Below are 72,089 nucleotides of genomic sequence, written 5' to 3' on the forward strand. Positions count from 1 at the left end.
TCTGCAGTACATTCTGGAATTCTGGAGATAAACTGAATGTTTACTGATTGAAGAATGTCAATCCTTCTCCGAAGGCTATGCCCAATCTAGACCAGGTCCATGCGCTTATTAAAAATTATGGACCTACTGTTTTCTTTCACCCGGATGAAATTTATCTGCCCTCTGCAGTGTCATGGTTCTTCGAAAATGGAGCTCTCATGTACAGAAGGGGCTTTGTAATGGATGAAGCTATTGATTCTAATGGCTCAAACTTGCCTTCTGGTGGGTCGAATGATGGTGAATTCTGGATAGACTTGCCAAATGATGGCAGGAGATATTATGTCAAGGTTGGAAATATAGAAAGCGCAGAGTTGTATGTACATGTGAAGCCTGCACTAGGAGGAACATTTTCTGATATTGCAATGTGGGTTTTTTGTCCCTTCAATGGTCATGCTACTCTAAAGATTGGTATGAAAAGCGTATCCCTTGGAAAGATTGGACAACATGTTGGTGACTGGGAGCATTTTACTCTCAGGATTAACAATTTTACTGGTGAACTGTGGAGTATCTACTTTTCTCAGCACAGCAACGGTGAATGGGTGGCTGCCCATGATTTGGAGTATATTGAAGGAAATAAAGCTGTAGTTTATTCATCAAGTAGTAGGCATGCAAGCTTCCCACACACTGGGGTGTACCTTCAAGGATCAAACAAGTTAGGAATAGGCATAAGGAATGATGCTGCTCGAAGCAGCCTTTTTGTGGATTCTAGCATCAAATACGAGATTGCAGCAGCAGAGTATCTTGGCGGTGTAGTGGAGCCACGCTGGGTTAACTATATGAGAGAATGGGGTCCCAAGGTTGTATATAACTCTAGAGCAGAACTGGAAAAGATTATCAGTCTTCTGCCAGTTACAATCAGGTTCTCTGTCGAGGGCATGTTCAATCGGTTTCCGACAGAGCTATATGGTGAAGAAGGGCCAACAGGACCTAAAGAAAAGGACAATTGGGTAGGAGATGAGAGGGATTAGCTCCTCTTAACTGTCTTTTACAGAAGATAAGTATCCATATAAGCTTTTCTTTTTTCCCCCTAATGGCATGTAATGAATGAAGAAAGGGGTTGGTTACTTGTAATTTGTCAGCCTTTTCTGTAACCTCTTCTTTTTTAGGTACAAGTTGCTTCTTTATTTGGTTAATATGATTGAATGTAATTGTTACCGGATCAAATGTATTTCTAAGAAATATAAATCAAATATTTCTCCTCAGACAAGATTATCATGTTTGCATGTCTTGAATTTGCACCATCTTAGTGAGGGAAGGTGATAAATGATTCCCTTCTCAAGGATGTCCTTCACAGTGCTTATCATTGGAAAAAAAAGAGAGCCTCAATTGCATTCTACTTCATCTGAAGTTTCAGACGTGCATATGAGAATCCTTCTGCTTTGCATTCCATGCCTGTTACAGAAATACATCTTTCTCCGCGTGTGGCGTGTGATGATTGGCATACAATAAGAGCAATACACCGGTTGAAGAAGTATATACTCTTTCATTTGAGCTTCTGATTTGATTTTTCCATGTGTTTCAATTCGTGTTGTTGCTGCTATTGAAGTTATTTTCTAAACGTTGCCCAGGTAGTATCAACAGTGCTGCATACAGTTTGACTTCTGAACTGCATAGAGGAGGAGAAAAAGGAGAAGGTTGCTTTGGAGGGTTTCCGCAGACTCATGAAGGATATATTGGATGGTTAGATGGAGAAGGTGGTTGTCAGATAGGAGACTTGATGGTGGACAGCCGATGTGAAAAGAATCATGGAGGGTTCAGGCTCTGAAAGGTAGCAGCATACTCAGACAAAATCATACATGATTCATACATGAAGGTCAACCATCATGTCAAATTTTCATCCTTTTTTTCTATCCGTTGTAATTTTATTCTGGCTTTCCTCGTTATAAGGAAAGCAAATTCAATATTCAGTTGTACAAAGGCTGAACTCATCACTTTGTATGTTTCAACCATCTGGTTAATCAAGCACTCCCAAATCGTGGATTTGGCATGTTCAAGATTTGATATTTCACTGTCAAATACCGACTCGGAAACAGAGTTTAAGAATGATTTAGGAGTTAGTAATAGCAAGTTTTTTTTTTTGAATGAAATAGAAGCAAGTTTAGTAGAGAAAACTGTTACAATTAAGGTATAAAACTTGCAATTTAACAATGTCAGAAGTTTTGAAAATTTTCTGTTACATGAGATTGGAGATATCGCTAATAGGATATATGTGATAGACGAGCGCCTTTACTACCAAAGAGATGCTTTCACAAAATTATTTTAAGATCAACAATTTTATATAATGTTCAGTTTTTGTTTTTTATTTTTATTTTTCATAATAGGGAAATTAAGGCCCCCCTCCTTTTACAACGGTTACACAACCACCAGCATACCAGTGGGTATCAAACTTGCAGCGTCCCATTTGCCACCAGTGTGTAGGTAGGTGCCTTTAACTGGTGGGCTCCATAAGGGTTGGGTGTCGGTGACCCCACCTGGGGTTTACCTTGTAGGGAGGCAGGCCCATTAAGTGGTGCCTGGTTATCAGTGAGGATTCCTCATCATAAAAAAAAATGATCTTGCAGCGTCCCATCGCCGAGTGTTAGGCTGCTCGCCGTAAAAAAGATACCGAAAAAAATGTGTGATGCATAAAATAACAAAAGATCATTAAATATAAATATATTAGAAAATAATTAAGGGCATTGTAAATAAAAAATAAATAATGTTGTTTTCAATGGTTTGTTTAAATATGTTGCATGAAAACATGTTATAGTATCAATAAAAAGATTGAGACGAAGTAAATAAAATGAATGGAAAAACATAAAACCATTGAAGAGTGGGAAATGAATATAAGATTTGTGAAGCCCACCAAAAATGAGGGCATGAAGGTTGTTGATGATGATGATGATGATTAGAGTAAGATGCAAATTGCAAAAGGGAGCCTAATTTGACAATAATTGCTAGATACCTTAAAATATGACTGCAAGCGTCCAGACTACAGGGTATGCTTATAGTAAGAGGTAATCCTTTATGCAGCGCCGGCGCTGCATTGTTTAGTATGCATCTACACTTACTGTTGACCGTCCATCTCCAACATTTTCGGAGATGAAGTTTGCTAAATGTGGCTGTCAAGGCAGGTATCTGCATGCCACCATACAGTGACGCTACATGTAATGTGAAGTATGTACATAATACCCCTCCTTAGGCTGTCAAAGGGGTCGGGTCAGGGTCGACCTGGACCTGCCCATATAATTAATGATCAGGTGTGTGTTTTGCCGGGCCATGAAAATGGATTCTCAAACCTGGCCCATGATAATTTCAGATTTTTTTTATTAAAGATACATATAAGATACTGGGGTCGGATTGGGTACCCGAAAAAAATCATGACCCAAACCCAGCTCGCATATTTCTCGGGTCGGGTTCTGGTCGATTCAAATATTATTCAGGTCAGCATTTTGCATGCCCATACCCAGGAATTCTAGTAACCGAACCCGTTGACAGCCTACCACCTCCGACATATAAAAAAACAACAAATAAACGGTTGCGGTTGTTTTACGAGAAACCAGAACCCGTTTAGACAGATGAACGCTCAACATTCAACCTTCTTGCATCGTTCCATGCAGCAGCGCTGTGCAGTAAAGCTCGCCACTGAGAACATTGGCGAGAAAAGCAAACGAAATCGCAAAATTTGAAAAACGATACTTCTCACATCCTTTTCCCGGGAAGCATCACATCTCAATCACCGAAAAACGCGAAATTAGTCGCGAAAAAAACTCCGAAAAACCAGAGATTTTATAGCCCCCACTAGAACCATGAATTAGTTATCGAGAAATCTTCTCTGGTTGCGGCCGTCGATGGCTTCCAAATTCTCCACCTCTCGACCCCAAACCCTGAACCCATCGAAGGCGAGACTCAGAGGGGTCGTCTTCGACATGGACGGTACCCTCACCGTCCCCGTCATAGACTTCTCTGAATGTACAGAATGGTTCTTGGCGACGACTACGCCTCCATCATGTCGTCCTCTTCTCTTGCTGTCGATATCTTGCATCATTACTGAGAGTTGGATCCCCGATACTCAGCAGAAAGCGTACGAGATCATTGCCGATTTCGAGCAACGAGGTCTCGAGCAGCTCCAGATCATGCCAGGTGAAGTTGGGTGTCTTTTGTTATTCGCTAGAGTTCCTTGCCTTTTCGAGGTTTCGGGGAGGAAAGAGGAAAATAAAGGGATGGTGGGATTCGGCTTGAAATGGAGAGTCATCTTTTTCCGAGTTTTTGCGATATGGGTCGTGCTAGTTTCAGTTTGAGTTGTCGTTTTTAAAAGATTGCGAGAATTGGTTGTGTAGGTTTTGATTTGGGATCTCATGTTTTGGGGTTGTTGTGAAGTGGGTAGTGTTAGTTTTGATCCCGGTTTTCATGTTTAAGAGTTTCTGGGAAATGGGTTGTGTAGCGTTTTACTTCTTTTGACTAATTTTCAATTCGTAGATTGCTTTAGTTCGTGCTACCGGCTACTGATAATGTAGTTCAAAAATCGTGAGTGGGGTTCACATGGTTTGCATGAAAAACTGTTTCAACGTTCAAACTAGTTTTGTTCTCTTGCTTGTGTATGAACTTTATGCATCAATGTTTCATTATGCGGAGGACAAAGGATAAATGTAGATAAATAAAACTTACGTTTCCCTGTACTGCTTCCGTAGCGCTATGCGATCAGGGAACTTATTATTCACACCACATATTGACAACCCTTGGAAATTCCATCGACTCTCCCTTCTTGGAAAAGTACAGTTAATGGGACAAACACAGTCATTTTTTTCGGTTGCTTAACTCATCAGGAAAATTTGATTCATCTCAATCACAAGCACTTTCATTGCAATTCTTTCTATCTTCCAGCTATGAATGTAGTACATTGTTATAATTTCCAGTTAATCCCCATTCTGATATCATCTTGTACATATTTGCTTGCATGGATACTTCGTTAATAACTTGGTGACATAACAGAGTGGAAAATGCATCTAGTGTAGGAACGCACAGTATGCATTATCGGTGATGTGCGATGGTAGCATGACATGCTATATATATCAGTATCGTCGATAGTGCATTGTTGTGTGGCGCCCTAGACGTAGAGCGTTGTTCGGTTAAGCAGTGCCAGCGGTAAGAGTTCTGACGCGTAGCTGTTGGATGCACGGGGTGCGTGTGAGTTAGGGCTAATTCCCCGAAGAATCACCTTAGGTGGTTTCAATTGAGTATTGTGACTCGGGGCTAAGCGAGTGAATGCCTAGGTACCGGCGAATGAGTTTGGATGGTACTCTTCGTTATGGTGTTCAACCATCAACTGGTCTTCGGACTGATGGTCGTAAGGTCTTGTTTTTTCACTGAAGAGGTTTTGCTATGCCGTGCGCATGGAGCTACAATACGTTTCATGGCACGCAAGGATAAGGCAAAGTTTGTGCCTCTTTTGGAAGTGACAACTGGTATGAGATGGCTATGCACTAAGCGTCATGAACTACATGGAATGCGCATTTGGAAATGTGCTTAATCAGCTTCCGCTAGGCAGCTGTCTACGGGGTGGTGCGCAGGGCCAATGAAAATGATTCAGCACATGGAATGATGTTGATACGCGGCCTTTGGCCGTTAGGCTGGCCAACTTGGCACGTCGTGGGTTTGCGATGCATTCTATGCCTGTGAAAAAGCGATAGAAAGACTTGCGGCGGTAAAGAAGGACCATTGCGCCGCACTGGCTTATTGGAAAAAGTAAGCCCGTGACAAATTAGTATCAAAGTAGAAATATTCACGGAGACCTTGTTCTTTATTGTGTGCGACACTGAAGAGACCAACGATGGTTTATCTTGGTTACGTAATTTTGCGCAGCTGAAGTGTGGTTGGCCGAGCACAAAAGCAAGATGTCGGCAGGATGGTATGGGACATATTGTCGATGATAAGCAGAAGTGTAAGATTGTTATTTAGTTGGATAAGAAAACGCAGATAAGACAAAGATTTCTACCAGTTGTACGTTAAGCTCACAGGTAAAGCGTGAAGTTTACCTTGTTCATGCAGAGAATGTACGTTGGATTCGGCTGGATGGATTTGCACTTTTGGGTATGAGAGACGCAATTAAACTTCTAGATTCTCTCCCAAGATTGTGGGTTAGCGGAGTGCCCACGTTGAGCAGAAGGCTCATTGTTTTTCTTTTATTTCAAGTCAAAGCCAAGTTTGGAAATGGCTTTTGTTGCAGGGGCATCAATCTTATGAGGTCATTTTTTTTAGGTTTTCCATTTATTGGAAAAGTAAACAATAAAATTAATGGTGCTTTGCACATAATTGTATCTTGCAGGTGGCTTGTGGGCGAAGAGCAAGTGTTTTTACATGATTGCTTGATGAAAAAGGGAAATATGCCTCTCCTGATTCTTTCACTGACCTACAGCCTGATTTTAGAGTTGCTTCACTCCGTGAAGTTTACTCATTGCTAGAAACAAATTTCGATCTATTGCCATAATATTAAGTCACATCAAAGACACTAAAGGTCGCTTTGTGATGCAACCACATCTGAAAGCCTCAGAACTGCATTTTTGCTTTGGGTATTTTATGAAATATATGAGTCGCTGCACAATGTTGTCCCGGCCTAATTTCAAACACATTGTTGAAGATGGGCAATGAACATCAGCATTTGGAATGTTGTATGGGATGCATTTGAGAATTTTCTTCCTAATGAAATTCATACGTTTCATTTTTGGGGATTATGTAACAGGTATATTGAACATGTAAATTTTTATTGGGCTGTCTATTGTGGTACTGTAGTGCATGATGCACGTGTGCTTCTCTAGGGGTTCTGTGGTTATGGCGATGAGCCTTTATCAGAAATAACATTTAACAATCGCAAATAAATGTCTCACGTGTATGTAATAATTGACCAGTACAAATAGTTCTGTTATCCCTCACTTCAATTTCTAGATGTGTTTGAAAGAGCTGATTGGTTTCCTGTAAAAAATTTCAAGACAACCTTTGCTTGTTAATTAAAATAGTATGTCCGACGCATGATGTTGTAGCAATGGTAGTCTATTTTAATTTGATCATGTTGGAGTTTTTTAAGTTTCCTGCTTGAAATTCTTTATTGCTTGGATGTTTTGCTGATTTTCTTTATCATGCTATCCTAGCGAAGACAAGGTACTTTTGGACAATAAGGATGCTTAAGACTCGGAGAGAGAGAGAGAGAGAGAGAGAGAGGTTACCAAGTCTACTTAGGCCCTGTTTGGAAACTAGTAGCTGGGATAGGAAGTGCCATTTGAGGAAGTGGGAACTGCCAGAGAGAGAGAGAGAGAGAGAGAGAGAGAGAGAGAGAGAGAGAGAGAGAGAGAGGTTACCAAGTCTACTTAGGCCCTGTTTGAAAACTAGTAGCTGGGATGGGATAGGAAGTGCCATTTGAGGAAGTGGGAACTGCCAGATCCATGGATTCCATTCTTTAGTGTAAATACAAAGGTGAGAAGACCTCACTTCCCATCCCAAATTCCTAAACTTCCATCCCAGCTACCAGTTTCCACCACAAGGTAGTTTGACCAAGTTTTTGCCAAATGCATTAACTCCTATCCCAGCTACTAGTTTCCAAACCGGGCCTTAACATAAGTAAAAGCTCTATTAATACTGTTACTGTTGAGGCTGCTGCTACTATATCTCTCACACATTAATCTAATAACTGGCAAGCTTAATAATTGTTACTGTATATTTTTCTTATTGAAGGTCGATAAGCAGTTCATTGGTGTGAGACACTGATACTTTTAGCGGGGCACAGAATCCCCTGCAAATTTGCTCTTGAAGCTTTGGTGGCATTAGCATAAGTGTTGCTTTTTGGTTGGTGTGGTTGGAATATAAGTTGCTTGTATGTTGCACAACCATTGGCGTGTTGATATTGAAACCTATAATTAAAGTGAAACATATAGTGTAGTTATGCATTTGAAGTTACTAATGGTGCCAACCAAAGCCTTATCAGTTACAAATTTGTCATCTTTTCCACAAGAGCAAGAAAGAAACTCGTTCTAGATTAGCAGCAACCTTCTTGTTCACACAAAGAGGAGGAAAAAAAGGGAAAGAGTATTTTTCCTTTTTCAAGTTCTAGTCCATATCTAAATATGCCATCCTTTTTGCTTCTTTGACAAGGGGAGTGAAACTCTTTCCCTCATTTGAGCTCCATCTTTCCATAAATCCTGAAACATCTTTACAAACAGCTTGTTTCATGTCTTTTAACTTATGCATATACTTCAGCTTTAAATTCAGCATGTTCTTGTTTAGAGTTCAGGGAAGGCACTTGCTTCTCTTTGGCTAATTGTTATCTGCAGGTTATTTTGATCAATTCTTATCCATACCCTTAGTGCCTCACCCATTCATTCATTATACCAAAAGCATGAATTTAGTCACAATGTGACCTATGGTTTTGTTTTTCTTCAATGTTTTTTATTCTTCTCCTTTCTTCAGTGGCTTTATGTGGGTTTCCCTTAGCACTATAGTTGGAAAGCACAGTGCACCCTCATAATTTCGTGCAGGTTATTTACAAGAAAATGCCAGAGAGACTGGCCAATGGTGTGCACTGTGCATGCTTCACACACACAGGCTCACAGCCAAGTCCAACAACAGCCATTAGGATCCTTTCTCTTAAAAAGTACGGATCCCATCATTTGACATAGGATGGTTTCATCCTACATCCAATTCTGGTTGTCCAACCAACGCCTAGAATTGGTCCACATTCACATCTGGAGGTGGACTAATCCTAACCGTCCAGATGCATGGGCTATGTCAAAGGTTGGGATCCTTTTTGGTTCTCAATGGGCCATAGGGCTATAATGAGTCCTTTGAGCAGGGAGAAAAGACAAAAGCTTTTTTGGACTTGGAGTATTGAAGAGCCTTCGAGAGAGCAAGTGAAGAAGATCCTGAAGGACGAGGACTCGTGGACTAGGTAGGACCTCAATGGACACTATTACGGTGGACGTACAAATGCTCCAACTGTCTACCATGTTTGCCATCATTTCTTGTCCACCGATGAAAAGTCCCGTGCACTTTCAAACACAAACGGGACCAGTGGTTTTTTTGTCAGTATGACCAAAATACCCCTACTGTTGAAATAAAAAAATAAAAAATAGGAAAAATACCATTTAGAGGCCATCCTTTTTCTCTTAATTTTAAATATGGGCCTCGTGTTGCTGAAATTCCAAATATGGGACCCAAGTCTTCTATTTTCCTCTTGTTAGGGGAAGATCTTCGTGTACCCTTCTACCAAAATGTTCCTATTGCTTACTATAATATGACCCTATTGTGCTGCGGTATTTTTCTTGATGGCTTTAGCTTTTGCCAGTAAACTCTTAATTGAGATTCACCAATCATTTTTTTTATGACGAAGGAATCCTCACCGTGAATCATGTCACTTATTGGGCCCACCTCCCTGCAAGGTAAAACTCTGAGTTGAGTATCAATGGGGGGCTCCACGTGGTTGGTAGGAGCTGTCAGTGCAGGTCTTCTTGTGGTGGGACGTTGCAGGTTTAAATCCCAATGATACCGAAGCAGGTTATATGTTAACCCCCCCCCCCCCCTCCCGAACAGTGCATCTCATGCTGGGGGGTCCCAAAAAGCACCACGTATTTAAGCATGTGTGTCTCGTATCCCCATGTTTGTCAGCATTAATTAGCGTTGGAGTTTGATGTGATTGCAAAGACTTAAGTGCCCCGAAGATGATTATTTAAGACTCAGTCTCTGCACTGTAGGATTATCCGAGAAAGAAATCTCTCTTAGAGGAGGCCATGAACATCAACCCTCTCACTCTCTCTCCCTTCTATTTCTGCTTCTGTGCACATCCAGCAGAAGATCCTACATTGCTCCATCAAGCACCGACTGACCTGCATATTGACTATTGTGGAACCTGATTCAGAATTTTTACCCTTACAGGAGAAGGGTTTGGGGGCTCATCCCAGCGTGGGTAGCATCATTCAACTTGAAGAGTTATAGATCCTGATTCAGAGTTTTTACCCTTACAGGAGAGGGGTCTGGGGGCTCCTCCTAGCGTGGGTAGCATCATTCAACTTGAAGAGTTGTGGAGTCTGATTTAGAGTTTTTACCCTTACAGGAGGAGGGTTTGGGGACTCCTCCCAACGTGGGTAGCATTATTCAACTTGATGAGTTGTGGAGCTTGATTCAAAGTTTTTGCCCTTACAGGAGGAGGGTTTGGGGGCTCCTCCCAACGTGGATGACATCATTCAACTTGATGAGTTGTGGAGCCTGATTCATAGTTTTTGCACTTACAGGAGGGGGGTTTGGGGGCTCCTCCCAGCGTGGGTAGCATCATTCAACGTGATGAGTTGTGGAGCTTGATTTAGAGTTTTTACCCTTACAGGAGGGGGGTCCGGGGGCTCCCCCCTCGGTGCGGGTCCTGTTGGCGGTCTAGGGATTGGGGGGCAGCGCCTCCCGAACCAAATTTTTTTGGGGGCTTGTATAATTTTTTTATTTTCTTTCTCTCTTTTAACTATCAAAAAAGAGCAATAAAGCATTTTGTTTAATCGTGGGGTTCATGTTTCCTTCGGTTGTTTCTTTCTCGAGGTTTTCGTAACATCCCTTCTCACGATTTTTTGATTTTTTTTCTGTTTCTTTCCCACGATTTTTTTCAATGACTCCCCTACAACGACTTTTAGTATTGTCAGGTCTCCAACGAGCCCCACAGCGATTTATAGTGTTGTCTGGTCTTTCAACAGTGATTTGTAGTATTGTCGGGCCTTCCTACAACGATTTGTAGTATTTTCGGGTCTCCAACGAGCCTAACAACGATTTATAGTGTTATTTGGCCTTTCAACAGCGATTTGTAGTATTCTCGGGCCTTCGTACAGCGATTTGTAGTGCTTTTGGGTCTCCAACAAGCCCCACAGTGATTTATAGTGTTATTCAGTCTTTCAACAACGATCTGTAGTGTTTTTCGCAAATCACTATAGCGATTTGTAGTATTTTTCGTAAATCACTATAGCGGGACCCGCGCCGGGGGGAGCCTCCGGACCCTCCTCCTGTAAGGGCAAAAATTCTAAATCAGGCTCCACAACTCATCAAGTTGAATGATGCTACCCACGCTGGGAGGAACCCCCAAACCCCCTCCTGTAAGGGCAAAAACTATGAATCAGGCTCTACAACTCATCAAGTTGAATGATGCTACAGTCAGTGTGCAGGTCAGTCGGTGTTTGATGGAGCAATGTAGGATCGTTTGCTGGATGTGCACAAAAGTAGAAAGAGAAGGGAGAGAGAGAGTGAGAGGGTTGATGTTCATGCCCTTCTTCAGGGGGAACTTTTTACCTCTCTTGATTTCTTTTGTAGAAAGAGAGAGGGTTTTACAGTGTTTTACGGAGAAGGAAGAAGAAGAAGATGACGATGAAAAGTTTAAAAAGACATTTTTTATGGTTCAGGTTCGTTTCGCCGGATGACCATCGGATCACCGACTCACCATCGGATCGTCGGCTCACCATCGTTTCGCCGGATCACCATCGGCGAAAAGATTAAGGTTTGTTTCGCTGTGTAGACTTTGAAGAGTCAACATCATCCTCGACTTTCTGGATGGAGGATGTGTGTCCTTTTTTTGAACCGTTTATTTTTTTTTTTAATAAAAAGCATTTTTGTCATTTTCTCAAACCGTTGTTTTATGAGAAGAATAGCAAGAAAGGGTACTTAAGTCTTTGCAACCACACCAGACTTCAATGCTAAGTGATGTCAACATGCACGAGAATACGAGCCCCATGTACTTGTATATGTGGTGCTCATTCAGACTCCCAAACACAGACGTGAGATTCAGTGAATCATCGGGGGAGAACATACACCACCCTCTCCAATGATACCCTGAATAATAATTGGTGGGGTCTGCCTAACCCCAGCTTGCCTTTCAAAAAAAAACTCTGAGTTGAGGACACTACTGCTTGGTGGACACCTAGTTAGGTTGGTCGGCTTGTGGTATTCAGGCTGAATGATGTCAAAGAGTTTGATATCTTGGATATGCATTTCTTACCGTATGACAAAAAGCAATAGGCTCTTGCGTGGGCAAAGGTTATTAAACCAGTGAATGGCCATTTACCACTTCATTTCACGAAAGATTTTTGTCTTTTTTTTTTCTGACAAAGTAATCTCTGTCACCTCTGAATTGAAACCCACGGGAAAGTATTTATGACAATAAGAAGACTACCACAGCTAGCCAAGGTCAACCAAGGGCCTGTTGAATTGAAAACCCATGGCAAAGTAGTTCGTGAGACTACCCTATAACTGAATTAGAATCTCACTACCTAACCATAAATCTTTGCCTAAAAATTAGCAAATCGATGGTTGGTATTTGTCCATCATAAGATTGCAGGGATGCTAAATCATTTCTCAAAACAATAAAAGGGAAAAACTACACTTCTCTACCAACACGTCACCTTGTGTTGGGACGTTGCACGTTCGAATCCCAATAGTATTATGGTCTGCCTAACCCCAGTTTTTTCTGTCGAAAAAAAAACCCAGCACTTTCCTACGGAACATGCCCACTTTCTCTCTCATGCTGTCATGCACATGGTTTTGGAGTAAATTTTTGTTGATTTTGGACATTGGTGACAGAGACTCCATCCAGGCTTTGGTTTGGTTGGAGTGATTTTTTTTTTGTTTTCGTGAGAGAGACTACGCTGACCCCACGATTCTCGTAGACAAACAAGGAGTCCCATCTCTCTCTCTCCGTGCATATGATAAAACTTCTGCCTCGTTGCTTAAAGAACTCTTTGATGGGTTTCTGTTCCCCGAAGAACAGACTCTCCCAAAGCCTGTAAATAAAAGGAAGCATCTCTCTCTCTCTCTCTCTCTCTCTCTCTCTCTCTCTCTCTCAGGAACTAAGGAAACCAGCACAATGAGTTTCTGTAATAGACTAAATCTCCATATCCACCCATCTCAGTCGAGTTTCCCCAATGGAAAGGGTACTACTATGTCATCAAACCGCCTCTCCATCTTGCTTACAGCCTCCAATTCCAACAAGAACACCAAAAACTCACTCCCCAGCTGGAGAAACACCAGAAACTCTATATCCCAACCGCAGAAACCCTTCTTGAATCCCAACCCAACTCAGAGAAGACCAAGTAGGAGGAAAACCCATCAACCATTAAGTCCTAAAGGCTGGATTCTTGAAGTGAGAGAGGAGTATGGGATTGATATGCTTGTTTTGAATGGTTTGGGGTATTGGGTACAGGGGTTCAGGTGTTTGCCATTGCTGGCACTCAACTTCTACTTCAAGGACGTGCTTCAGATTAACCCGTTGACGTTGCAATTAGTTCAGAACACGGCCAATCTTCCTATGGTGGCTAAACATCTGTATGGTCTAGTGTCTGATGTGCTTTATGTTGGAGATGAGCACAGGGTGCCGTACATTTCTATTGGAGGTTGGTATTTTCTCTATTGATTCTGTGGCTTCTGTTTAAACCCTATCATGAAAACTGCTCAAAGTTGTGAATTTTACATTTGGTTTTGTAAAAAATTATTCATGTTCTTGGGTTTTTTTTTCTCTCAAGTTTTATTTCTTATTTAGTTCTACATCTCCTTTATGAAAGAAGAAAAGGCATTTAAGAAGGAGAATTTATTACTGAGATTGTTTAGCTTTTACTCTTATCTCTGTCTCAGGGGTTCAAATAAATTAAATAATTTGTTCACTTTTTTGGATATTAAATAATTTGTTCTCATGAAGTCATTGTCATGAAACATACAGAACACTCGGTATCATTTCGGAATAAGGGTTTCTTGATGTCTACTGGGATTGATTGATCTCTGACTGTGATTCTGTTGTTGGTTTTCAAATTGAGATTTTTACCTTAGAATTCTTATTAGTAAGATGAGAACTTGGGATTCAAGAATGCTACTTTGTTGATAAATCTACAATTGGTGTTTTAGATGAGTTTCCGGTGGGTTCTTGTACTACTTTGTGTTTGCTTATTATTGTAGAAAAAGTCGAACTAGCAAACTGTTTAACCATAGGAATGTTTAATGCTAAACTTTCCCTGGGCTAATTGTGCACACATATACAGTCTTTTTGCAGGTAATATCTTGGGGAACCATGGCCCTGGTCCCAGTTGCCGGTGAAGCGTTGCCTGCTCTGATGGCTTGCATTTTACTTAGCAACTTGGGTGCATCCATCACTGAATTTGCGAGCGATGCTTTGGTTGCTGAATGCAGTAAAAGCCATAGGGTTGGCGAGCTTCAGTCCTATGCTTGGATAGTACTAGCTGCTGGCGGAGTTGTTGGTAACTTATCTGGTGGATTCATCCTGCAAAAAACCCACAATCCCAAGATTATGTTTCTGTTATTCTGCCTTCTGCTCTGCTTTCAACTTGGGATTTCCTTAAGTACAAGAGAGAAATCACTAAACCTTGCGGCTGCAAAATCCTATTCATCGAATTCAGACTTTCGTCTTCTCCGGGAAACCATTACTCAAACTATAAGAAAACAGGTCTCTGATCTGATTACAGTGATAAGAGAACCAGGCATTTTATTTCCTTTATCCTGGGCTGTGGTATCAACTGCTATAGTTCCTGTGCTCTCTGGATCTGTCTTTTACTTCCAAACACAGATCCTAAATGTTGATCCATCCATTATCGGACTGTCGAAAGTGATTGGTCAAATGCTTGTTCTGTCAGCGAGTGTGTTATACAATCGCTTTCTAAAGAAAATTCCAATAAGGAAATTAGTGCGTGCAGTGCAGATCATATATGCAGTCTCCATACTATCTGACTTTTTCTTAGTGAAGCAACTCAACCTTTGGCTGGGAATTTCCAATGCTCTGTATGTCTCATGCTTTGCTGCATTAGCTGAGGCAGTTGTACAATTTAGGATCTTGCCATTCTCAGTTCTACTCTCAAACCGATGCCCAAAAGGATATGAAGGTTCCCTTCTAGCTTTCTTCATGTCAATGTTATGTTTGTCATCAATTTTCAGTGGATATGTAGGTACTGTGATTTCTACTCTGCTTGGAATGTCAAACGGAAACTATGAAAGATTGCCACTTGGTATATGCTTGCAGTTTGTGACAGCATTGGTGCCACTGCTATCGATATCTTACATACCCATGTCAATATCTACAGAAAGGAAGAAGGTGGTGGTTAGAGAGGGCAGAAATGCAAGATGATATGATGGTATTTCAGTCTATGACGGTTGATTATATTTTACTTCTGAGGAACAGCTTTCTGTGAAATATCTAGGGGCCCAGGGATGCCCAGATGAATTGGTAGCTGGGAAGGCCGAACCAGAAGAAAGTTGAATGTGTATAAAATTTTGTTGTGTACTGTTTTTTTGTATATATTGTCTCTTACTAATTCTCATATTGGTTCATTTTCATATCGCTGACCCCAATTGTTTTGGGATGAAGGCGTAGTTGTTGTTGTTGTATTGTCTCTTACTAATGAAGTTGTATTTGTTTCTTTCCTAATTCAGCAATTCTGATTCTTTCTTTTAATATATTTTACTTGTCTAAGTTTTCATTGGCTTTGAATGAAAATATCTGAGTCATAGTCAACTTGTACTACTAAGAGAGGGCTTGTGTACGTCACTGCTACAAGATCATGTGGTGTGGTAGATGGTTCTGCATCTATTCTTGTTTTGTATCCCCAAGTGGCCAGATTGTGATTCTTTTAAAATCTAGAAGCTTTGCCAATAATGTGCTATACTACTTCATTGGGTACATAGGCTGCCCGTATAGATGTTTTTTGAAATACCAAGTCGATGGTATAAAACTCCCAAATATATGTCCATCTCTAAACAGTAAGGCCGCCATATAGGCTGCAAGGGAGTTTCTTGGATTTTGTTTAGAGACATTAAGACGCCTCCATAGAAAAGTATAGTGGAACATTGTTCTCTCTTTTAAAATGACTAAGTTTCGACTTTTCTTGACTGCCGAGAACCCCCAAATCAGTTCAACAATTGGGTTCAGTATGATAACTGTATATGTACACGTTTGACTAACCTGTGTGTGTGTGTGCGCACGCGTGCAGGGGGAAGAGCTTTCTTTATGATATTTATTGAGGCAAACACCAGATCAGGTCAGCCAGCCCCAAGGGGTTTAGTGTAGTGGGAGGAGGCCTTAGCTGCTAGATGAGGCAAACACCAGATCAGGTCAGCCAGCCCCAAGGGGTTTAGTGTAGTGGGAGGAGGCCTTAGCTGCTAGATGAGGCAAACACCAGATCAGGTCAGGGTTCCATTCTGACGGACGTCAGCCCCTTGCATATAAGAAAAGACCAGGTCGTGAAACTTAACCAGAGAACGATGCCTTTCGTGTAGCACACTCCAAGAGGTTAAAGCCCCTGATCTGCTCTACTAGAAAAACTATTACTTTGTCCTCGCAGCAAGAGATACACCAACCCAGGTATCAAACTCGCCATCTCCAGCTTGAATGTCTTAAACCAATCCACCTAACCAGGTGTATGGAGCCCTTGTAAGCTTATGAATCAAGTCCAAAGTCCAAGCAACAATCTCTGCTCTTCGGGATGTCCTAATAGGTGGTCTATATCTTTGGCTGGATATTTGCATATTTCATTATTTGAAAGATCAATACCCTCAGAAAACTAGACAACTATATAATAACAATGCCTTTCAAACGAAGAGCGCTCTTATGTGCAAAATGCAAAAACAGTATGACAGCAAGGAAGGGACTCATCTCACTCCCTGTAACCAGATGACATTATTATAGATTTGCCCTTTGTGGGCTCAGTTCAAGTCTGATCATAGAATGATCTATTTATATGCACAGGCCTCTCATTACGCGAGAGTGGCAGCCATTCATCCATGGAAATTTGAGAATGGCACACCAAATCCACCGCTTTTGCCTCGTCTGTGCAAGGCAGGTCAGTGCTCTGTACAGGATGTGATCCTCCGTCCCAACCGAGTGCTGATTTTGCTGTCTTGATCAACTCCAGTTGCACAAAGAATCAGAAACACGTGTTTGCATCATTGCTTTGGTTTCACGGACTAGCCAAATAATTCAAGCTGCATCTGAGACACTACTTGATCGTGTTGAGTACTCGGAGACTAGCTTGAAAAACATGGATGACTTGTCATCTAATAGCTGCATTGGACTGTCAAATTCTGCAACTTTACCTGAGACAAGGAATTTAGAAAACTAAAAAAGCTTAGTTGCAAAACAGCTGATTCTTAACGAACAAGAGCAAGCATTACCAAATGAGATGCTGATTTTGGAAACATGGTAGTCCAAATTTAACTAATGAATGCTCCATTGATGTTTAAAATATGAATGCTTTAAAAAGCTTTTGAGAATTGCCAAAAGATGAAACCCATGGATGAACAAGAGTTGTCTGAAATCAAAAACTTACATTTTCGATATCTAGAAGCAACTCATAAGCATCACAAGAGTGAATGGTTTTGCATCACATAATAAGAGGAAGTGATAATTTTAAGGTATATCAGATCATATAGCAGAAAATACCAGATAAATTGAAGAAATAACTGGTCCATTTGTGCCAGCAGTGTTGATTATCTAAAAGTGAACTTCCGTAACTAACAAAAGGACTTCTTATCACATCAGAAGCCAGCATTCTGTTTCATGAACCAGTTCAGTTCCAGCATTTCTGAGCTACTAATGAATTGTGGGAAGTAAATTGAACTCTAAACGCCATACTAACAATCCAATTTCCCTAGGCAAAATAATAGTGCCTGGTCCTCTTTAACAGAAAATAAGCATAGTCACGGATATCGGCAATATTTTCAAAATATCGCTGTATTTTCAGCAAACGATATTATAGGTAAAATATCGCGATATTTTGAAAATATTGCCAATTTGATCATATCACGATATTCTTGTGATAATATCGTGATATTATCAATTATTGATACTGTTTTTATTTTTTTTCTACATCTTAAATGTGTTTTTTTTTATTTTGCATTTTTTACTTATTTCTTTTATTATATATATATGTATTTTATTATCTAAACATGATATTTTTTTACTTATTTTTTATTTTATATATTTTTAATCCCCAAGATTTTTCTGAGATTTATCACCAAACCAATAATATCGCAAGAAATAGCCTCGCCAAGATATAGCCGATACCAATATTTGTGACTATGAAAATAAGTACCCATATTAGGAATGGCATCCTTCAAAACTTAAGGGAAAAGGAAGAGCTGCTCCTATAAGCCACCTTTTTATCAGCACCCAAACTTCCAAAAATTATTTCTAAAAAACTATTTCTAGATGGAGCTGCCAGATGCACCAGTTTTGCTACATCTTTGAAATGCATGTCATGCTGTCACAGTCCTACAATTCCCCCCCCCCCCCCCCAACACCCCACAATGCGAAACAAAAGAACAGTCTACACATTCCGATGCACCAATCTGCAGAAACGTAGCAAAGTTTGTCAAAAGAAGTGTATACACTAAGGAACTAAAATAAATCTAACGAGGTTTTTTTTAATGCTAAAATGTCCACTTCTCATCCCTCCTTTTATGGCTGCAGTAAATAAGGGGGATCAGGTGCAATCACCTTGCATACTTTTAGTAAGCCCACCATCTGCTGTTGGGCCCCACAGCTGACAGGATGTATCCCAAAGATGGTGGGCTCCAGGTGCAGTGGCACACTAAAAGTTTGCAATGTGATTGCACCTGATCCGCCCTCATAGTAAATGGATTTTTCAATGATGAAAAGACCTCTAGCAATACACGCAAATAATTTAACAGTCAAGTATAATTAATTTGTCCACAAGCTCTTAAAAGTGGTTGTAGCAAATCCAGCAAATGTCTTTACATGATCTAGAGTCTAGACATACTTACCATCACTAAGAACCAGAACCAGATCACTGTCGATCACTGTTGGAATACGATGTGCAATGGTCAAGACAGTGCACTCCCTGAATTCTGTCCGGATGATCTTCTGGATCAAATTATCAGTAGCTGTGTCAACAGATGCTGTTGCCTCGTCAAGCACTAAAATTCTAGACTGCTTCAGCAAAGCTCTGCCCAGTGACACAAGCTGCCTTTGTCCGACACTCCAGTTGTCTCCATTCTCTAAAACTGCACATTGTCAGATACACAAGGTCGTTTGTCAAGCCCCGAAAGAAACAAAGACACTTTTCACTTGTTAAAGATAGCACACCATGCATACAGCACGTGTACTTCACAATCAACAACAGAAGGCAATTTTATGTAAATGTTAATGTGCATGGACTCATTTTAGACATATTTAGTCCAGTTAGATGCTAATAAAGGGGAGCATTTCATGCACCATTTTCGTGTACAGAAACTACTTCTAGGGAAATGTTCACAACAGATTTAGTGCACCAAAAGAGAGATGTTTCACAGGTACAGGCTCGACTATGCTGTACACAGGTATTATCCAAAAGAAGGGTGCAGAGGTATGGCGTATGGGGTGTGTTGAGACTATAAATACAGAGTATTACTGAATTATGAAGAAAATAATATAAGAAATATAAAACACATAAAAGGCATATAATATATCGTACAAAGTATATACTATACATATAGATGGCAGCACTGAGAAGCATCCAGAGGTACTAGTGTCGATAGAGATAAGCTGGCCATTTGAAGCACCCACTTACATAGTCAAATGCAATTATTATCAGCAAAAACATACATGTATGCAAGCATACAGGGTTTACTTAACATGAAACCAGTTGCTCCAAGACCATGGGGGTTGAAAGAATCTGATTTCTACCCATCTGATGGATCTAATGGTAAAACATAACTTTTGTGTGTGAGTGCATGTCTTTATGCGTGTAATTTTTTTAGATATGATTTTTTTTATACGAGTGTTCATGTGTGTACTTGATACATGGCTCAACCATGGATATTCTGCCTTCTCCACACACACACACACACACACACACACACAAAGGAATTACCAGGGTACTGTTTTTATCATTTCCCTTTTTCCTCTAACCGTTTCTGAAGGAGAGGCTTACACCATCATCCTCAACTATCTTTCTCCAAAAGCTGGTGCAAAAAAGCCAGGAAGGAACCAATACCCTGTGGCAGCACATGATGAGAAATGGTAATTTCCTTTTCCTGCTTGACTACTATTGTGTATGGCTTTTTCTGCCCCTTGTAATTAAACAAAACTATGACTGTGCCAGTACTTTACTTAAAACAGAAAACTCACTGATTATTGGCAACATTTCCTTTATTGTAAAAAGACTAATAGCATTAAACCAGAGCGTTGACTAGTTTCTGAGAATTTAACAAGGGACCCCTGGTTATATAATTACATGTCCACAAGCGACATATGCATACACATTACACACTTCAAGCATGTTGAAAATACCTGGACAATCAAGTTTCTGTTCTTTTTGGCGGATTACGTCTCCAAGCTGACACTTATCTAAAGCCTACAGGCATTACAAGAATCAGGTCAGAGAACAACAAACGTTTGACCTGATTTATCAAAATGGGTAACAACAGATCAATCTTCACCTGCCAAATTTGGTAGTCAGTGTGCTCTTCAAGTGGATCAAGGTTCCCCCTGATGGTTCCTTCAAACAAAGTTGGATCTTGAGGAATGATGCTAAGACGAGAACGAAGATCATGGAGGCCTATAGTGCAAATGTCAATGCCATCTATAATAATCTTTCCTTCTGCTGGTTCAATCAAACGAAACAATGCCTGTATCAGAGTAGATTTACCACTCCCGGTACGACCAACAATCCCTATATTCTTCCCACCAGGAAATATGCAGCTTATCCCATGAAGGACCATTGGAAGACTCTCCTTGTATCGAACCTTTAAAAATATCATCAGACAAGTATTCAGCAATGAAAGGAACAAGTACAGCACACTATCCAATTTTACTACTGCTTCTAATTAAGTACAGAAACAAACACAGGAATAAGAAAAGATTTGCAGTAGAAAATGAAAAACAAAGGCACATGATACTTAAGGTTTTCAGAGTAGAACAGCTAAGCTAATAATCCCCACTCTGAAATAGAATATAAACATAAAAAGTGTGTTCTATCATGTTATGTTATTAATTCAGAGAGGGGACATCTATTCCGATATGTCATCATAATCTGCTAGTCACTGAAAGTTATACAGAAAACCAGAAGGTCAATTGATGACTAGAGAACTTCCAATTACTCAAGGAAAAATTAGTAAGGCATATATACACTAAAATAGACTGCTCACTAGTCCAATTGTTTCAAGTTTCAACAATGTATTACTATATAAATTTCTATCAATCCAGTACTGGTAGCAACAAATCGAAGTATTAGTCAAAATTTTCTTAATCAAATTGAAGTATCATAAGGGGTTTGTGTGTGTGCGTGAGCACGTGCTCACATGCATGTTTGCACATACTACAATCTAAAAGCAAAGAGAAAGACATAAACACCATATAAAACATACATATTTAGTGAAACCAACAGACAAGGATCTATATACAGAACTTTATATATAATAAGAAAAAAGAAGTCGTCCATGTTAACTTGTCTTAAGGTCACCAGATATGAGCACATAGTCTAATTTCATATCGTTCAGCATCCATGATTGTAGATGAGATTATACACCCGTATCTTGATACGAGTGTGTATAACTATAATACATGTATCTTACAATAGAATCTAATATGAATCATATCTTATGATACACCCTTGTATCTTACGATAGACTCTAATATGGATCATATCTTACGATACACGATAAGTGCAGTTTAAGTTGCACTTGTTTTGATTATTTTGTTGAAAAATACAAGGCCCCTTGGGGCCAATTTATGCTCATTCACAAAGCGCTTGAGAGTGATTTGGGGAGATTTCTTGCAAAAAAAGATGATCATGATCATGATTGTCATTATCGAGTTAATTTTTGTTTAAATTTTGAAAAAACATTATGGAATGTCGGTTTAGTAAGCAACGTAGTAGTGATGAGAGTGTAGTGAAGCTTGACGAGCAAGAAATATCGGTGGATGACTGTTTCAAATATTTGGGATCTATCATTCGAAATGATGGAGAAATTGATGGAGATGTAAACCATAGGATAAAGGTTGGGTGGATGAAATGGAAAAGTGCAACTGAAGTGCTGTACGATCGTAGAATGCCATTGCGGTTGAAGGGAAAGTTTTATAGGACGACAATTAGGCCTGCTTTATTATATGGTACGGAATGCTGGGCGGCCAAGAGACATCATATTCAAAAAATGAATGTAGCTGAGATGCGTATGCTTCGATGGATGTGTGGAAATACAATAAAAGATAAGATTCGAAACGAGGAGATACGTAAGAAGGTAGGCGTTGCATCCATTGAAAATAAGATGAGAGAAAATCGTACGATGGTTTGGACCAGGGTTACCGGAAGCGCCTAGCTAAAAGGGGAAGCGCGCTTCCCCGAAGCGCGCTTCGGAAGCGCGAAACGTCGCGCTTCCGAAGCGTGGGGGGAAGCGTCCCCCTTTTTTGGGAAGCATGTTTCCCTTTAATGGGGGACACGTTTCCCTTTAATGGGGGACGCGCTTCCCTTTAATGGGAAGCGCGCTTCCCATCACGCTTCCCCTGTTTTTTTTAATTTTTTTGTATTTTTTATTTTTATTTTTTTCGCTTCCCCCTCGCTTCCGAGACGCTTCCTAGGTCGCTTCCGAGACACTTCCCGAATCGGTCCTAAGTGGTCCCACGCTTCCCCGCTTCCTAAAATTTGGAAAGTGCCTCGCTTCCCGCTCCCGCTTCCCGTATCGCTTCCCGCTCCCGCTTCCTCAACTGGCAACCATGGTTTGGACATATTCGGCGAAGGCCTAATGATGCTCCAGTTAGAAGGATGGACAAATGGAAAAATATATTAGTCAAAAGAGGTCGAGGTAGGCCGAAGAAGACTTGGATGGAGATGATAGGAAAGGATATGAATGCTTTGAACCTCACTGAGGACATGGCATTGGATAGAAATGATTGGAGGAGAAGGATTCATGTGGATGGCCCAGAATGATTTTCTTTTTTTGTTCATATCGCCAACCCCAATTGTTTTGGGATGAAGGTGTAGTTGTTGTTTGAAAAAACATGGTTACGCAGAATTTGTGGATATTGAAAAACATTTTATGATATCGTTTTTGTTTATATAAACACGTACTATTATGAATCTTGTGACTTGTTAGCTTAGTTTTGTTGTTTAATACGCATATTATGTCATAGTTTGCATTTTTTCTTGTGAGATATGCATGCTATTCATATCATATTATTTTGATTATTCAGTGTTCGATGTCTTAGGCATGCCATTCATAGCATAGAATTGTTTTGATATGTAATATTTGTTAAATTATGTATATATAAATATATATATATACTTATATATATACATTCGTATATATATAAGTATATATATGTATATATACATAATATATCTTTTTTTCTTTTTCTGTACAAACCAAAAACCCGATAGGGGTGTTTTGGTAAATCCACATGTATTTTTCTTTTTGCCTTTTATTTTCCTTTTTTCTTTCTTTTCCCCTTTTCCTTTTTCCTTTTACTTTTTCAGTTTGACTTTTAAAGGACCATAAGAGGCCCCACCAATCTAGTCGTTGGGGCCCCAACAGTCATATTTATGACCGTTGGGGCTCCCAACGACTAGAAGGGAGCCCCCTTTATGGTCCTCCTTTAAGCTCTCCTCCTCTATATATAGAGGAGGCTCCCCCTTGTAAAAGTATTAGGTTTTCACCCTTCTCTTCCTTTCTTCAATAATATCCAACTTATGACTTTGAGTTATTTTTACTTTTGAAGAGTTTTGTGTGTGCACTTTTTAGTGCTTGTGTTCTTGGCTCTAGTGGTCACTCTTAAAGAGTGTTTTTTGCTCTTTTGGTGCTTCCGCCTCTTTTCATTACATGGTATCAGAGCACGATTGGTGATTGGGCTTCTCTTTGTTTCTTGGAACGTGTGCCTCTCAAATTTTTGAAGAAAGGATATTTGGTGCCGATGGAACGTGATTCTAAAGTGGAGCTTTCTTTTAAGCTAAATGGGTCCAACTACCTCATGTGGGCCTCCGCTATGGAAAATCATCTAAGAGGTAAGAAACTTTAAGGTTTTGCTATGGGAACTACTCCCGAACCCTCTCTTGTTCTCACTAAAATCGAAAATGAGATTGAAAAAGCTTTAGATGGCGATGAGCGCATCAAAGCTATTAATGATCATCAATCCAAAGTTGAGGATTGGGAAAGTAATCATGCAAAAATTTTGACATGGTTTATGAACAATGTTGACCTTAAAAATTGTGCTAATATTGCCAAATTTAGAAGGGCCAATGAGGCATGGTTTTTCCTTAAGGGTATGTATACCCAAAAGGATCTTGCTCGACAATTTTTTTGTCAAGAAAAAATCCGTTCCACCAAACAAATGGATATGAGTGTCCGGGACTATTTTAGCTTTCTAACCCCTCTTTGGGATGAACTTGCTCTCCTTGAGCCTAAATGGGTGACTCTGGAAGATATTGAGTTAAGAAGGGAACAAATTGAAAAGGAGCACTTTTTTCAATTTATTTATGGGCTTCGCCCGGAATTTGAACAAGTTAGGGCATCTCTTCTCCATAGAAGCAAAGCCCTACCTATTGAAGACGCCCTTGCCGAAATATGCCAAGAGGAAACTCGACTTGGCTTAAGTATTAAGAGTGATGAAGTTTTGGTTGTTACTAGGCCCGGATCAAATGTTAAGCATATAGACCTCCTCACTTTAACAAAAATAGTAATGGGCCTAGAAAGAGAATAATATGTCATTATTGTAATGAACCGGGACACATTAGACCGGTTTGTCCCAAACTTAAGGGAAAAGTAGTCGCGGTTGGAGAAAATTCTCCAAAGAAGGAAGAAGAAAGTGCCAAAGAGGGAGATATCAAAGAAACTCTCAATCATATCTCTGAAGTTCTCCAACATCTTCTCAAGACTTCTTCTTCAACATCCGGAGCCGCCATCGCCTATTCTTCATCACCTCCAGGTATGTGGATACTAGACTCTGGTGCTTCTTTTCATATGAAATCTCATAAAAACTCTCTTTCAAATGTTTTTTCCGAACCTATATCCTCATATGTTTCAACAGCCGATGGAACATCATTGAAAATTGAAAGTATTGGAACACTTGATTTTAAAAATTCTCAAAACTTTTTTGTTCCTAAAGTAAGAATCGTTCCAAAAATTAATTTAAATCTTTTTTTCGTTTCTCAAATCACCGATCATGGATGCCAAGTCTCTTTCTCACCTAAAGATTGCACCGTGCAGGATCTCCAGTCAGAGAAGCTGATTGAGCAAGGCCATAGAAGGGGTGTGATCTCTATTTTATGGACTTTTTGACTCTTCCATCTAAGTAATCTTGCAATCTTGTAAAAGACAAAAGTATTGGAATTTGGCATGAGAGACTTGGCCATCCAAAGTTTGTAAAAATGTCTCTTTTTCCGTTTTTGAACAATACTTGTAAAGACAATCACATGACTTGTAAAGATAACATTTTTGGGAAATCTAAAGCTACTCCATTTCCTCGAAGAAGTTACTTTACCACTCGGCCATTTGAACTTGTTCATTCCGATGTGTGGGGACCTTCCCCTATTTTGTCTAAAGGAGGATTTTCGTATTATGTGGTCTTTATTGATGACTTCACTCGATTTACGTGGATTTACTTCCTAAGTCGCAAATCCGAAGTTTTCTCCTTCTTTAAAGAATTTCATGCAATGGTTAAAAATCAATTTTTGGGAAATCTATCTATTCTTAGGTCTGATTCGAGAGGCGAATATATGTCCAATGATTTTCAAAGATATTTAAAAGAAAATGGAATTTGTCACCAACGCTCTTGTCCCAACACTCCGCAACAAAATGGTCTTGCGGAAAGAAAGCATAGACACATAATAGAAACTACAAGAACGTTATTAATTTCAAAAAATATCCCAAAATCCTTTTGGGCCGAAGCGGTTCTAACCTCAACATATCTTATCAATAGAACTCCTTCATCCTCTTTGAAAAATCTTTCTCCATTTGAGAAACTTTACAATATGTCTCCCGATTATAAAAGACTAAGAATTTTTGGATGTAAATGCTTTGTTCTAACTCACAAAAATGATAAACTTTCACCTAGGGCTATTAAATGTATTTTCTTAGGATATGGCGAAAAACAAAAAGGTTATCGATGTTTTGACATACTTAAGAACAAACTTTATATCTCAAAAGATGTCACATTCCTTGAAGAAGAAAATGGTTTTTCGCACCAACCAAATGAAAATATTGATTATTCCTTTCTATTTGACTTGTTGTCTCAAGAAAACATCATAGATGATCATATTGATCCTAGTGAACCTCTTAGTGAAGATCATTTTGAACATCCAAATGATGATCAAAACTTAGAAGAAAATGTTTCAAGACAAATACAAGTCTACTCTAGAAGAAATGAAAGGAATCCTCCTTGCGCCCTTGAAAAATTCTCTCAAAGTGAGTCGACCGAAGAGACCTCTCAAAGAAAATCAAATCGTATTTCTAAAATACCAAATAGATTTGTTTCTTATGATTCTTTTTCCCCTAACTTTCGAGCATGCCTACTTGCTCTTCAATCCTTTTATGAACCATCTCATTACAATGATGCTAAACAATATGCTCATTGAAATGAAACTATGGAACTAGAACTTAATGCTCTTAAAAAGGCGCAAACTTGGGAAATCATTGATCCTCCCAATGGCAAGAAACCCATTGGTTGTAGATGAGTTTTTAAAATTAAAACTAAGAGTGATGGTTCATTAGAAAGATATAAGGCTAGGTTGGTAGCCAAAGGATATGCCCAAGAGTATGGGGTAGATTATGATGAAACTTTTGCCCCCGTTGCTCGAATGACTAGTGTTTGAGCTCTTATTGTTATAGCCTCGGTTAAAACATGGCCAATCTTTCAACTTGATGTCAAAAATGCCTTTTTGAATGGTAATTTGAATGAAGAAGTTTATATGAAACCACCTCCAGGTATGAATTTAAATGGAAAAATTTTGAAATTAAAAAAGGCCTTATATGGACTTAAGCAAGCTCCTAAAGCTTGGTATGACAGGTTTAGTAATGTATTAATCAATTTAGGTTTTTCTTCTTGCTATACTGACACTGCTCTTTTTGTTAAAAGGACAGGTGACTCCATTATTATGCTTCTGTTGTATGTTGATGATATGATCATCACTGGGAATGACAAAAAGGGAGTAAATGATGTAAAGTCTATGTTAAAAGAAACGTTTGATATGTCTGATCTTAGATATTTGAGATATTTTTTAGGAATTGAAGTGGCTTATTCCGCGCGAGGGTACATCCTATCTCAAATGAAATTAGCTGCAGAAATTTGTACCAAATCAGGAATATCTGATGAAAAGAAAGTTGAGACTCCCGAAGTTATCAATGTGAAGCTGAGACTTGAAGATGGTGTTCTTCTTGAGGATCCAACCCCCTACCGTCAGTTAATCGGATCCCTCACCTATCTATTCATCACACGTCCAGATATAGCTCATGCGGTTCATGCAGCAAGCCAGTTTCAGCATGCACCTACTTCGGTTCATATGGCGGCCGTGATGATAATTGTGCGATATATCAAAAATACCATCTCCAAGGGACTCTTCTTATCCTCTTCCTCATCTCTTGAATTGACTGCTTTTACTGATGTTGATTGGGGAGGAAATCCCAATGATCGTATCTCAATTACGGGTCTTTGCATTTTTTTAGGTGAATCTCTCATTTCGTGGAGATGCAAGAAGCAACAAAAGGTCTCACTTTCATCTACTGAAGCTGAATATCGGGCTATGGCAATGACAACTATGGAAATCGTATGGCTCAGAAGTCTCCTTGGTGACATGGGTGTTCCCATTTCCACTCCCACCAAGCTCTGTTGTGATAACAAAAGTGCGATATACATTGTCAGCAATCACACCTTTCATGAGCGGACCAAGCATATCGAAATGGATTGCCATTATGTTCGAAACGAATATCTCAAAGGAACCATCACATTACCATATGTCACTTCAGAATATCAACTGGCTGGCTTCTTCACCAAGGCGCTCCCAACTCCACGATTCATGTTTCTTCTTGGCAAACTTTCGGTCTTCTCCCCGTAAAGTTTGAGGGGGCATGTTAAATTATGTATATATAAATATATATATACATATACTTATATATACATTCATATATATATATATATATATATATATAAGTATATATATGTATATATACACAATATATCTTTTTTCTTTTTCTGTACAAACCAAAAACCCGATAGGGGTGTTTTGGTAAATCCACATATATTTTTCTTTTTGCCTTTTTTTTTCCTTTTTTCTTTCTTTTCCCCTTTTTCCTTTTTCCTTTTACTTTTTCAGTTTGACTTTTAAAGGACCATAAGGGGCCCCACCAATCTAGTCGTTGGGGCTCCCAACGGCTAGAAGGGAGCCCCCTTTATGGTCCTCCTTTAAGCTCTCCTCCTCTATACATAGAGGAGGCTCCCCCTTGTAAAAGTATTGGGTTTTCACCCTTCTCTTCCTTCAATAATATCCAACTTATGACTTTGAATCATTTTTACTTTTGAAGAGTTTTGTGTGTGCACTTTTTAGTGCTTGTGTTCTTGGCTCTAGTGGTCACTCTTAAAGAGTGCTTTTTGCTCTTTTGGTGCTTCCGCCTCTTTTCATTACAATATTATAGTTTTATCTTATATAATTCATCATTGTCTCTTGTGTTTTGATTTTTTTTTTCTTGTTTTTTGTTTTTTTTAGAGTTTTATCTAAGACATGATTTTTTACAATATGATACTATACACATTTTATTTTGGGCCTGACCAATATGGATTATGATATGCATTTTTCAACCTTGTTCCAAAAGGTAGGGCAAAAATAGAGAAGCCAAGTGCAGCTAATAAAAGCCCCAAGGGGTTTGGCACAGTGGAGGGGGTCTTGGCCACTAGGCGGGTGGTCAGAATTAGGGATGAAAACAGGTTGGGTTTCGGATCCTAAAATAAATTGGGGAGTCAAGTCGGTTCGGGTCCAGAACAGCCAAAATTTGCAAAAATACCTTCCTGAACCCGATTATTTTGCAACCCTAGTCAGAGTTCCATTCCCATGAGCGTCAACCCCCTTGCATTAATAAGGGCAAGGGATAAGTCTTTGCTCAGCCAAAGCTTGGAGACTCCCTGGGGGCAAGGGGATAGAGACAATAAGTACGACAAGCTTAGCCAGCACAACTGGGTCACTGATCCCGAGGGTGGTTTCCCCGTTCTTCATGGAAAATAAAACCGCAGCTAGCCATGTCTAGCATGAATATACCACCCAGTGAAATGCGGCAAATGCCTGTGAGAATTACAAGGTGGATCCAATTTCCTAATAGATCTTCATGCCTTGCTCATAGCTCATGGTCAGAGATGCAACAGATGATAGTCTTCTTGGGCTTTCCCCACGGAACCTGAATGGGTTTCTTGCCAATAATGCAGAGATTTTTAAGTTCCCAGTACTTTACAAGGTACACTAGAAAGTGATATGCATCATGTGCTTCCAATCTAATAGACTAATACTATCAATATCCAAAATAAAAACATGGGATGCCTTAAAGGCATCAAGGCTGCATAAGAAAGAATATAAATGTTTGATCTAAATACCTTGAGATCAATAAGCTCAGTCGTTCCCTTGTCTGGCCAGCAGGATGGAAGCCAAGAATCCTCAATAACAGGTGGTGCTTCAGATGGAATTCGACAATACTGATGAATCCTTTCAATAGAAATAATCTTATTTTCCATTTTACAGAAGCTCAAAATCCATCTTGACAAACGTGCATTCAGATTAAGACCATACGTAACTGCAAGTCCTGCCATGCCTGCACACAGAAAAAGCAAGCACAAACACAATAACAATTTTCAATATGCATCTTTTGATTAGGAGGCAGTAACTGCTCTTGATAAGTAACATTTTTATCTTTATTTGCTCTTGTTGAGAATAGGTGGTTTTAAGTAAAGTTATTTTATAGTAAGATGTTATTTGTATTTTTGTTTTTATAATTGGGGTTTTATTGTAATTATGCTTTTAAGCCTCTCTCTATTTAACATAGAGAGAGGCCCTAATATCGACAAGGAGTTCTGAGTTTTTTCTGTGCAGCCGTCTCTCTCTCTCTCTCTCTCTCTCTCTCTCTCTCTCTCTCTCTCTCTCTCTCTCTCTCTCTTTATCTCTTCTCTCTCTAGGTCTCGGTTCATTTTGTACATGGTATCAGAGCACAGCCGATCGTGGGAGCGTGATCGACTGTGACGTGGAATTTTTTTTTATCGAGCGTGATCAAAGCTCGATGTGATCGAGTGTGATCAAGGCTCAGTCGATAGTGAAGGCCATCTTGATCGTGATTACATCTTGATCGTGATCAAACTCCTATCCCATGAGTAAAAGAAATCAATACCTAATCAGGTCAACGATGAAAATTATTTTTTTTTTTATCTGATGACAGATCTGGTCATGTTACTAGTCGTGGATGCTTGTTGTGGGTTCGCAGCTCCTTGTTTTTTTATTGTTTCGTGACTACCTGTTGGGAGTTTGATTGTTGTTGGCATAGTTTACACTGAACATGTCGTGTGAGATATTGATATCGTTGCTGTTGGGAGTTTGATTGTTGTTGGTACAATCTACTCTGGATATCGTTGCTGTGGGGAGGTTGATTGCTGTTGGTATAATCTGGATATCGTTGCTGTGGACATGTGATTTCAGGTCGTGACTTTCTGCTAACTTTTTTTTAGCAGCATCCAACACGTAGTGGTGTTGCTCGTGAGAAAAAAAAATGAATGACTCATTGTCGAACTGTATATGTCTGGGAGCTGCCCCTGTTATGAAAAATGTTGCTGCATATGCAGACGTCATGTTAGTGGTGATTCACTGACGTGCTGAATTACTTTTCTGTTTGTGGGCTGCTGCTCACTACTGTCGTGGGATTTTTTTTGTTCGTAAGTGAACAACTGTTGCTTGGAATATCAGTTGGTGTGTGAGTGTAACACACGGTTTTTTTTCCTGTTTAGTTTGGAGACTGTCCAGTTTTTTTAAAACCAGAAGTATGGTTGAAACTTCGAAATGTGATTCAAAATTGGAGCATATTGGAGAATATAAGGCATTTGCCAATCCATTTTCGTACGGCTCGTCTGTAAGGTTAAATGAAACTAACTATGCCAGGTGGTCCAGAATATTTATGATGTCGGTATTTGGACATCGTAGAAAACATATCTTGTTGGAAGATGAACCCACTGAAAAGGTGGGAAAATATGTTACCTGGGATGAAGATAATGACATAGTTATGTCATGGATTATGAATAGTGTCGAACCCCATATTGCAGATGGTTTAATTTATTATAATACAGCCAAGCAGATGTGGGACAATCTTCGAGATACATACTCACAAGAGACTAATGTGAGTCGTATCCTACAAGTCGAATAGGAAATATACAACTTACAGCAGGGAGATCAAACCTTAGCCCAGTACTATGCCTCAGTAAAAGCTGCTTTTGAAAGACTTAATGCTCACAGACCTCTCTGTTGTTCGAAACAAAAAGATCATCAAGAACAAACTATGGTTGCTAGGTTTCTTACAGGTTTATCTTCAGAATTTTCGGTTGCAAAAGTCCAAATGTTGACTGGTTCGGATGTACCTACTCTTGCTGAGGCATATAACCGTCTAAGCAGACTTGCGATATCTCTTCCACATTCTCAGCCAGGTACTCAGTCATCTGCCTTAGTTGTCTCATCTGGTTATGGACGTGGAAATCTTCAGAACATCAGAGGACGAGGTCGTGGACGAGGTCGTGGACGAGGTGTGGGAGGCAGAGGAAAGCTTCAATGTACATTCTGTGGAAAATCTGGACATTTAGAAGATCGTTGCTGGGATAAGCATGGCCGACCAACCTCCTCTTCATCAAAGTCATATGCTCCTAAAGCTAATACTACTACTCTCGAGGCAACAAAGGCACAAGAAAATATCTCTGCAAGTGACAGTAGTATAACTCTCAGTCGTGCTGAATATGATGAGCTGATAGCTCTTCGTCCTTTGAGTTCTACCTCTCCTGTTGCTGGTGTTGCCTATTCAACCGGGAATCTTTTTCATCCAATTGACCGTAAGTGGATTATTGATTCTGGTGCATCCAGACATTTGTGTGGCAATTCCCTTGCTTTTTCAGATCTAAAGGATATTAAGGCTCAGCTTGGAGTCTCATTAGCCGATGGGAGTACCTCCCCGGTTGTTGGTCAGGGAAATATTTCTATATCCTCCTCATTACAGTTGAAAAATGCTCTTCATGCTCCAAAATTTCCTCAAAGTTTACTTTTTGTTAGTTGCCTTGTAAAAGAACAACACTGTAGAGTAATATTTGATCCAATGGGCTGTCATTTTCAGGATTTGCTGACGGGGAAGAAGATTGGTGGAGGCTATGAAGAAAATGGAATCTACTACTTACATCATCCAATGGGTATTGTTCATGCTGCAGTGGAACATTCATTTAGTCCTATTCAGTGGCATCGTCGTCTTGGTCATCCTTCATTGTCAAAGCTTCGTTCGGTCTTTCCTCATATTCCCTCCACCACATCATTTCAGTGTGAAGCATGTCAGCTGGGCAAGCATCATCGAAGTTCGTTTCCTTCGAGTCAGAGTCAGTCTAGTAATAAAGTCTTTGAACTTCTTCATGCAGATGTATGGGGTCCTAGTAAGATTCCTACTAGGACTCAGTGTCGATACTATTTAGTTATTGTTGATGATTTCTCTAAGTTATCATGGGTGTTTTTAATAAAGGAACGATCTGATGTTCCAAATATTATCAAATCTTTAATTCTTGAAATAAAAACTCAGTTTGAATCTACTGTCAAGATTGTTCGCACTGACAATGCTCTCGAGTTTAAATCAAAAGGTCTCTTACAATTTTACCAAGATAATGGCATCCAACCCCAAACTTCCTGTGCTTATTCATCTCAAGAAAATGGGGTGGCTGAGCGAAAACATCGTCACCTACTTGATGTTGCCAGGACCATTATGATTCAATCAAATGTTCCTGCAGCATACTGGGGAGATGCAATTACAACTGCTTGCTATCTGATCAACCGCATGCCCTCCTCTTCTGTGGGTGATCAAATTCCAATTCATATCCTAAAACCCAATACCCCTCTCTTCTCCCTCTCGCCCAAAGTGTTTGGATGTGTTTGTTTTGTACACAAACTTGGCCCTGACCGTGAAAAATTAACTGCTCAAGCTACAAAATGCATATTTATAGGTTATCCCAAAAATCAAAAGGGATATCGATGTTATGATCCTACTTCTCGCCGAGAGTATGTTAGTGCGGATGTATCTTTCTTGGAATCCACTCCATATTACTCTAATACCGGTTCCCCGCTGCAGGTTGATCCAGCTGAGTCTTGTCCATTACCTATACCTCCTTTTCCCTAGGAATTCGTGCCCTCATTCCAGAACCACACTTCATCATCTTCCAGATATCATAATCCCCCATTGGTATATGTGCGTAGAGATCCACCTCCGCAAGTGCCTTCATCTTCTTATTCCCCTGAGGTAAGTTCTACTGAAAATAATGATCTTCATGATGATGATAACAGGCTGATTGCTCTACGCAAGGGGACAAGACAATGTACCTTATATCTCATATCTCATTTTGTCTCTGAAGCCATAATTGGAAATCAAATGAAATCTTTTATTTCAACTTTATCTGCTGAAATTATTCCTCTGAACTATCAGCAGGCAGAGCTTGATACTCGCTGGAAGCTGGCTATGCAAGAAGAAATGGATGCCTTAATATCTCAGCATACTTGGGATCTAGTTGATTCCCCAGCAGATGCTGACATTGTTGGATGTAAATGGGTATATACGATAAAGTACAAATCTGATGGCTCAATTGAACGGTACAAGACCAGATTAGTAGCCAAAGGGTATACTCAGACATATGGTATTGATTTCTTTGAAACTTTTTCTCCTGTTGCACGAATGGGTATCATTCGTCTTGTTCTCTCAGTAGTTGTTCAGCATGGGTGGAGCCTGTACCAATTAGATGTGAAAAATGCATTTCTATATGGGGACTTATCTGAGACTGTTTACATGCAACAACCTCCGGGATTCGAGGTTGAGGGGGAGTGTCAGAAGGTGTGTAGATTGAAAAAGGCAATTTATGGCTTGAAACAAAGTCCTCGTGCATGGTTTCAGAAGCTGTTTGAAGTAATGTCATGTTTTGGCTTTAATAGGTCAGCAGCAGATCATACACTATTCATAAAGAAAACTAGCTCTGGCATAGTTGTTATGGTGGTATATGTGGATGACATCATTCTTACAGGTGATGATGTGAAAGCTATTGAAGCCACAAAGGCTCATCTTCAAAAACACTTTGTTACAAAAGACCTTGGTTCACTCAGGTATTTTCTGGGTATAGAAGTTGTCAGGAGCCGTGAAGGGATGGTTTTGTCTCAACGGAAGTATGTTCTTGACTTATTAAAGGAAACAGGAATGTTGGGAGCTAAACCAGCAAATATTCCTATGGACCATAAAGTTCAGTTGTTTGAAGAAGGGTCAAAACTGGTTGATAGCAAAAGCTATCGCTTCCTAGTATGTAACTGTGACCAGGCCGGATATTGCTTTATCAGTAAGTAAAGTCAGTCAGTTTATGGACAAACCAACTGAGGTACACTGGAATGCAGCTATTATGATTCTCAGATATCTAAAATCTTCTCCTGGAAAGGGGTTATTGTTCCAGAAAGGTGGAACTCTGGATATAGTGGCCTATTCTGATGCTGACTATGCAGGATCTGTAGTAGATAGAAAATCTACCACAGGATTTTGTGTGTTCCTGGGAGACAACTTGATCTCTTGGAGAAGTAAGAAGCAAAATGTGGTTTCTAGGTCGAGTGCAGAATCAGAATATCGGGCTATGGCCCAAACAGCTGCTGAATTGATGTGGGTTGGTACTGTTCTTCTTGATCTTCAAGTGAAGGTTTCCTCTCCCATGACCATGATGTGCGATAACAAAGCTGCAACATATATAGCAAGCAATTCTGTATTTCATGAGAGAACAAAGCACATTGAGGTTGATTGTCACTATGTAAGGGACATGGTTCAAGCGGGTCATATCACTACCAAATATCTAAAGTCGGAAGACCAAGTTGCAGATATGTTCACAAAACCTCTTGCCAGACCAAATTTTTCAAAATGTTGTGACAAGCTGAGCATGATTGATATCTATGCTCCAGCTTGAGGGGGAGTGTTGAGAATAGGTGGTTTTAAGTAAAGTTATTTTATAGTAAGTGGTTTTAAGTAAAGTTATTTTATAGTAAGATGCTATTTGTATTTTTGTTTTTATAATTAGGGCTTTATTGTACTTATGCTTTTAAGCCTCTCTCTATTTAACATAGAGAGAGGCCCTAATATCGACAAGGAGTTCTGAGTTTTTTCTGTGCAGCCGTCTCTCTCTCTCTCTCTCTCTCTCTCTCTCTCTCTCTCTCTCTCTCTCTCTCTATCTCTTCTCTCTCTAGGTCTCGGTTCATTTTGTACAGCTCTGATTTCAAGCAAATTCTTAAATTATAATCATGTAAGAATATTCAAAATAATCAAATAACAGCTAATAGTTTAAGATTTTAAACAGGAGCATGGAGTGAACTTGTATAACCTTAGTTCAAAATAATGTAGTAATATTTTAATATAATCAAAATATTGCAACTATCAGATACCAAGTTTACTGTGAGAAGGGGGCAGAAAAGTACCTTATTTTAGTAAGAAAATAGGAGAGAAACATTTTGCAAAGACGATAATAATACATCCTAGTAAAAGCATCATCCTGAAAGAAACTCTTACTTGGGTCGATACTTCCGTGTGGGAAGCTTAAAAGTAGAGCCATGCAAAATGCGAATACAAAAGTTGATAGCATCTCCATGCGCAAGCAAAGCCATTCTATGGCAGCAAGACTGCAAAAAAATGGACGAGCAAAACAATCAAGCAGGTACAAGTTCCTCTTCATGAACCGTTTTTCTTGCCCAAATCCTCTAATGGTAGCAGCTCCAGCAATAGACTCTGCAAAGAGATGGATGACAGGAGATTTCTGAATGCTAACAAGGCGAACTAATTCTCTTGAAGAAGCCATGTAGTATTTCTGCACAAAAGGCAGCAAGGCAATGGAATTATGACATATCTTAAGAATATAACATCTAAAAATGCAACAAATACCCATTTGTAGTGTCTGCAACTACAGCTGGGAAAATGAAATATGGAAGTGTGATTCACTTGCAAGCACATACACAAACAAGAACATGAAGCCATGAATACAAGCATACATAGACATGCAACACCATTTCCAACATCTAGATGTATTTTCTGATACAATTCATTTTCAACAACTGAAAGTATTTGTGGATACAGTCTCTGTTTATTGACCTGTGAAGAGACCAAGAATGACACCGACATGCAGTCATCTCCATAGAAGCAAACTGCACATGCTTTTTGACAAGTTCATTTTCTTGAATAGATTAACTAAATTAATAACATTTGGTGCTACTCCAGAATATGGTAAAAGTTGTCAATATTTCCAAAAACAATATACAAATTTATTACAACATCATCACTATATAATAGAATCAACAGTGTTTGGTGGCATAAAAAATAAATAAAATTTCTTCAAAATCTTCCCAAGAAAACAAGTTATAATCTTGTTCTTTTTTAAAACCTGGGACATTAATTTACCACGAAATTTCCAAGAACAACACTTGACGGAACTTCTGAAAAGGTAAAGGGAATTGACCCGGTTCTTGGTGAGGGTTTTCCTTTTTCATTAAAAAAAGAAAAAAAAAAGGTGAAGGTAATATTTTTTGCAGAAACAAAATCAACACACATTTTTTTCTTTTGATGCTTAGTCAGTTGATACAACACAACTCTCTCTCTCTAAAGTACAAATGGATAGATGTTGTATTATATATTAAATATACATTTAGATGTATTATTTACATACACACTTACCTAATATACATTTAAATTGCATAAATTCTGAAGAAGCAAACAAAAGACTGAATACCTGCATCCATAAGCAAGCTATTGCCATTGGGATAAACAGAAGCAGGACTTGCCAAGTTACTTTGGACATGACACCAATTATGCCAAGAAGCTGTATTGTCGTGGATGCAAAGCCACCAAGTCTGAAAGGAATGTCCAGATCGACAACACTTTGGTCCACGGATACCTGACAATTTATGCATAACTCAATTATGAGAGTTGTGATGAAAAAAGAACACTAAATCATCAAATCTGATATCTTTGAAATGCTAAGAGAATTTCTTGCACTAGAAATGAAAGCAGTCAACTTACACGATTCAAGATACGTCCAGCTGGAGTGGAATCAAAGAAAGACATTGGTGCTCGGAAGATACTCATAAGCATTTTTGAAAACAACTTCTGTGCAGCAGCAAGACCAAAGGTAGCTACAAGCACAGCTCTTAAAAATACAAAGAAGGAACTTCCAAAAGCAAGGGCCATGTAGACAACAAGGAGAATGGTGCTGCTTGTCTTGGGCTTATCTCCCACTGTTTGTGGATTTGCCCAGGCCATCCACCAATTGCTTGCAATTTGAAGCACTTGAAACACGGTTTGGGCAAGGATGATCAATGGTATCAATGCACCTTTATACGCTGCAGCCATATATGACAAGTACACTTTTAGGCTAACTCTTCCTCTCTCTCTTTCCTCTTCCTGAACAAGCTGCTTCTTCCTCATACGTTTTGCTTTCTTCTTTTCCTTGATCGCTTTCTTGTCAGAAAGGTCATTCTCTGGATCTTGGTTTTGCAAAGAATCAATATTTCTTGGTGTAGACTGACAATCTAGGTTAACTGGATTCTCATCCTGTGCTGTTTCAACAGGATCAATTCCAGCAGATCCTGGAATATCCAGAGACTCAATTGCTTCATGGTGTGCAGAAACTAAGGCATCAAAATCAGTTCCATCTTGTAGAAGGTCGTCATACTTCCCTGCCTGAATAATCTGGCCCTCTTTAAGAACCTGGACAAAATGCACATAAAAAGCTAAAGTTTTACATATACAATTAGAAAATTTTTTGAAGAACTAAACATCCGCTTATCAAAGGTATGCAAATAAGAGGAATCTTTGATCCACATGGTTGCAGATACAAATCAATGAGAAGTGTAGAATGCTTATCTTACATCAGTCAGTCTATGGTGGGTTTTTAACTTTCTATTACTGAACTGTAACAGCAAAGGAAGTCTTCTTTTTTTAAACTAGATATTATTATCAAGCAATATGACAAGATGATTGAACACTTCAATGAACAGAAGTTCAAAGCATTAGGCAACAGGATTTATGGTCCAGATTAACCAGAAAAATCAGACTTATGTCTGGTTAATAATGATGACTTGAAATGCTTACCCTTGTGAAAAATAATAGGTTTGACTATGCTACGGTATAGTTGTCCTTTTTTTTGTTGTTCATGTATATTGACAAACTAAGTGTTTGGATGGGGGCATTTTAGACATTCTTATTGTGGTGTTGTAGCAGCCCTAATGTCATCCAAGTGGTTACATATGAGAGATATCAATTCCCAAAAAGAAGACCACTGATTCCTATTGCAACCTGAGATCCTCGATTACACCACACACGGAGACGTATTGAATAAATCATGAAGTAAACAGTCACAGTTCAGTGTAACACCCTAAATTTTACTTTTTGCAGCAGGTAACTCATGCATCATAAAAGGAACTGCTGATCCACAGAAACTGAACAAGAAGGATGGCTCAATGTTAATAGTCCAGAAACAACTTGTTCAAAAAGTGTTCCAAATTTCCAATCCATCACTATCATGACTTATACATGCAATTACAGGTTAACTATTAAGGCCTATATGTGGAAACGTGTCTTGACCCGTAACAATGCATATGCTTTCAAGGAAGCTGCTGTATTTTCTTTCTTTTTTAATATCTTTATGTTTATGCATAGAGGCAGTCTTGGCACTTCTATTTCTTTGTGAGGAATTGCATATATGGGTTTCTACATCTTATGCACATACTCATGTCAATGAGGATATATAAATCCCTTCAAAACTCTTGTGTTTCACATGGTATCAGAACAACTGGATATCAAGCTATGACTGTCCGGTAATAATCAAGTTACACATACATGGACAGACATGCACATTCCATACCATGGTGGGACAATGAATTAAGGTCAAGCAGTGCAGAAAATAAACAATGCCGGTAGAAAAAGAAAGCAGCCAATGTCAAGAACATGAGACAATTTTCAGTCTCGTACTGCTAGCATAATAGATATCACACCAATGAAGGGTAAAGACAGTGAAAATCAAAATATTTTTCTTTTACATATTCAAGATACTTTCTATCTCATTATAGCAGCAACTACAGCTTACCAAGACTTTATGATCACACATCAACGAAAGACAGTAAAGGAAGAAGAATAAACATGGCTAAGGTCACATGCACATTGGAACACGCCAACTGACTTGGCAGAGTAACTAACAAATTGAATAGAGATAGACTCCATACCAGTATTAGATTAGCAGCTGGCAAAAATTCTACTTGATGAGTGACATAGATCACAGTCTTAGCTGCTAATGCTGACAATATGTAGTCCTGAAGAGTGTATGATACATATTAGAAGTGAGTTTTCAACCAGAAGATAAAAGTGGGAAGTTTATCCTAGCTCAATTATGAAAATAAAATGACAAAGAAGCAAAAATAGTGATAATGCATTCATACTAGCCTTGAACAACTCTGACCCTGTATGTGCATCAAGTGCGCTGAAGGGATCATCCAGCAAATATATGTCTGCTTCTTGATAGAGTGCTCTTGCAAGCTGCACTCTTTGCTTCTGACCACCACTAAGATTTATGCCTCTGTCACCAATTATGGTCTGATCTCCATGTGAGAAAAGCTCCAAATCCTTTTTCAGGGCACAGGCATGAATGACACTTTTGTATCTAGGTTTGTCCATTGGGCTACCAAAAAGAATGTTCTCCTCTATGTTTCCAGACTGGATCCAGGCTGATTGAGAAACATAAGCTGCCGAACCACTTATCCGAACCTGCCACGTAAGAAATGAAAGCACCAAACTGAGAAAAGGTAAAATTCCAAGAGAAAATGAAAACACAGGCTTAGGATCCTATAGTACTTTTGACGGGAAAAGGAGAAATAAAAGGGTGATTTGTACATACTTCACCAGAAATCTTTGGTATCTCTCCAAGGATACAAGAAAGGAAACTTGATTTCCCAGAGCCAACCATGCCACAGACTGCTACCCTCATTCCTTTCTCTACTTTCACCTGTATACCTGACAGGGTTGGCTTAGAAGAGAACGGATCCCAGCAAAACTCACCATCTCGGATTTCTATGGCCATGTTAGTGAGCCCCTTTGGAACATTTATTGTAGCGTCTTCCTGCAGCTCCTCCTCCAGTAAGAAACCTGAAATTCGATCCAGAGATACCTTGGTCTGTGCCATCATTGAGACCAAGTCCGGGAAATTTCTAAGAGGCTCCTGAAGGATGCGAAAAGTGGCAAGTGCAGACAGAACTCCTCCTGCTGTGAGCTGGCCACCGAGAAGGATCGATGTCGCAAAGGTAACAACAGCAACAAAAATAGGGGAACCCCAAAAGATGAATGTAACAAGAGCCTGTGAATAAAGAGCCTTCTGAAGCCATCTAAACTCGACCTTCCTCATATCTTCTAGCACCGATCGGTACCGATCCTCCCAAGCCTGCAATTTGAGGATTCTCATATTCTGCAAGCACTCCAAGGTTTTTCTCATGCGGTCATCTTTCGCAGCCATCATCTTATCCTGATAATTCTCTTGCATCTTTGCCAGAGGAACCGTAGCAAGAATGGAGACTATGGTGGCACCCAGAGTAGCGACCGCTGCAATGCCAACGTTCTTGTACAGAATTGCCAATGCAAGCACAATCTGCAGAGGTAGCATCCATATATCATGCAGATACCAGGAATAGTCACCTATCCTTTGCACATCTACTGCCATATAATTCACTATCTCTCCACTGGTATGACCTTGCCTGGCTGTACTAGAAAGTCTAAGTCCTTTGCGGTACACCATGGCTGTGAGAGCAGACCTCACATGCATTCCTAAGATATCAACTCCAAGATACCACTGTCTTGAGGTTATGGTCTCTATAAGTTTAGCAACGAAGAATATCGACGCGAGAATGTATCCCTCATGCGGAAATGCTATGTTCCCTCCCAAATAGTCGACGAAGTAGCTGATCAGATAAGGCCCAACATAAGAAACAAAGGTATTGAGACCTGCAAACACAGCATTGCAGGCAGCCTCCCTCCAAAATGACCTGAAAATAGCCAAAGCCAATGATGGCTGATTCGAAGAGTCATCGGACTTCAGCCTCTCCCAATTGGCATTCAATATCTTATAAGAAGTTTTGGAACGATCCTTGCGAGCTAAAAGAGGAACATCCTTGAGTTCAAGGGGCCTCTTCGCACCTATTGACAGAAGAGGATTCAGCCATGATAAAGTGGCCAAGCTGAACAATCCAGCTTCCTCATAAGGAGTGACCTTCAGGCAACCGGGTTCGTCACTCAACAGTGGCTCCTGCAATTCAGAGATCGTTAACCGAATGCCGGAATCCCCGCGGCATGCGATGAAACAGAGGAATGCAAGCGCCGGGGCGGCGCCGATATTCGCCAACACATGCGAATTGAAGTTCAATGACCCATCAATGAACCCTCTAGCATCGAAATAAAGGGCGCAAAAGCAGACAATGAATGACAAAACCCACCACAATCTTACCAAAATCGGGAGTTTCTCCGAACCCCTTAGCTTACAGTGAAAAACACAGAAGCTCAGAACAGACCATGCAAGAGCCTGAACGCAGGGCAAGAAGAGATCAGACTGATCACCCAACTTCCCCCTCCTCCGCGCAGCCTCGAACCCAATCACCACCAATTGCAGAAAAAGAATGTATCCACAACACAAAAGAGTGATCTTAAACGAATTACCGATCTCAATCTTCAACGATCCATCGTCTCCGCCCGCAGGACTCAAATGAGCGCGCCGCTGCTTAAAGAACGGAGCACGGCCGACGCAGGTGAGGATCCGGCGGGCCGACAACGAGAAGAGAAGCAACACCAACAACACCAGATGGATCAAAACAGAGACCCTTTCCAGAATTGGTAAGTTTTCCAAAAAACGCAACATCGGACCATCACTCGAAAACATACCCAAGTTGGGCAATGCAGCAGCTGAACAAGGAGAGATTAAGGAACCAACAAGACCAAACAACCCCAACAAACACAGAAACCCTATATCTCCAAAACCAAACTAGAACGATGGGATTCCTCTACAGAGTCACAGACTCCCCTGAACTGAATTAAACACCAGTATGTACATATATCACCAGATGTTGGGTAACTTAGAGAGAGACGATTATACACAGAGAAAGCGTGAAATTTGGCAACCACCACGCAAGCGTGATAACTTAGGGGCTCTAGATGAGGAGGATTAATGGACACCTTGCAGAAGGTAGCAATATACACATAGACAAACCCATGAGAGCGACTATTGTTTTTTTCCTCCGAGCAGTAAAAGACAAGGAGCAATAAGAGAGAGAGAGAGAGAGAGAGAGAGAGAGACGGCAAAGGAATGCGAGCCAGTACCGACTGCCGAGGTGCTGCAGTTTTTATGCAAACTGTCGACTCTTCTCTTCCCTTTTCTTGAGATGATCACTGGCGAAAAGAGGAAGGCGGTTGCCCTCAGAATCGAGATATAACAAGTGGGTCGGTGTTCGTTTTCTGATTTCTGATATGGAAAAAAACCATAAATTGGAGGTTGGTGCCTTATCTGAGAGGTTCCTGGTTTATCCCGGAAAAAGAAGAAATGGGTTTCATCACGTGAGCTAGTTTTTTTTACATACTACGTAGGAATGCAAAAATGGGAGAATTCTTTCTCATTTTTATTTTTGGTTCACGATGGGCCTGGATGGAACTCAAGAAACAAAAAGAAAAAAAATGAGACTTTTTGGGTTCACTGGTTCTGACCAGGAGAGCACACCATGAACTTGCTGGCCTATATTATTTATTTATAGACTCTGGTGACTCTTCATACGCATGGTGGAAAGGCACAATGAGAGAATATAACTATATATAAGATGTTGGGACGGTCAGTTGATACTTGAGAATGTCTTCTTCTCAGATAACATATTCTATAAGTGCATTTGCCATGTGCCTTCTTTTTTTTTATTGTGGTAATTTTAAAAAAAAAATTACTAGGTATGTGATTATTTTATAATTTATTGTTTGGGCTTTAGGTAGGAGTTTGGTGGTTGTTGGGTGATGATGTCATGGATGATTAATAATCCTTTGGCCTTTCAAGTGTCATCCACCATCACTCACAGGCTACAGCCCTTATCTTAGGTGAAGTAGTCAAATTCTCTTTCTAGTCCCTCGTACAGTCAACACTTCTCTCCTTTTTTTTTTTTAATATGATGGAAAATATATTTTTTTTTTCAGGAAAAAAAAAGTAACGCCCACGAAAATCAAACCTTGGCTACCCACAACAGTCGAGGCATATTCCAACAAGGCTACCCTCGGGTCTAATACCGGGAATATTCAAAATGGAAATTGTTGATCAAGATCTTTCTGTGGTTGAGAACTGGGGATGTAACATGAGAGGAATGAGCATTAAGTACCTTCTTACAAAATGGGACCATAAATGCCAAATGGCTAAAAGCAAGGCTGGGAATTAATTCATGATCATCTCCCAATCGGATGAATATGAATAAAGAACGTTATGATGCCCTTTATGCATGTGGTATCAGCCATTATGTGAAAAATATTCTCTTAGGAAAGCAAACTTGCTGCCTACTAGTTGGGACACTTCAAAAAGCAGCAAAAAAGTAGGAAAATCCAAGAATATTACTTGAGGATAGTATATATACATATACTACTAGTTGGGACACTTCAAAAAGCAGTAAAAAAGTAAGAAGATCCAAGAATATTGCTTGAGGATAATATATATACATATAGAATACCTAGAATATGAGAACTGGAAATATGAGAATTAATGTGTGAATGACTATTTTAATGGATTTTTTATTTATTTTTTTCTCTTGAATTTAACGGCACGGATGCGATCTACATTTTTGGTTTTATAAGAGCCCGCTCTTGAATCATCCTATTTTGATGCTTAAATGTAATTTTTTTAAGGCTTTAAAATCAATAGCTCATAATCTTCATAAATATTCAAGCATTCAAAAATCATATTTTTCATCAAAAATACATTATCCAACGGTTGATTCCTAGCAAATTCACTATGTCAAGCACATCCACATGGTTGGATTTGCAAAAAAAAGTTTTGAAAATGCCCATAATTTTAGTTCTCATATTCTAGTTACTATATATATATATATATATATATATATATATATATAGCTAAGGTTTGGCAAACCCCCACCAATTGTATCTGGGGTTTTGAACCTACAGCATCGGAGACATGCACTGACAACTCCTACCAACCACACCGAGCCCCGTTGGTAATATTTGATCACTTTGACTTGTCGGACGGAATAAGCTAAAAATCATAACTGTATTAACTCAACTGAACCATATAAATGAGTTCTGCATAGCTCAAATGCTGATAACCAGCTCTTAGATGGTGTTTTTTTTTTAATTAAAAGTTCTAATTTCATGAGCCAAGAAATATTACACATTGTAGGCCATTGTTTTTCTCAAGGCTTATAAAATCTGGCTTTTGTATCATAATTGGATTGGATGATCTAAGGGTCTATTACCACCACTGATCAAACTATATACTATATATGTAAGGTCAGTTTCATAAAAACATTAAAATAAATAATAAAAAATTCATTTGAACATCATGGCTACCTGACCATATATTAACCCTATAACTTTGGGCATTCAGGTTACTCTAGTAAAAGATTCACATGGATGTGAATAATGATATATATATATATAGATAGATAGATAGATAGAACTGTGGGAACAGATTCCTGTCAAAACCATAACAGATTGCTAAAAAAGAGACAATATATCTTTAAGCCAGCATATACTTGTCATGTGCTTTGTTCCCCTTTTGTTGCAACCCTTTTCCACCAAAAGCAATAAACTTGCATGAGGATATTCGATGGTACATTAAAAAGTTTGGTTTGTTCTGAATCTTCTTTGTGCTGCCTAATTAGAAGTCGGCATTTGTCTTGACACAAAAGTTCCTTTACTCACTTTGTTGTGAGAATCAATCCAAATCATATCAAGAAACCAGAATTTTCTTTGATTTTGATTTTGATTTTGATTTTGGGAATAAATTACACTGTTACAGTCATATGCCAAAGTTTATTCAGCCTAGTTGCCGTATTGCCACTCAACTTAGAAGGTTGCAGTGGACATTGGCTGGGCTTGAGTTGTGACTGAATGGTTCCACTAGACTGAAAGTCCATGTCCAAACTGGCCCAGTCAAACCTCTTAGGCTGTCAGTAGGGTTGTTAAAAGAATATGGACCAAACACGAGCTGTTCATGCTCGGCTCATTTTACATTTAGAAATTGTTCGAGCTGAGCTCGTTCGGCTTTGAAGAGCCCAGCTGAGCTTGAACTTATATAAGACCAAGCCAGACGAGTCAAGCTTGAGCTGGTTCGCGTAACTAAGTAAATCTTTTTTCCAGAGGGCCCACAATAAAAGTGAAATCCCTTTACTTATTGGATTATAAGCATGTTGTCCAACCAGTTGAACTAGCATGTTTTGTTTTCTCATATATATATATATATATATATATATATATATATATATATATATATATATATATATATATATATATATGTGTGTGTAGTTTCGCTTTCCCCCCACCCCCATCCACAATCATTCTTTAGGGATGGCAGCGGACTTTGAGGGGAAACGGGACGCCGCCCTGCCCATTTGGACCGGGGATGGAGGGCATGAAACGGGGATGAAAGTTAAAATCAAAACCCATGTAGGGATGAAGGCGGGGATGGAGGTTAGGATTTTGAGACGGGGCAGGGGTGGAGACCTTGTCCCCTGCCTCTGACCCGGTCCATTGCCCTTCCTACTAACCGTACAGATGTGATCTATATACTTGATTTTATAGGGATCGGACCTTGAAGTGTTCGATTCTTATACATGGGTTGGTTTTTATAAGGTTCAAAAAATCAATGGTTTAAAATCTTTGTAAATTTTCAAGGCTCCAAATATCATTTTTTGCTTCGAAAACACATGATCCAAGTGTGGATTCCTTGTAACTAGACCACGCCTAACACATTTATGGGGTCGAAACTGCAAAAAAAAATACCAGAAAAGCAAAAAAATCCATTTAGCACGTATTAATTTAGCACCTACCCATCTCTCTCTCTCTCTCTCTCTCTCTCTCTCTCTCTCTCTCTCTCTCTCTATATATATATATATATATATATATATATATATATATATATATATATATATATCATTTAGACAAGCCTAGATGAGATAAGATGAGCCAAAAAACAATTATTCATGTTGGTACACCTATAGTACATGGGATGTTTGTAACTCGGCTTATCGAGCTTACTGGATCATGGGAGTTGAACCACAAGCAGCTGGGCTCGTTTACCAGCCCTAGGTACTAGGCTGTGGCTACATATGTGCATCATTGACTATGGACAATAAGAAGTCTTAACACTGAATCATGGGAGTGGTAACTTAGAGAGAGAGAGAGAGAGCATTTATCATTCAACATTACCAAAATACATCCAACCAAATATTGGATGAGAGAGGATCATAAGAGTAAGACAGCCACCATCTAGATGGTGACTGTGCACAATTCAAAGTACAAGTAGATCCACCCCCCGTCTCTACTATGTAATTTAAGAGCCAGATACACATCAGACATAACCCACTGACGTAGCCTTCCAAAATTGAATTTGATTCCCCTGAAAAAGATATTGTTTCTTTCAGTCCATATCACCCACCATGTTGAAAACAACCATACCCGCCACAATAATCTCCCCTTTTTTTGTTTCGTAAACTCATGGGACCAAACAAGAGGCCTCGAATAACAGAACTCGAACGAGTTTGAACAGGCGGTGCACCCCAAGTTTGAAAGAATAGGTCTAGAACTACCGGGCAAAACCAAAATAGGTGAGTCGTGTCCTCTACTGCCTTCTCGCAAAGAACACACATGCTAGGAAATTGAAGCCCCCGTTTCCTGACATTAATTTGGGTTTGAACACGATCGAGAACCAGTAGCCACGCCAATGCTTTTGCCCTTGGAGCGGGCCTCTTACCCCATATACAATCAATGAAAAACCAGTTCATCCTGGATGGCAACAAGGAATAGTAAACTTGCTTAATGGAGAACCTATCTCCGCTCGCCATGGCCCAGTGTAGCCACGGGCGGCCATAGTCAGGCCTAAGATCCTTGTCACTGAAGAAGCGAAGTGTTTTCCGCCACTCCAACCAGAGGGACAGATGGCACACTGAACTGGGCGTCGAAAGAAGGGAGTCAGGTAAACTACCATATTTTTCCCTAACAAACGTAGCCCAAGAAGATGGAGATGTGGAAGCGACCCATGCCCACTTCAAGACTAAAACGATGCTTCTTTTTCTCAGAGCCGAAATCTCCAAGCTGCCTCGCTGCCTCGAGAGAACGATCTGTTGCCAAGAAACAAGCGGGTACTTTTTGTGAGACGCATTACCAGACCAAAGAAAGTGCGAAAGCAAACGGTTAATCGTTTGTTCTATTGTCGTCGGTATAATGGACATGCTCATACAAAAATCTGGTAATCTGGCCAAAACATGGCAAATGAGCATCAATCGTCCCGCAAAAGATAAATATCAGGCCTTCAAAGACTGCAATCTCCCTTGCATTTGCTCTATAGTAGACGTCCAAGACAAAGTTCTCGACGGCTGAAGTGAGTGCAATGATAGACCCAAGAAATTAACACGAAGGTCGGATATCGGGCAGTTGAAGAACCTTGCAGCAACTGATTGGAGGAGAGGGTCAGCATTGAGTAAGACCAGAGCGCACTTACTCTCGTTCAGGCGAAGGCCGAAAATTGCAGCGAATATTTTAATAATGAAGCACAACCTAGACATTTGATTAATATTCGCATGACCAAATATTATAGTATCATCTGCATATTGAATTGTGTGACCAACAAAACCAGGCATGCCCAACGAATTCAAGAAGCCTGTTTGTTCTGCCCTTTTCATGAGAATAGGTAAACCCTCTGTCGTGATATTAAAAAGGATGGGGGCTAGGAGACACCTCTAGCCAACTTGAATTTTTTCTCTCTCAGTCTGTTGATGCACACCGACGACACTGATTTCGTGACCAGCTCCTTAACCCATGCTATAAACTGATTGTCGAACCCCATATTTGTTAAAGATTCAAACAGAAAATCTCATGCCAGACTATCATAAGCCTTGTGAAAATCCAATTTTAACAAGAAGTACGGTGCTCCAGTCGACTGTAAAGAGTGAAGAAACTCAGTTGCACAAATAAATGACCATTGCACACTTCGATCTGGAATAAAAGCCCTCTGATTCGGAGAGACAAGTTGATCAATGACAGCGCGCAACCAGTTAGCCAACACCTTAGATATAATGCGATACAGAGCGCCCATCACCGAAATCGGCCTGAAGTTGGATATGTCTGACACTCCTTGCCTTTTAGGAATCAAAGAAATGACTGCCACATGGTATGGTTTAGGTAGGCTGGCATTACGATAGAATTCATCGAACAACTGAAGCAGGTCAGCTTTAACAATTGGCCAAAAAGCTTTGAAGAAGTTTACGTGGAAACCATCAAGGCCTGGGGCCTTCCATCCTGAGAGGCTGCTAATAGCATTAGAAATCTCAGCTTTGGTGAATCGAGTCTGCAGAGGAACAGATTGGTTTGCCAACTGCTTATAACCCATATCGCCGATGACCACCCTTCCAACACCTACGTCAGTCGAATACTGCCTGGAGAAATAAGAAGTAATAGTGGCAGGCAATTATGCTGATCAAACTTGCATCCATCGATCTCGATCGAGAGGAACTGGTTCTTTCTGTACTTATTTGATGTGTTCATATGAAAAAATTGTGTATTATCATTGTCATTTGCCAACCATGCAACTCTAGCCCTCAATTTTCATCTAAGTTCATCTCGCACTCTCGATTCTGCAACGAAGGTAGAGAGGACAACGATACGCTCTTGCAATTGAAGCACTTGACCCACCGGCACACCAACAAGATCGACCTGACGTTGGGCCAAAGAGGAGAGCTCAACTTTCCAGAGAGAGAGTCGAAAAAAAAAACAGTAGAGAAATATGTGGAGGAAAAACCTGAACTCTAGATTTTATGGTTTTTGTCTAGGTTGTCATCGCTAAAAATCAAATTAGTACATCTAAGCACTTGCTTGTTTTAAGTTATAGACGACGAGGTATGGCAGGCTCTGCCAGCATGACCAGGTTTTAGTGCCAGGTGCAGTTTCTTCAGATTATAAATCCCCAAAAACTTACAGTAGCACGGCGTAGCGGCCTCTAGATAAATAAAGTTTATGTAAAAATTATTATTATTGATACCAATCTGAGAACATTTAAGACAAAATATTGTTTGATAAAAATGTATATAAAAAAATACTAACGCAAAAGCATCTTTTTATACCACTCATAGATGGGAAAAGTAAGTTATCATAATTTAATGGAAAATGCAGGAAGGGCGTGACCTTTGATAGGGCATGCAAGGTTGGTTGGCAAGAGAGAGAGAGAGAGAGAGAGAGGTTTTATAATGTAAAAAGTGGCTTTTTTAAAAACACACCTAAATTTAATTTTTGAAAAAAGTTATAAAAGGGGTAAACGAAGTGTAACTATTTAATTTTTGAAAATTTTCAAAACCGTACCTAAAGTATTGACATTAATAAAAAAAAACACCTAAGTTTTGGATATTTTTAAACACACCTAAAATTTTCAACATTAATTAAAAACAAATTTTCATCCATTTAACATAGGTTATCAGGAGCCTAAGTTGAGTTAAGACAATAAATTTACTAATTTGGCCTTAACTCTCATCTTCATTTTGTTTTTCCTCTTTCTCGGTCTTTCCACTTTCATACATTTCCACCTACCCAAGCCCAAATTGTCCCTCCATCTCCATTCTTTTTCCAACCATTAAAGCTTCACTTCAAACTTACATCTATCAAGAAAAGGTGATGCACTGATCAGGAGGATCACTGTTGAACCTCACAAGAATCAGCAACTTAGCACAGCTAAGGATGTCATCGGGTCAAATATAGGCATTATCAATCTGACACAACCGGAGTCGGATAGAAAAAAGATAAACCTGAATTGGGATTTGTCTAGTCCAAAATCTGATATTCGCACTTAATCGGATTCATCAGATCTTAGTCAGATTCAGGTTTTAATCGGATCGAGATTTAGCCCGTTGACATCCCTGGCTAAGAACAACTACGAGACAAAGGAATTAGAAAAAACAAGGAAATTAACATAAAAATAAAGTATGTGTTTGGCACCTTTATTGGATCCTTTGGTGTATAAATACCTCATGAAATAAGAGAAAAATATTCCAAGATTTATTTTTTGTGAGCCAATTAATATCTGATTATACTTACCTATTTGAATATCAAGTGGTGGCAACAGGGAGTAGGAAAGCTAATATCAAGTTTCTTTCCAAGAATGGTCTTATTGATGTTAGTAGTAGTTTTAAAACCAATAATTTTATTTGTTTCAGCTTTAAAAGGCATTCCAACTTTCTTTTATTGCTTCTGATCATAAAAGTAAAAGGCCCTTTCATAAAATTCATTCAAATGAGCACCACGTATACAAGCACATGGGGCTCGTATTCCCGTGTATGTTGACATAACTTTGCATCGGACTCTGGTGTTGTTGCAAAGACTTAAGTACCCTTTCTTGCTATTCTTCTCATAAAGTGATGGTTTGAGAAAATGACAAAAATGCCCTTTATTCAAAAAAGAAAAAACAAACGGTTTAAAAAAAGGACAAACATGTCCTTTATCCAGAAAGTCGAGGATGATGTTGACTCTTCAAAGTCTTCTTCTTCTTTCTCCGTAAAATACTGTAAAACCCTCTCTCTCTCTCTCTAGAGAAGAAATCAAGGGAAACAAAGAGTTTTTCCTGAAGAAGGCCATGAACATCAACCCTCTCACTCTCTCTCTCTTCTCTCTCTACTTCTGTGCACATCCAACAGACGATCCTACATTGCTCCATCGCCATCTTCTTCTTCTTCCTTCTTCGTAAAACATTGTAAAACCCTCTCTCTCTCTAGAGAAGAAATCAAGGGAGGTAAAGGGTTCCTCCTGGAGAAGGCCATGAACACCAACCCTCTCACTCTCTCTCCCTTCTCTCTCTACTTATGTGCCTGATTTAAAGTTTTTGCCCTTACAGGAGGGGGGTCCGGGGGCTCCCCCCCCCGGCGTGGATCCCGCTGCGCGGTCAGCGGGCGGGGGTCCAGGGGGGCCGCCCCTAGCGGGCTCGGGGGGCAGCGCCCTTCGGACCAAATTTTTTTGGGCCTTCCAACAATGATTTGTAGTATTAGCGGGCTTTCCTACAGCAATTTGTAGTATTTTCGGGTCTCCAACGAAACGCTATAGTGATTTGCAGAAAACACTACAAATCGCTATAGCGATTTGCGGAAGACACTACAAATCGCAAATCGCTTTAGCGATTTGTAGTGTCGTCCGTAAATCGCTATAGCGATTTGTAGATTCTTACGCAAATCGCTATAGCGATTTGTAGATTCTTCCGCAAATCGCTATAGCGATTTGTAGTGTCTTCCGTAAATCGCTATAGCGATTTGTAGTATTATTCAGTAAGCAAATCGCTGTAAATCGCTACCCGAATTAGGACCAACTTGTCAGGGTCATATCTCCCTAACCGAAGGTCATATTCCAAATCCGTAAAAAGTGATGTCTTCGTTATTGAGTCTAGTTTATTTCTGTAAATTTTCAGTGATTTCTATTGTCATTTCATTCTCCATTTTAACTTCAACGATACATTACAATTACAATCATCAAAAGAAAGATTGCCCAAGCTAAGAGTCTTGAGAGAGTAGAGGAGGGTCTCACCACCCACCAAACAACAAAAAATACAACGACTCAACTTCAAGTGCAGTAAGGACCCAGAGTCGAATAAATTTAGAGGCAACTCATCAGTAAGGACCCACAACAGTCAATGTGCAGGTCAGTCGATGCTTGATGGAGCAATGTAGGATCACTTTATGAGAAGAATAGCAAGGGAGAGAGAGAGTGAGAGGGTTGATGACCCCCCGAACCCCCTTCTTGTAAGGGCAAAAGGCCATGAACACGCTGGGAGGAGCCCTCAGACCCCCTTTCTGTAAGGGTAAAAGCTCTGAATCAGACTCCATAACTCTTCAAGTTGAATGATGCTACCCACACTGGGAGGAGCTCTCAGACCCTCCTTTCTGTAAGGGTAAAAACTCTAAATCAGACTCCACAACTCTTCAAGTTGAATGATGCTAACCACGCTGAGAGGAGCCCCCAGACCCCTCTCCTGTAAGGGTAAAAACTCTGAATCAAGATTTACAACTCATTTAGTTGAATGATGCTACCCACGCTGGGATGAGCCCCCAAACCCTCCTCCTGTAAGGGTAAAAACTCTGAATCAGGCTCCACAACAGTCAATGTGCAGGTCAGTCGGTGCTTGATGGAGCAATGTATGATCTTCTAATGGATGTGCACAGAAGCAGAAATAGAAGGGAGAGAGAGAGAGAGCGAGTTGAATGATGCTACCCACGCTGGGATGAGCCCCCAAACCCTCCTCCTGTAAGGGTAAAAACTTTGAATCAGGCTCCACAACAGTCAATGTGCAGGTCAGTCGGTGCTTGATGGAGCAATGTATGATCTTCTAATGGATGTGCACAGAAGCAGAAATAGAAGGGAGAGAGAGAGAGTGAGAGGGTTGATGTTCATGGCCTCCTCCAGGGGAGATTTTTTTCTCGGATAATCCTGCAGTGCAGAGACTGAGTCTTAAATAATCATCTTCGGGGCACTTAAGTCTTTACAACCACTCCTTTTCAAGAACCGTCATTTTTTTTTTTGCACCAATGGAGGAGAGGGTACTTAAGTCTTTGCAATCGCATCAAACTCCAACGCTAATTAATGCTGACAAACATGGGGATACGAGACACACATGCTTACATTCGTGGTGCTCTTTGGGACCCCCGAGCATGAGATGTAGCTAACTGCCCTATTCGGGGGGAACATATAACCTGCTTTGGTCCAGCCCCTATTCATTCAAGGCAAAAGTACATGTTTAAACTCGATTTACTTGGTATTATCCCTTGAGAAAAAAATCTTATTTCTTTGACTGTGTTGAATGCCAATTTGAAGCCAAGATTAAGGTGTTTGAAAATCTTAGGTGTTCTCAATATCTTGATAACCTGAGAATAAAGAACAAAGTTTCATGTCCCACGACTTAGGAACAGAATGGCGTCTTTGAATGCAAGCATAGAAATGCCATTGAATTAGGTTTAACCATTGCTTTTCATGTTGGAGTCTCAAAAATTTTTTGGACAGGCTTTTTCTACAACTGTTTTCTTAATAAATAGGCTTCCCTCTACTGCACTGAAAATGTCCTCTCCTTACTTTATAAACTTTTTGGAAAATATCCCGAATATTCCTGTTTTAAAATTTTTGGTTGTAAATGTTTTTCTTATCTTAGAGGATATGCCAAAAACAAATTTGATCTGATGCATTTTCTTGCGATACAGTACCAAACACCAAGGTTATAAATGTTACCATCCTCTACTGGGTAGGATGTATACTTTTGGTCTGGTGGTTTTTTATGAGAACACTTTGCCTTATGTCAAACCTGATTTTGCCACTTATGAAGACTGGAAAAATGCATGTTAAAGATTTCCTTGCTCTAACAAATTTAGTGTAGAAGAAAGATTAAGGACAACAAGACATGGGACAACATCAACACAGTGAAACCGAGTAGGCAGATCAGAGGGTCAGAAACCATTGATCACGGCTCAATTTTGAAGATCTCGGAGCGTTGAATATGATTATGGTATGAGTAATGAAAGTGGTGATCAAAGAAACAACTCAGGTCAGGTTGGAAGGCGACTCTTCAAAACATGATGATGAAGATGGTGGCAATTCGGTTCAGGCTGAGAATCATGATCAGGGTGAGAATTTAGGCCTCAATGATAATCAAAATGTTGCTTCAAATCAAACTGTGAGGACAATGGAAACATGTAGTATGCACAAGATCTTTAAACCCAACCAGAAATATGCACTTGCTCAGGAAAATGAGATTCCTAAAGAGCCGAAGGGCCCTCTCTCATCGTGGATGGAAAAAGCTGCAATGGATGAGGAAATCTAAGCACTTAAAGACAAATGATACTTGGGATCTTGTTTAAAAAAATACACAAAATGGGTTTTTAAAGTTAAATTAAAATCTGATGAAAGTATTGAAAGGTTTAAGGCACACTTAGTTGCATATGGCTTCACTAAGTCAAGGGTGTAGATTTTTATGAGACATTTTCTTCAGTTATTAGACCCGCTAGTATACTATACGAGTTGTTGCTATCGTTAAAAATTTGGAAAATTAGACAACTCAATGTTAAAAATGCTTTCTTGCCTTGCATAGATCTCTTATAAATTTAAAGGTGTTTACGAAACAACCTCCTGGACACGCTGATCCAAAATATCATGAGCATGTTTGTCAGCTCAAAAGAGCTATGTATGAGCTTAAACAAGCTTACTGTGCCTAATTGGACAGTTTGAGTATTTTTTTTATTGAATATGAATTCTTATGTAGCATTGTCGATTCATCCATATTTGTTTATGACAGTAAAAGAGACCGTCTCATACTTCTCATTCATGTGGATGACATGATGATACTCCCACATAATAACTGTGAGTTTATAAATGAGTTCATCGATCTTAAAATTAGGAAGAGAGTTTGTCATTGAAGATCTATGCAAACTTCATTTCATTTTAGTAATAGAAGTTCAGCGTTGTAAACATGGCATGTTTTTGTGTCAAACCAAGTATGCTGGTGACATTCTTGATAAAGCCAAAATGCAAGCTTGTAAACCTATCTTTATGCCCATGGTTGTTAAGACAGACAAAAAAATGAAGATGTTCTTTTTCATGATGTTATTCTTTAGAGAAGTCTGGTTGGATCTCTATAATATCTTACTATATACACGTCCATAGTTATCTTTTGGTATTAATCCCGTGTTTAGGCAAAATCCTATGCAGTCTCATTTTCAATTAAAAGAATCTTAAGATGTCAAAGGTTTTTTGAAAGATGATTTATACATTACTTCTCAAAGCACCTTGGATCCGATGAATTTTGGACTGTCGTATGTGCAGTGAAGGTGAGCTCTAGGTGATAAAGGAGAAGGAAATTGGGTTGAGATTGATGGCTTATTTTAAGAGGGATTCCTTGGTAGAATTATTGAGTTTTCTGTTTGTATATCTCTCCAGAGACAAGAGCTAGGATACTTATCCTCTCTTGGTAGTCATTACCCAGCCATAACAATCTCATTGGATTCTCAAACATGCTGAGAATCCAATGTGATGTGGGGCCTAACACTATCTTAGTGGTTCATAACACAATGACACACTACGTAACTGGGCCATAGGATTTCTGACCCACTAAACTGGTTCTAATACCTAGAGCTATATTTCACATCCAATACCTGGATCCATTTTTGACTTATGGGTTTCATGTATGAGACCCAATGGTAACACTAGATTCGTACTAGGATTCAATATCTCCCACTTCGCCATATGGAGCGAACACTCAAATTGTATCATAACTGGTGCATTATGCATCATGCTTATTTCACATGACTATATGAGTTTTGTCATGTCATCATGAGGTTTTACATACACTAGTTGGATTTTTCCTTCATGATATATCTCTATCATGAGGCTATACAAACTTGATTGTTTTTCATCATGTCATAAAATTTTTATCATAACCCTTAACGTGCAACAATTTATTTCAAGTGTTCACCATTCATTGCATACTGAATCATGCAATCTATAGTTTTAAAGAAAAAGTGAATACATCAAAATTTGGGTCTCACATAGTCATGGGGTTCTTGTGACTCTTTCATGACCATACCATAGGACATTATCATGTCCACATGCACATTAATGGAGTATAATAGAATTTATTAATCCATGAATTCATGATTTACAAAACATAGCAAATACGTCACTTTTTAAACTTTCACCATAGTTTATATTCTCACTATCCATGTGCATTATCACATGTTGATCACCACCTGGTCATTTTAGATCAGTATATCCAAATCCATATAGTCATAAATGTAACTGACTAACACCATGTTGCATTTCATATATAATTTTCTAAAGCATGAAAAAAATATTCTTTCATGCATTCATACAAGTATACCATAGGGAGCATTATTTATGATGATTACTTATCATCATATACAAATAAATATCTATACATACATATGCAAAAAATTATAATTCAGCTCTCACTGTTCCAATGCATTGCATTTAAGCAATATTGCATTAAACCATGACATCATGAGGTTTTACATACTTGATTTTTCATCATGATGTAAAGCATAAATCTCATATCCAAATTTAATTTGAATATATACCAAATTTATATCCAATGAGAGCTATTCTATTACCATTTGGATATGTCAAACATGATAAGTTAATTTCAAGACTTTAATCAAACCACAAGCTTGTGAACATATAAGCTCGGATTCATTACCGATTTCACTCAAGATATAAATCCAACTCTATTGGATTTGTATGAGTCCATATCAAGATCCAACTTCAAAAGTTATTTATCCAGTCCAATACGATTCATATTAAAATGGATCTCCATAAAAGTTTACATAAAACCATGGATCACACAGGATTTGACCATAATTCAAATCTATATCCATAACCATATGTTTCAAATGCAAATAGATCTATATAACACATTCATCATTCTACTTATCTTGATCTATCCGGGTGAAACAAAGATCCATACAAAATATATTATTAGGTCTAACATTTGCCTTGTTACTATCCAGATATACCATAAGCTTTGGATCAAATATGAATCCATGTCTCATATTCGAGCATTATACTTTTCTAGATCCATCACAAAACCTAGATCAAATCTAGATTCATATCTCATATATGGGCATCCAGACCCAACACTTATATTCATTCAATATGAGAACCTAATTAAGAAACTATCCAAAATTATACATGTATCTAACCATAACTGGGTTCATATCATTCTATGAGCTTTGAGTAAAAAATAATTTCAAACTAGATCTGAATACTGATCCAAGTTGAGTTATTTGCTCAACATCTAAATAACCTCAAAACACTCATAAAATATTCTATTCAAATATAATATTAGTTCAAGTATGTTCAAATATATCTTCTAGACCCAAAAGTTATTACTAGATATAGTTAGATCCATTCAAGATCAACAAGATCCAATAACATTGTTTGGATCTAAAACTAATTCAACTGGACCTACAATCAATCAATTTGATCTATTCAGATCCATATAGGTTCAACCAGATTTAACATGCTTTATTGGATCAAACTAAGTCTATGTCACCTTACCATATTCAAGCATTTGATCTAATATTGATCATATTCAATCTTGATTCAAACATCAAATCTAATAGATCTTACAATTAAACTTGATTCATATAAAAAATTTGATTAATACAAACCATATAGGATCTAGATCCAAATATGTTAGGATCTGAACATGAATAATATATATAAGCATTTCAAAATAATATGCAATGATGCAAATCATTTCAAGATCCAAAAAAAAAAAATTGGATAAAAAATGTATCTCCCATATCAGGGTAGAAATAAAAAAATATATCATAACTGGGTCCAAAAAAAATTTATCGGATCCAACTAAGTGTATAAGATAATACCTATACCAAATTGATTCAAACTAGATCCAAATTTGTCTCGATAAAGCTCTGTAAGGTATTTTGCTAACCAAAAGTACTTTTCTGCAAAATCAAAAAAGTTAGAAACAGTTTTGGGTAAAATCAACAATCTAGAACATAATATCCATAAATTTCTTAGTTAAACAGAAAACTCTAGGTGGTTTTCTATAATTTTAAAAAAACTTTAAGGTTGTTCTGAACAGACCAGAAAACATGACTCTGTCTCGGGTATTAATAAAAGGACATGCCTGTTTTTGAAAAAATCCAGAAATTGAGCCTTTTTTCTAAAAAAATAACAAAGGCCTCAAAATGTAATATCAAAACATTTTATGAACCTCTAAGTAAAAAAAATAACCAAACCAGTTACCTAAAAAAAACTTAACGTTGATTTTCCTTTTGAGTTTCCTATTTTTTTTCTTTTTATCTTTCCCCTTTTTTTTATTTACCTATTACCGTAAAAAGGGAAGAGCCTTAGGCTTTTCTCTTTTTATGAAAGAGTTTCCATAATGAAGAGGTGGTGGGGCGGTCGCCTCCGCCTTCCCTCGAACACCACCACATCGTTGAAGCTCATTGTGAAGCCTCTATTGCTGCCAAGTTCTCCAGCACAAACAATGTGTTGTCATTCCTCATCACGAACCACCGCACCCCGGCCCATCAACTGGAATCTCTCTGTAGCGATCCTCACCATTCTTACCATCAACGTTGATCCGAACAACATACTCTGGAGAATCTCTGACTATCGCCATCACTTCCATGTTGTTTGCATCAATGAGTGGTTCTGGAAGACGTCTCTGACTCCCCTCTGCAACCTCTTCTATATGCAGTTGGAATGCTCTACCGACGGCCGCCACCACCAACCATTGCTTCATCGTTGTTGCCATCCTCCTCTCCCTCCACCATGGATCACCTCTTGATGCCCAAGACCTTAAGGCCCTTCACGAGGCACTCTGCTTGGAAATCGAGCTCGTTGTCAATGTTCATGCTATTGTTCGTCAACCAAATAGTGCCAGTGCAAGAACCTACATTTGGGTAAGGTCAACTTGCTCCATTGGAGTGGGAAGGGGAAGTCGTGGGCCCAGCTCGATGCCAACCATCAGTGCCCTCTCGACGTGCTTTGGGCGCCTTACGATCTCTTTCCCTTTTCTTGTAATAACAGCATCTCTAGCAAGGCATTGTGCAGATCGACGAGGGTGTTTTTCCACTCCCTGCAACCACTGTCTCCTTCGTTGTTAGTCGATGCTTTGAGCAAAAAATAGAGATTTTCACAACTCCTCGTGCAAACGATCAAAGTCTCTCTCCTTTTTCTTTTCTTATCCTCAAGCTCAAGTGGCCACAGGGGGTCTTCTTTAGTATTGACACTGGCAGCGACGCTGCTGCAAGGGGGTTTTGCTTTGCCCCATTTTTTTCTTTATCCTCTACAAACCCTTCGCTGACAGTAGTAGGGCCACTGGGCTTAAACGGCCGTCAGGACTCATCTGATAAGACCACTACAAGAAACACGCTAATTAGTGCCAGAAATTTGCGACGGATTTTTTCTGTCATAAGTTTATGATGACTTAGCGAGAGAAAGTTATTCGTTGCTAAAATTTTACTTATTTGCAAAATTAGCGATGGGAAATATTTCATCGGTAATCCATTGCTAATTAGCGATGGATTAGCGATAGAATTTATTTTGTCTCACGATTCATCGCAACTTAGCAAACAAAATTTTTCTACCGCTAATCCGTCGCTAATTTCTCCGTAAATTCCTAATTCGAGTCTATTTCTTTCCCTTTCTGTTTTATCTCCGCCGCTCGTCACCTGTCGCCCGTTGTCCGCCGCCCATCATCCATTGCCCATCGCCCGATGCTCGTTGTTCACCGACCTCCCACTTCGGCTCAGGTAACCCCTGACTCCCCTCTCTCTTTTCTTTTTTGCCGACCATTTCCTTTTTCGCCAGGGAGGGGCCGAGCCTCCCTGACTCCCTGTCTTACGGGATAAGAGGGAGGGGCTCGGCTCCCCTCCCTGTGTTTTTTTTTGCCGGGGAGGGGACGAGCCCTCTCCCTGTCTTACGGGGGGGGGCTTGGCCCCCTCACCTGTTTTTTTTTTTTTTTGCCAGGGAGGGGTGGAGCCCCCTCCCTGTCTCCCTGTCTTACGGAATGAGAGGGAGGAGCCAAGCCCCCTCCCTGTTTTTTTTTTTTTTTTGCCAGGGAGGGGCCGAGCCCCCTCCCTGTCTTACAAGATGCGAGGGAGGGACTCCGACCTCTCTCTATTTTCTTTTTCGCCAGAGAGGGGTTGAGTCTCCTCCTTGTATTGTTTTATATATTTGTGCTTCGTAGGTACGTTGTTGAGCTAATTGCGCGATGCTTAGTACTAAGCATCACATGCAGCTAAAAATGCAATGCAAAAAGAAATAAGAAAAAAAATGCAAAGGCAAAAGCAATGCAAATTGGGTAAATACCTGTGGTGAGTAAGTGATGCAAGCACATCACATGTTATTTAATTTCTTGGATGCAACACTTTTCTGTTTACACACTTACTTAGTTGTGGATATCTATGATTGCTTTGATGGAGTTTGGAGATCATGCTGAGCATGATTTTAATGTATAAAAGTAGAAGTGTTCTTATTTTTGAAGTTCGGATTTCATGCTAGGCATGGTAGTAGTTAGCGGGATATTGAAGTGTGTTTGTTGCAGGTACATGTTTGGCATTGTTTTGATATGAATGATTTGAATGTATTGCAATGTTTGATGTGTCTGTATCCATGCTTGCATGAAGTTATTTTTTATTTGATTATGCCTTCCATGTGAAATTGTATCATGAAAACATACTTCAAATGAATGTATCATTTTATGAAATGTGATTTCATATTTCTAAATATCCTTGTGATGTGTATAAATATGATGTGACAGTGTTACACACAAAAATATTAAATTATCAATGCATGCATAATAGTTCATGGAATTGCATTTTATATTAAGCATGTTTATGGTATATAGGAAAAGAAAATTTATGCATTAACTGAAACAAAAAAATTGCTTACAAACAATCACCAAACAAGAATTAATAGATTAATTAGATATTTTTTTCATCATATCATTATTATGATTCTCTTTTAACTAGTGATAATAATATTTGTAACATTATAGGATGAAATGGTTGCAAACCGTGAATGAATGTACCATATGATAGTTGATAATGAGGTGTCGCATGAATATATGGATGGTGTTGACAGTTTTATTGAATTCGTAATGGCAAGTGTCAGTACAGTGGATCCCATCGGTCGGATCAAATACCCCTGCACGATGTATAAGAACAATCTATTTGTAGAACCTCATGGCGTTAGACATCACCTATACATGAAAGGTTTTGTTAGTGGTTATCAAAATTGGATGCTTCATGGTGAAGAATTTTGGAATAATTTTGATGCACGGGTGAATGTGGTGCACGATAATCCATATGTGGATTTGATATTAGATGTCGCAGGACCAAAAATGGTTCTGCTATGGGACATAGTAATGCACCAACTAGGGTAGAGGAAGAAGCAACAAATGATGTAGCTAGTAGATTTTATGACTTACTTAGAGATGTTGATGAGTCACTGTGGAATAGTTGCGAGAGTCACACTATCTTGTATGCAGTTCTTCAACTACTAAATTTGAAGTCAGAGTATAATTTGAGTCAATCATGTTTCGACCGTCTGTGCTCTATTGTGAAGAGTATGGTGCCCAAAGATGAGAAATTGCCAGAAAATCTCTACCGTGCGAAGGTTATGGTTAATGCTCTAGTTATGGGGTATCAAAAGATAGATGCTTGTCCAAATCATTGCATGTTGTATTTCAAAGATCAAGAAAATAACAGATCATGTCCGTCATGTGGGCATCCTCGGTTAAAGCCAAAGACAAGGGAAAATAGTAGCACGAGGTCAAAAGAAGTGTCATACAAGTCACTCTGCTAGTTCTCTCTCACCCCTAGATTGCAACGACTGTATATGTCTTCGAGGACAACTAAACAAATGATATGGCATGCAAATAAAGTTCGACATGATGAAAACAAGAACACACATCATATTGACGCAGAAGCGTGGAGGCACTTTGATCGTACTCATCAGAACTTTATAATGAAAGTGAGAAATGTTAGGCTAGGTTTATGTACAGATGAATTTAATCCATTTGGGGGTAGATCAACCCTATACTCGTGTTGGGCGGTATTTGTCATCCCATATAACCTTCCTCCAAGCTTGTGTATGAAGCGTCAAAATATTTTCTTCTCTCTATTGATCCCTGCTCTGACTTCTCCGGGCCAAAATCTTAATGTATATTTAAGGTCATTGATTGATGAACTAAAAATACTGTGGGATGACGGTGTTCTCATGTACGATGCCCACAAAAAAGAAAACTTCAATATGAAGGTTGTTGTTCTATGGACAATCAGTGACTTCCCTGCATATGGTATGTTATCTGGTTAAAGCACACATGGGAGGTTGGCATGTTCGTACTGTATGGATGATACAAAATATTTTAGATTGACGCAGGGAAGGAAGCTGTGTTGGTTTGATTATCACCGTCGATTTTTACCCAGCGATCATGCATTTTGACGACAAAAGAATGTGTTCTAAGCAGGCACAGTTGAAATAGAAGGTCCACCTGCACGGTTATCGAGCATAGAGATTTTAAGACGATTGTGATACTTTCCATATGGACTGATAGATTCTGTAGTGCGAGACCATTTTTTGGATTTGGGAAGGAACATAATTGGACAAAGAAATCTATATTTTGGGAACTACCATATTGGCCGATGATGTTTATTTTTGTAGGCGTTATTTTAAAAACCTTATTTTATCGTTGAAAGCATTTTGGAAAATCACCAATCAAGTAATAATAAAAACCGACTTTTCACGAATGTGGCAAGTACGGGTTGAATCCACAGGGAATAAGATACACTCAGATTAAATCTAAAAATTGCATTTTATTGATATAGAACCTCTTCAATTACAGAAAATATTACAATGAATTAAAAATTAAACAAGAACTTAAACGAGGCGCGCAGTGACTTAAGCCTGTGAATGCAAGGGCATTTTCGTCAGATCACTTGATGTGACAATCTATCACTGAGATGAGATGCTCTTACTGTAACTTAATATCACCTACACAACACAGAAACGAAGTTAGTAAAACTCTTTAAAGAAACCAAAATAACTATTCCTAAATTAATTCTAAAATTAATCGCTAACCTAGTTTTACGTAAAATGAGAAATTACCAGAGCTAATCTCCTAAGTTAATTATCCTAACACTATAATTAACTTTGGACTAATGTTAGAAACCTAAAAAAACACTAAAATTAGTATTAGAAAAACTACGCAAAATTGCAAATGACTATTTTGCCCTCACGCTATGTGAAACCCTAATTTCTGATAAGCAATCGGAAAATGATTTGTAGATAACTCAAACGGAGTCTGATTAGAGCGATTTTTGCTATGTTGTATTTCTGGCAGAGTCAGAAATTCAGTGAAACTTACGGATTCCGAAATTCACTCTGGGAGCTCTAGATATAAGCATCACAAATCAACTAGGAATACACACTAAGCCTATCTAGAAAAATCAAAATCGCAAAGGGCAAACACTATGAAGAACTAAACTTAACAGACTAGTTACGAAGCTGAAACATGCATATACTAGCTAATACTCTATGTATTGACTAAGTCACACCACAGCACATGTTGTCAAAACAGGCTACCTAAAAATTAATATACTATCCTATCATGTAATACTAATACCAGCTGATACAGAACTTATATCGAAACAACTTCTAATGCAAAAACTAATTAAGATGAAAACTAAACTTAGCAAAATAGAACTACTGTAACCTAACTTAATTCACAAAATAATCAGATAAACTAATAAGACCCTAGTGCTAAACAACAATTCAAACGAATATCTATGTTATTTGAGATCCACCCAAATCAAGTAGAAAAGGTCTATTCGGTTTGCATCTTTCGGATGAATCAAATGCTACCAATGCTAACTACAAAAGGAAACTACTAATTTGAATCATTAAGACTATGTAGCACACTGTAAACTAAATAATTAATACTAACAACATGTTGGGTACAGTAAAGCTAAAAAAAGTAATAATTCTAATCTATTACACAGTGTAAAAATCGACTAGAAGGAAACCTACTTAAACAATTCTAATATCCGAACTACACTAATTCCTAAACATAATTTAGCACAAGACTCTAAATGAATACTGACTTAACTCCTTAATTAACAGATAAACCAACGTAATGCACTGCTAACACCGAAGATCTAATTAGATAATTCATATTTGCCTAAAATACCTAAATCGGCTAATCTAGAATTGCAACATCTTAATTCTAAAGCACGCTCAACCTAATTACACATCAAAGCACACAAAGCTAAATTCAATCCCTACTGAAACAATCTTGCTAACTCCAATTTAAAACATCTATTTCTAATACTAAAACAAAACATCACACATTAAAACTATGTGCACCATAATTCCTAAATCGGGTAGAGGAAATCTACCCGATTTTGGGCCATTTGCATTCTTTCTAAAATAAAACACCGAGTAGATCTTATACATATCTAAAAACCAATTTACTCACATGAAAAGCACAACTAACACATGACATTTTACTGAACTAAAATTCACATCAAATGGCTTCAGCTGGCTAGAAATACTCTAGTCGGCTGAGGCGCTAGAGAGAAAACTGGATATTCAAATTAGGAAAATGCAAACACAACACTAAACAAACCATATAAATTCCGATTATAGTGCTGGTTTAAGCACTAACACACACTTACACTATGGCTCTCATGCACACAGGAAACGCAAAACAGAAAACAGGGAAAAATGCAAACACTACAACAAAACAGAAATCACACGCACGTTGGGGTTTTATCTAAAAGAAATGAGATGCAAAGACTTACCGTGTGCTAATCCGGAAGTCCGATGAGTGGGAGGATAGGAGGAGGTGGAATCTGCCAAGGGGATGTGTCTACAGCCTCGATGGTGCTGCTACCATGTCCTCTTTGCTGCAGTTTGTTAGAGCACGCTGATGGGAGAAGAACCGAGTAATGAAAGGGGAAGATGACCGGCTAGATAGGGCAGTCGGATGTAGTGGAGCAGACGGTGCTCTAGCTAGAAGTAGCTCCCTCCACGACCTGATGTACGTACCTGCAAAACGTGAAGCATGGGCCATTAGTGCAGCAAGGGGAGAAGAAAGGTAGATGTGGGAGAAGAAGAATTGAGGAGGTCGAAGATGGCGCTTCAATGGTGGGTTTGGTTAAGTCAAGCACACCCAAGAAGGAGGAAGAAAGAGGTGGGGCGACTTGCTGGCTGAGGAAGACGGTGGTGGAGTGAGAATCGGTTGTAGGAGGCATAGCTCCCAAAGCAAAGACCTGTTTAGGGTTTTTAAAATTAGTTTTTATAGGCAAAACCCCATTTTTTGCATTTTTTAAAAGAATGATTAAAATAAAACATATTGTTGGGCGCCCTTTTTAGAGGGGATTTTGTATCAGAGATGGTGAGAGCGACATCGGTATGTATTTATTGTATTAATAAATATTATAATATACAAGTTACTATGAATTACGTTATCATAAATATTATAATTATTAATTCGTATTGTAATCATTACTTTATAGAAGTCATACGAGCAACAAATGGTAGAGTTATATGTCGATGACTCCACTCAGCATCCGCCTTTTGATCTTACAACATGGGTGACTGCAACCGGTGAACCCAAAAAGGGTCTTGTATTCGGGTTTGGGAGTAATATGAACACCACAACAGTCGTTGCCTCCTGCATCCATGGCTCGCAGAGTTCTCCCGCCAACATCAACTTCCAACGTCTGATTGACCCTGGTATGTCTTGGGATGGTGTCTGTCAGCGTCATGAGGACAAAATGCAGTACTTTTTAAATGAAGTCATTTTCAACATTGTCCATAATGAGTTATGCAACTTTTTTCGGGATAGGGGAACTTCGTTTGCATTCAACATGAGCTTTGGTGCCTGTCAGGTATAAAGATTCATGTCATTTGTTTCATGTCGTTAGATTTCAAGCTAGTATATGCATGATTGTCTCACTATGATTTTTTTGACACCTTTAGAACACATATATGCATGATTGATTCACTATACAATTTTTATGACACCCTTTTAACACATATACGCGTGATTGAATCACTATGAAAGTTTTTTTACAACCTTACAACACATATATGAATGATTTCATCACTATAAAATTTTCTTAGTGCCTTATAACAAATATATGCATGATTTAATCACTATAAAAGTTTTTTGACAACCTTAGAACACATACAAACATGCTTTCATCACTATGACAACCTTAGAATGCATATGAGCTTGATATTAGCATATATGAAAGTTTTTTAATGCCTTATAACACATATATGCATGATTAAATCACTATAAAATTTTTTGACTACCTTAGAACATGATACACATGATTGAATCACATATAAAGTTTTTTGACTGCCTTAGAACACATATGAGCATGATTGAATCACTATAAAAATTTTTGATTGTCTTATGACACATATGAGCATGATATTAGCATATATGAAAGTTTTTTTACTGCCTCATAACACATATATGCATGATTGAATCAATATGAAAGTTTTTTGACAACATTAGAACACATATAAGCATGATTTCATCACTATGAAAGTTTTTTGATTGCCTTATAACAAATATATGCATGATTGAATCACTATAAAAAAATTTTGACAACCTTAGAACACATATATGTATGATTGAATCACTATGAGAGTTTTTTGACAACCTTAGAACACATATGAGCATGATTTCATCACTATGGAAGTTTTTTTACTGTTTTATAACACATATATGCATGATTGAATCACTATGAAAGTTTTTTTACAACCTTAGAACACATATATGCATGATTGAATCAATATGAAAGTTTTTTGACAACTGTAGAACACATATATGCATGATTGAATCACTATGAAAGTTTTTTGACAACCTTAGAACACATATAAGCATGCTTTCATCACTATGAAATTGTTTTATTGCCTTAGAACTAGGGGTGGCAATCAGATCGGGTCGGCGGGTTGGCGGGTCAGAATATCTCAACACGAACATGACCCATTTATTAAATGGGTCAGATGTGGCAAACACGAACACGACCCATTTATTAAATGGGTAACCCGACACGACACAGTTAACCCGTTTAATAAATGGGTCGGGTCAACACGACACGATAATATCTCTCCGTTAAAAGATGTTGCAAGCAGGAAATAAGAAGGGGGGGTTATTTTAAGTAAGAAGAAATTAAAAAGAGTTATACTTTCAGCTTGATTTGATGTAAAAAAAAACAATGCTTTTTTCAGATGAGAACATTTAATGCTATTGCTCTCATGTCTTGTCACCTTTGCAGTGGGATTCCACTGATTAACTTTCCACCTCTTTCTCTCTCTCACATTTAATGTTATTGCTCTCAAGTCTTGTCACCTCTGCAGGGTGGGTTTTAAATATTTAAAAGTGTTGTGTATATTTAAAACGGGTCGACACGATTACCAATTTAGATTACAAACGGGTTGCGAATTTAATCATCCCCGCCTAACCCGTTTATTAAACGGGTCAAACGGGTTGGCAGGTTGGCATACCCCTAACACAAACATGATCCGTTTAATAAACAAGTTAGGCGGGTCGACCCGTTTACGACGTGAACCTGTTTAAGCCAAACCCTAACCCGACTAAGAAGCGGGTTGGCAGGTCGAGTCATATTTTCCCACCCCTACTTAGAACACACATATGCATGATTGAATTACTATAAAATTTTCCTTAGAACACATATATGCATGATTGAATAAATATGAAAGTTTTTTTACTGCCTTAGAATACATATGAGCATGATTGAATCACTATGAAAGTTTTTTGACAACCTTAGAACATATATAAGCATGATTTCATCACTATGGAAGTTTTTTGACTGCCTTGTAATACATATATGCATGATTGTGATATATAACACATTTATTTGACAACCTTATAAACCATATATTGATGCGTGAATCACTGTGACATTCTTTGACAACCTTAGAACACATATCTGCATGATTGAATCACTATAGTTTTTTTTTTCAGTCTTAAAACATATATATGAATTCTGTTAATGTCCTTCAGTTTATTGCTAGTCTATGTGTCATTCAACCATTTACTTTGTTGCATTAGATTAGGTGCATTTCATATAATTTATTTCATTATATTTTGTTTATAAATACTAACATTTTGGTTCTCTTATAGGATGCTGGAGATGATCAGCGTAGAGAAGCTGATGGAAGCATGAAGGGAAGGGCAGATCGAGAAAATGAAGACGATGATGCCCAAAATCTTGGCGAGGATTAAATTCATGTGTTTAATTTGTTTGACGTACTTGTAACTAATTATAACTTGGCAAGGACTGTACTTTGTTGTTAAAGTTGTTTAACTTGTTTAACTTAGAACTTGTGTTAAATTTGTTTCACCTGTATATGTATTTTTTATGTGTACTTTATTTTTTATAAGCAGGTTATCTGAATTGTATAACGAGATTTTTTTTTGGAGTTTCATATTTAAAAAAAAAAAAATTTAAAAATTAGCGACAGATATTATCCGTCGCTAATCCGTTGCCAATTTAAATCAGTCGATGGCTTATGACAGAATTTAAGCCGTCGTTAATGTCTGTCGCCAAATTGGCAGCGGACATTAGTGACGGATATGTATCCCTCGTTACAGCTTAGCGACGGATTAAATTTCGTTGCATAACCAAATCAGTCTCTATTTAGCGACGGATTAGTAACGGACATGATTCGCCGCTAATCCATCGCTAAACACGTTAGCGTTGGATTTTGCGATGGATTAGCGATGGATAGCGTTCATCGCTAATACGTATTTTTCTTGTAGTGGATGATATGTCGATGAGGACTCGATCCACCCTTAGTTGTTGCTCAGTTGAATCAGATCCCATCACTACCTCTCACTGGAGGCACAGGGCTTTGTTGATCGACTGGATTGACTCTCTGCAGTCGCTTCCCTTAGTCAGCACTGTCAGACAAGCCTCTCCTCCTCTTGCGCACATCGGCAACCCATCTCTATTACTACGGAAGGATTTTGGATCGTGGTGTGTACAGTAAAGATGAGCTCTAGGTGATAGAAGATAAGGAAATTTTATTGACATTGAGGGCCAAATTCAGGAGAGATTCCTTGATGAAATTATCGAGTTCTCTATTTGTATATCTCTGCAGAGGCAGGGGTTGTGATACTTATCCTCCTCTGAGTAGTCGTTACCTAGCTATAACCATCTCATTGGACTCTCAAATATGCTGAAAATCCAATATGATGTGTGCCCTACCACTATTTTAGTGGTTCATAACACAATGACCCACTACGTAGGTGGGTTATAAGATTCTTGGCCCACTAAACTAGATCTAATACTTAGATCCATATTTCATATCCAATACTTGAATCTATTTTTGACTTATGGGTTTTATGTGTGAGACCCAATGGCCACACTGGATCTTTATGTCTTTTTCAATATTGATTGAGCTAGTTGTTCAATTATTAGAAGATCGATCTATAATGGAATTTTGCACATTTCTCGAGAGCAATTATATTTCTTAGAGTGTTAAGAAGCAAAAGACCGTTGCCAGGTCCAATGCTGAAGTAGAATACAAGGCTATGGTTTTGACAACTGCATAACTCAAACATGGATATCTTTTATACCTCGAGATATAAGGATATTTGTATCCTCATCACCTGTTCTACATTGTGATAATCTCAATGCACTATATATGATTGTTAATCTTGTGTTTCATAGTAAATCCAAGCATCCAAATTAGCTACAATTATGTTCAAGAAAAGGTAGCTTAGAATTTACTCATCAACAAATCTGTTCCGTCCTCCCACCAACTTAGCAGATATTTTCACTAAGCCTCTGAGTTCGGCCAATTTTGATGAGTGATAGAAATGGCCAATAAGCATGTGAACGAAGGATGCATGAATGAAAATGAAGATCAATCCAAGAGAAATGGTAAGTACCCTAAGGAAGGATGCATGAATGGAAATGAAGATCAATCCAAGTTTATCTTCATTGAAAGAAAAAAGTTGATGAAGACAAAACAAGATCTAAGAAAGAAAGAAGGAAGAGATAAGAATGGAAAGATAAAAGGAAGAAGATAAGATCCCGTACAAGGGATCGTCTTCAGCAAATAGTGACCTTACACATGCTCCACGTTATGTCCTTCCATTTTGTACCTTGTAATTGTACATTTTTGGCTCCAGCTCTTTGGCAATTTTGTTGGATCCTCATCAAACAAGAGAAAAGTACAACGTGTTTGGCATTGTGGACTTAGGCTCGATAGCCGAACCACAATATTTGCTTTGTAACATGTAAGTATTTTTTTTTAATATATAAATGACCAAACAAAATTTTAATTACATTATCAAAACACATGACATAAATATCATTTAGAAGAAAGTAATAGATAGTTAAATTCTCAGAAATCACTACTGTTTCTTTTTTTTATGTATTTAGGATATGATACCCTTCTTTTTTATATTCCCAAACAATTATGATCTTCCTGTTTGCCAAACTTACCCTCAAGTTATTTTGAGAAATCGAGTGTTTTACACAATTGGGCCACGTGGAAGGTTAAATAACCCCAGACTGTTGATCATATAAGAAACGACAAGTAGGGGGTGTCAATGGGTCGGGTTTGGTTTGGACTCAGGTGGAACCAGATCTGGCCCCGATTTCCGGGTATGGAGTCTAGTCTAATCGACCCGATAAGAACTACATGAACCAGACCCGGATCATACCCAGTAAAACAATATTTTTTATCATTTTTATATTGAACAATTGTGGGTCTTAATCGGAACTTAGGTCGGGCTGGGTCTGGTATAAAATTTCACAAACTATACCCGGGTTCATGTATTAATCAGACCTTCAGGTCTTAATCCTTATTTATCACCATACCCGGACCCTACAGGGTTTGGTTTCCGTTGATAATCCTAACCACAAGTGAACTTACACATGTTGGCAGATAGAGTACTCTTATGAAAAAAATTAATTTCTCATATTAATTGTTTTTAATATAGTCGTTACAGTAAAATGTGTTTGTGAGGTTGGTTTTGTAAATTAATTGGGTTTGGAGTTACTTTTAGGAGTGGGAAATTTACTAGGAAATTTTTTTCTCACTCAAAAGGTGGGGAAGATTTTGTCATATGCAAATTTTCTTTTTGTTTTGCCAAAGTGGATTTTCCCCAGGAATCCTAAATTCATTAAAGACTGAAAAGCAGAAGTGATTGCAACAGCGTATTGATGCTTTAACATTGTACCTACTTAGGGGTGGGCTTGATATCCGGCCGTATATGGGTCAAGTTGTGGCTGGTGGACCAATTAGGTGCCAAAATGGATCAGACTCACCTCTTACCATTTTTCTTCCTCACTGACCATCCCTGATATGCCACAAAATACGAGAGCGGATAATGTCACCCACAAACCACAGTCACTAACACCCGCTCTCTTGGGTCCCACTTGAACAGAAACGGGTCACCCACCATTTTATAGGATCCTCATTCCAAAAATACATGGACACAAGGAGATGGGATGCGGATTCGACTCAGTAAAATCTTCTTTTTTTTCAAAATGGGACACGAGGGCACTGAACTTTTTAGTTTTTAATCAATAAAAATCTATTTTTAATATTTTAATATTAAAAATTATTTTATTGAAATATTTATAAAAATAATAAAATTACAAAAAATATTAAAATATTGACCATATGCATCCATGTTTGAATCAGCATGTGTCAATAGGGACATGCAGCCAAAATGGCATGTCCATGTGACATAGCATCCACGTAATAACTAAGTTGGCTTCTAAACTATTCCAAATTAAATTGGTATAAGTCAAGTTTGCGAGAAAGAGAAACGAAAGCGGGAAATGCCTTAAGAAATAGAAATGGAAAATAAGGTTTTTCAGGTGCATGTGAAACGGGAAAAGAGAAACAACCAGAAATGACTGAAAATGATTAGAAAACACAGAGAAGAAAAACCTTATTAACATAATAACTTAATGAAACCAAACATGAGAAACATGCAGCCCACTAAAGGGGAAATGAATAAGAAA

General features: G+C 38.8%; 2 protein-coding genes and 1 pseudogene across 3 annotated transcripts; 2 read left to right on the forward strand and 1 right to left on the reverse strand.

The window, feature by feature from the left end:
• LOC149845534 (hypothetical protein At1g04090 pseudogene) overlaps positions 1-1,007 on the forward strand; it is a 7,388-nt pseudogene extending 6,381 nt beyond the window's left edge.
• An 11,882-nt stretch (positions 1,008-12,889) lies between these two features.
• Positions 12,890-15,332, forward strand: LOC149845535 (putative folate-biopterin transporter 8, chloroplastic). Its single transcript, XM_089988293.1, has 2 exons — positions 12,890-13,415; positions 14,055-15,332. Exons 1-2 carry the CDS (start codon positions 12,890-12,892, stop codon positions 15,149-15,151), a joined length of 1,623 nt encoding a protein of 540 aa, XP_089844419.1. The 3' UTR covers positions 15,152-15,332.
• A 1,281-nt stretch (positions 15,333-16,613) lies between these two features.
• On the reverse strand, positions 16,614-42,312 carry LOC149845536 (ABC transporter C family member 5-like). Of its 2 annotated transcripts, XM_089995812.1 has the most exons (11): positions 40,157-42,312; positions 39,706-40,026; positions 39,489-39,575; positions 37,288-37,974; positions 36,998-37,162; positions 35,788-36,082; positions 29,585-29,799; positions 20,461-20,766; positions 20,312-20,375; positions 18,805-19,044; positions 16,614-17,115 (listed from the first exon to the last, which is right to left on the reverse strand). In XM_089995812.1, the coding sequence occupies exons 1-11, from the start codon at positions 42,179-42,181 to the stop codon at positions 17,000-17,002; spliced, it is 4,521 nt and encodes a 1,506-aa protein (XP_089851938.1). In that variant the 5' UTR covers positions 42,182-42,312; the 3' UTR covers positions 16,614-16,999. The 2 variants fall into 2 exon arrangements, with proteins under 2 accessions (XP_089851938.1, XP_089851939.1); XM_089995813.1 differs by lacking the exon at positions 18,805-19,044 and having other exon boundaries at positions 16,854-17,115.
• Positions 42,313-72,089: the final 29,777 nt, after the last annotated feature.

Source organism: Nuphar pumila, chromosome 2, assembly GCF_984573655.1.
Source record: "Nuphar pumila chromosome 2, dmNupPumi1.hap1.1, whole genome shotgun sequence".
Taxonomy (NCBI): domain Eukaryota; kingdom Viridiplantae; phylum Streptophyta; class Magnoliopsida; order Nymphaeales; family Nymphaeaceae; genus Nuphar; species Nuphar pumila.

Bases quoted from the DNA above. Each gene is read 5' to 3' on its own strand.
- LOC149845535 (XM_089988293.1), top strand. From the start codon at position 12,890: ATGAGTTTCTGTAATAGACTAAATCTCCATATCCACCCATCTCAGTCG. The intron at 13,416-14,054 runs GTTGGTATTTTC...ACACATATACAG, and splicing joins GCCGTACATTTCTATTGGAG to TCTTTTTGCAGGTAATATCT.
- LOC149845536 (XM_089995812.1), bottom strand. From the start codon at position 42,181: ATGTTTTCGAGTGATGGTCCGATGTTGCGTTTTTTGGAAAACTTACCA. The intron at 37,975-39,488 runs GTATGGAGTCTA...CATTTTGTCCAG, and splicing joins CAGCTGCTAATCTAATACTG to GTTCTTAAAGAGGGCCAGAT. The intron at 17,116-18,804 runs GTAAGTATGTCT...TCCTTGTCTCAG, and splicing joins GGTTCTGGTTCTTAGTGATG to GTAAAGTTGCAGAATTTGAC.